We start from the raw sequence: 67,141 nt of genomic DNA on the forward strand, positions 1-67,141 counted from the left end.
AAGTACATCAACGTAGACACACTGGAGACAAACTGAAATACTGCAAAGAATGTGGGAGAAGCTTCACCACATCCCATCATTTAAAACGACATGAACTGATTCACAGTGGGGTTAAAAAGCACCTCTGTGATCAGTGTGGGTCATCCTTCACCACTGCAAGTCAGCTTAAATCACACAAACAAGTCCACACAGGAGAGAAACCACACAAGTGCAGACACTGTGAGAGAAGCTTCTCACAGTCAGGTAATCGTAATCTTCATGAACGTGCACACATGGAAGGAAACTACAGCTGTGACCAGTGTGACAAGGGCTTCAGGAATCTCAGTTCATACTCTGCACACAAACGATCCCACGTTACTAATAAACTGTTTCACTGTTACCAATGTGCCCAAACATTCACCTCATTGTCTGCTCTGTGCAAACATCAGCGCGATCACTCAGGGCTGAAATCACTCCCATCACTGGATCACAGTGAATCTGAAGACACAGAAAGATCCTCTGGTTTCTGTGTCAGACTCAAAAAGCTTGAGCTCAGGCTCCACAGAGTTCAGATAGAATCTCCTGTAAAAATCTGATGAGGCAGCTGTGAATCAAACTCTTCCCCTAGTTCCATTTTAAGCTTTCAAAACTGTCATACTGTAGTGTTCATGTCAAGTGGTTAGCTTTCTTTTCATCAGTTGGTTGAAAACTGTTTCCTATTATAAAGTTTATGTTTTAATGTATTTTGATCAGTTTTGATCAGTTTGACCAGTTTTTAAATGACCATGAACACTGAGCGTATTGTATCTGTACAGCATGTTTTTCTATTAGACAGATTTGTAACAGAGGCCTTGCTCTCAGTAAGTTTGAAATCCTTTTCTGATTTATTTTGTAATCTCTGATCTTTGTGTATCCTGCTCAGTTTGCATGCTGCCTGTAGGAGTTTCTGTCTTTGTATTTGAAGATAATTCATTGAATATACTCAGCTGCTTCCCTTTGGTGCCTCACACATCACTGAAGTTTTTCAGTGTCCACTTATTTCTTTTTAATAGCTGTTTGAATTCTCTGTATGTTTGACCCTGTAGACTGTTTAATGGACTGCTCATCTTCCTGTTTGTAACCACTGCCTGTTTAGGACTAAAGATTTGGATTTTTGACTTTAACACAGCCTCTGCGTGTCGTCCCTATGTGTCCTCGTCCTCTGTGTCACAGATGTTTCCATGATAATAACACAGCTTTCCCACAGTGGTTTGCAGCAGCATTTATTCACAGCACATTTGAGAAAGGTTCAGATTAACTCGATGAGTTTATATTCAGAATGATTCTGACAGTGGGCCACTGTGAATTGTGATCTTTCATCAGGTCAATGTTTAAGTTCAGTATTTCAAAGCAGGAGCTATGAACAGTCATCATGTTGGCATTAGAATTATTATTATTAATCATTATTAATAATGTCGTTACTCATGTATAACTTTGATTAGTATACATGAATTTTATCAATAGTAAAAAGAATGAATAATTCATGTATAACTTTTATTGTGTTTTGTATATTAATTATATTTAAATAGAGATGTTGACCCTGTCTCTACAGTAGCATCAGTGTAACATACATTATTGGTCCAAGCTGTCATAAATGGGGAGCCTGAGCCTTTATTATGAAAACATGACGAGTATTTTTCTTGTCAGTTGGGAAGAAGTTGGTCTTTTTTTCCTTCTTTCTGCTCAGTTTGTCTTTTCTTTGATAATTGAAACTCTGATCAAACCTACTTGTTCTGCCCTCGCACTTAACTAGGCTGACAGACAACCATCATCCCATGTAGAAAAACCACACCGTTGTTCCTTTCTGGTGGATTTATTTGATTGGATGCATAGCATGGCTTTGTAGAAATACATGAATGGATGAATGGTAAAACTGTAAACAAACACAAAATATCCCATGTGAGCTAATATAAGCAAACATTCTTACAATTAGAAGATGCTATGACCTGTTACTATGCAAAGCAAAGCAGAACGAAACAAGCTAACAAGCTAACGTTAGCGGTTAGCTAGCGCTAATTAGCGTTTAGGCTAATGACTAATAAAGCACATCATTGAGTCAATTTACTGTCTCAAAATATCACAAACAACACACGGCAGTTAGTGCTAAACATTCACCGGTAAAACACAACATTACTGCCAACTTACAGACTGTGCTGGCTTAAGAGGCAGCATAGGCAGGCACAGGAGTAGCAAACTGTCCTTCTCCCGTTAGACAGGAAGTAATGAGAAGTAGCACTTCCGGTAGAATGTCAAAATAAAATGAACAGTGTGCCAGAAACGAATAAAGATTGCATGAACTTGTATAACACTACATAACGTGAGCGGTGACTCTTAAGGAGCCAGAACACTACTCATGTTCACAGCATGTAAAAGCAACTGACAGTCCGTGGCATTGTTGTTTGTAGAGGTGCAGTGTAGTGGGAGCATAAATCAAAAGAAAACAGTAACATTTATGTAATAAAACATCTGAATGAAAATGAACAGGCCCTTTATGAACTTCAAAGGGATCTGAAAACAACACTTTTTAAAAGAGTATCTTGGGGTGTAGGTGGTCAAAATAGAAAACTGAGCTGAGACTCTAAGTTCAATCCATCCATTGGTTTTTACTTAGGAGGAAGAAATGTCAGGCTGGTGCAGGCTGGTTAGGTGCATGTGGTTATCTTTACCTAAATGAGTTCACTTTGTGGCTGCCAGGTTGGGCAGAAGTACCTGTCCCCTGTTAGGCTTAGCAAGGTTCTCCAGGAGTTTCTCCATGGGTAGAGCTTCTAGCTCCTCCAGCACATCTGTGGCCGTGCAGGCTGCCACTTTCTTGGTTGCTCTTTTTACCCCACTGGTTGTGAGTGTCTAAATACCCCCACTAGCTCGCTTTGGCTGCAGTTAACTTGGGAGGAAGGGGTGGGTGTCCCATGACTAGATGAAAAACAATTATCTGGGACACATAAATATAATAACACATGCATATATCTCTATCAATTTTTATTTCTCTCAGAAACATTGGATCTAAATTGCAAATGTGTTCCAGTTATACTGTTACTGTGTGACAAAGTGGATGAGCTGCAATGGTCTCCATTTGTCCCATATGATTTTACTTCTTCTTCTTCTTTTGCATATTAAACACATTATTCGGTTTCTATGTATTTGCTATGATTTGCTATTTGTTAAGTAACATTGCTTCACTCACTATGCCGAGTTTATGTGTGGAAGCATTCAGTTGCTGGCAAATCAAACATTCTGCAAATGAAGCTGAATACTATATAGAACCAACTAACATTTTGTTTATTAATCTGAATACCCTGAAATTTTATGATTTAGTTGAATATAAAATGGCACAGATAATGTATAAAGCACAAAATAACTTGCTTTGCCCCAGTACTCAGAAGCTGTTCAAAGTCAGAGAGAGTCAATATGACTTAAGGGGAACAGATTTCTTTAAGAAAAACAAGATGAGGACAAATATAAAGCAGAGATGTGTTTCTGTTAGAGGAGTTAACCTGTGGAATAGTTATGACAGTGATTTAAAAAGGTGTAGTTCATTTTCCTTGTTTAAAAACATGTTTAAAAATAGAGTATTAGAAAAATATATAAATCAAGAATGAAAAGAACAAAAAGGAGAAAAAAAACAACAACCTCTTGATTCTTTACTTTGATGTAGTTACTTATTTAAGGTGGAAAGTTTTTTTTTCTTTGGTTTGTTTGTTTGTTTGGTTTGGTTTTTGCTTTGTTTTATTATTTTCTTCAAGCCCTGTGTACAGGAGCTGCATACAAAAAGATATTTTGTGAAAAGGGTTGGCGTAATAAGCAAATGCTTCAGCCAATACCTTTTGATTAGCCTTGTCTCATGCTTTCTTTCTTTATGGTAGATTTTTGTTCTGTTTTCACTGTTTTTTGTTTTTTTTTTCTCACTGTTTTCACTGAGATTTGAATTTGAATGCTAATCAATAAAATCAAATCAAATCAAAATACTCAGTTACATGTTTCTTTACATTTTATTATGTTACAGATTAAGTCATTTGTTCTTACTTTGTTTGTCTTTTCAGTCTTCATGAGGGTCAGGTGTGGGGAAACGCCCGCCCGGCATTTCCTCATTTTAAAGTCCTGCTGATGTCGACATCAGCAGGTCAAACCAAGTGGAGGGGTTTGTTTGTCCATAGAGATGCTTCCTTTTGTTTGTTTTAAGGTTTAAATGGATTTGTTGAATGTGTTTCTTTTCATCAATACTGCCATTTAGTTGTGTAAATGTGCATGTTAGAAGTGTGAAGAGGTTTTGTGTTTAGAAATGTATAGAAACCAATCATTTACTGACAGCATGTCTGATGGAAATAAGTGCAGATTATGTATGAAGTCTAACTGCACACAGTAACTGTGTTACAATAAGGACTTAACAGAGTGCTGGAGTGTTTCAGTACTGCGTTAACTAGAATACACCTCCTCCTCCTCCTCCTCACACCACCTGCTACAGCTCTACTCTTCTATGACTACAGTCATCCACAGCACTGATGTGAGGTCACATGGTTCATATGTAAGGAGCACAGCTGACCTCAGGTCAGTTTAATGACTGTGAGCAGCAGCTGTGTTATTGTCACTGTGACAGGGAGACACTCTCAGACACAGCGCTCATGTCAGCTTGTTCTCATGCAGGAGGATGAGGAGCTTGTTAAGGTTCGTTCGATTTGGGTAAGAGAAGAAAAGCAAGGCTGAGTCCAGGTATGGTGTCAAAAATAGTGATCTTTATTACACACTTTGCGCAGAAGTGTGGGAAGACAACTTGCAACAACAATCTCCGCCGGGCGGAGGCTCTTCATCCTATTATATTACCATGATGACGTCACACAGTTAGACTTTACTGGAAATGATAACAAGTTCCCCACAATTCCAAAAGTTCCCCTTATATAGACATCAGATGATATTTTAGAGAAAAACAAATGTGTGATATGATGTGCATTTTGTGAGATTGTGTGTCCTTATAGAGAAGATGTCCTAAGACGACCTCCCTGTGTTAATAAGTGTGTTTGTGAACGTGCGTGTGTTACATGACTCTCCGTGCATGTTGGTGTAGGCCTAACTACGTGCAAAACTGAATGTAGAAGGCCAAGGTCCAACAGGACCCACCTAATCGAGTGGAGTGAACACACTGATGTAGTGCAACAGCTTAAGCAGATAAAAAGAATAATACGGAGACTGATTAAAGTGATGAGAGTATGTGTACATTAATATTTTACTCAGATTAACATAGATCTAATTAAAAGGTTATTCTGTCAACAGATTCGACGATGCTGAATGATTGATCAATACTAGTTCTGATTATAAACTGTCACCCTAAGCATACAAAACAAAATATCTTTTGTCCACACTCCTCCTCTTTGGCCATCGGCCAACTTTTACCCAAATTTTGTTTCACTCCTCCGTCCAGGCGGCCTCTCGCAATGGCATCATATGCCCCGGACCAGCTGAACCAGCTGAACCAGAGTCTAGGGCCCTGCTTACCATTTTTACCAAAATCCGCCTTACCAAAGGAATGAGACAACATCCGCTCATCAATATACCTAGAAAAACTATAAGAGAAAACATGGCAGACATAAACACACCCTTCCATTGCCCAAAGACAGACGTGATCCAGTCTCCCAGCCCCGTGTTCACGCCTGATTGCTCATGCATGGTTTTAGATAACATTTTCAGACTTTCAAGCGCCCTAGTGACCGTTCCGTCCGGAGCAGTATTGTTGGGAATAAAGGTGCAACACATGTCTCCAAACATTGCGCATACCCCACCTTTCTCAGCCAACAACATGTCCAGCGCCATTCGATTTTGAACTCCCATTAGCGACGTCGGACCTAATTGTTCCGCAAGGCCTTCCACTGCGTCCCTAGTGAGATTAGAGAGCCTTAGCACATTATAATGGACATAGTTAATGCGATCAACATTTTTATTTGGAGTTATCCATAAAAACACACTTTCAAAGCCGGCCGCTATCTGATTAACTAACTTATACTCATCTGGAACTCCCCTGGGAACTCCTATTGAGTCAATCCAGGTAGGCGAGTCCCATCTTGGATCATACCTGTGCATACCCCTTGTGCTTCTCCTTCGTCTGGCTGTCGACGCATTCGTACCCTGCTGTGGAAGTGTTCCTAGTCTACTCCCCATAAGCATCAACGGTGCACCTAAGCGCACCAAAGCACAGGTCCCCACACTCCCCAGGGGAACCTGCGCCAAAAGGGTGTAATGCCCACAATAATAATATAGCCCACCCCTGGCCCAGGTGCCTATAATTGTGTTTGGGTCACTTACATTATTGGTAGTCCTGCCTGGAATCGTCCTCTGACACCAGCTTGGATAAATCCTTCCTACCGTATATCTCACTCTGTCTGTAGAGAACTCAAAACAGGTATAATTATTTCGTTTAGGTGTGAATGAACCTGGTTGTGTACGTTTATCAATTGGCGGATATAAACCTGACAAAGTAGTGCAGTTACCTGTGTTCGTCGCCTCTCTAGTTAACCTCAGCATACAATCATAACCCCACTTATCCTCTGGATACAGAGGAGCGGGTTCAGTAAACAAACGAGGTCTAGCTGTAGCACAAGCAACACAATCAACCACTTCCTGCTCTTTAGCATTTTGAGCCACCCAATCTAACCAAAGATTCCTATCACCAAAACCTGTGGCCCGCTCTATTAACTCCTGAGGTTTTAATCTGGTATAGTCAGTGGCAACAAACCATTTCTCCTCCGAGTCCTTGTAAGTAACTGTCTCTAAGGGATCCATTGGCTCCGTGAGATTCATTGCAGGGACGTTTACTATTAGTTTAGCTCCCGGATTGAATAAATTCACCCGAATTACCCCAAATGGATCTGTCCCTGCTTTGTCTATCCCTATGACTAGATAAAACGCACCTCCCTCATACCCTGGTTCAGGGAGTTCGCTCCATGGTCCTAGGGAAAGAGTGACAGGGTTATTGGTAACAGAAAAATCTCTTTGAATGGCTATCCCTTCAAGGGCCTCTGGCACCGTTGGCTGCCATCCTACTCCTGTCCAAGCAACCACATCCTGCCAAGAACACCACTGATCTGTTATATAAGTGAAAACGTCTCCCTCGGTTGACGGGCCCCACACTGACTGAGGGTAGCATATCATCGGATGATAACAAACCCACACATCATAGGTTCTCCAGCTGCTACTGTCTCCTGGGCATCCAATTACCTCACACACATCAAATGTGAACGCTGTCGCGGACCCGTTAACATACCCAAATTCGACACCGCCACTGGCTTTGAGACACGCATCGTTCCCACCTGAGCCAACCTCCCGCTTAAATCGCATGGATAGACCTCTGCGTCTGGGCAATTCACCTGTCTGCCTAAAAACAAACAAACATATTATAACACTTATCAACCCCAATATCCCCGTTAGTTTCCAATTTTCCCACAGTTTCATGATCACTGTACCCGGGCTCTTTTACTTTTACTTTAACCTTTGTGATAAGAATATAAGATGATGAGTATAAAAATATGCGATTAACATAAAAACTATTACAATTCCTTTAAACTATCAAATACTTTTAGACTAGAGCCCTAGCCTATTAAAAAGCCGGAATGAATTAACTCTTGGCGTGTGACGCTCCTCTTCTTTCTTCGCCTCCACCAGGTGGACTACTGGGGAGAGGATTATTCTGCCTCTATGTTCCCCCCTGTTTTGGTTGAGGTGGAGCTTAGCTCCAGCAAGCTCTCGTCCGCGACTGCACACTGAGACCAATGATACCAGGTCTCCCCTTTCCCCTTCAGACGGACCGCACTGGTGGTTCGGGCAGTTACTTCGAATGGTCCGGTCCACCTTGGATCTCTCCACTTTCGCTTGATGACCTTCAACCACACCGCCTTGGCATCGGGGACGGACCTGTCCTCCGCTTTCACCCCCTCTCCAACCTGTTGTGTGAAACTAGACACAAGAGCTTTTAATTCTTTCCAACATTCAATATGTTTTCTGTTACTCTTTATACTTTCTTCCGCCGGGACTGTTGTCCAGGGACCTGGAAACTGTCGTCCTGTCAACAGCTCATATGGTGTGAACCCTGTGGATTGATTAACACAACATCTTATTATCATTAATGCAATGGGCAGGGCTGCCACCCAATTTAGCCCCGTCTGAGCAGAAATTTTAGCGATTTTATTCTTCAAGTTTAGATTCATTCTTTCTACCTTCCCCTGCGACTGGGGGTGATATACAGTGCCAAATCTATGTTGCAACCCCAGCTTCTGTTCTACCTCTGCCAAATCTTTGTTTTTGAAATGAGTCCCATTGTCTGACCTAATTCTCTTAGGAAAACCATGCCGGGGGATGTAATGATTGATTAAACACTTAATCACACTTTTTGCATCCTCCCTTTTTGTTGGCCACGCTTCGGGCCATCCCGTCAGAGCATCTACACTTACCAGTAGATATCGAACTCCTCCTGGCCCTGAATCAATCATGTCAGTGAAGTCAATCACAATCTCTTCACCTGGTCTCTCTGGGATGGGAAACTTACCTGCCTCCGGTTTAATCACTGGCTTTGGATTGTGTCTCCCACAGATCAGACACGTCCTGGCTTTTTCCTTAATCATATCCTTCAAAAAGGGATGCCACCAATGGCACAGATGTCTCCCCATGTGGGCCACACCTACATGACCAAGCCCATGCGCTTCGGCAATCTTCTGTTTTGCCAGGTTGGCGGTCAACACTGGTCGTCCGTCAGGTCCTCGCCAGAGACCTCCTTCTTCCCAGGCTCCTCGACTCTTCCAGACCCCCTTTTCTTCCGAGCCGCCGCCTCTTGGGCTTTCCTGGCCTCCTCTAGCATGTTGACTCCTTGTTCTTCCTCCACAGCTATTTGCACCATTTGCCGTGATGCTTTATAGCCTGCTGCCTCTTTCGCAGCTCGATCGGCTTCCTGATTTCCTCTGGCCACCATGCCAGTCCCCGAGGAGTGACCTTTACACTTTATGATACTCACCTCCTCTGGATCTCCCAGGGCCTGCTCAAGTTCCTCCATTTCCTTTTTGTGGCAGATTGGTGCATTCTCAGCTGTCCTGAATCCTGCTCTTCTCCATTGGGCCAGCTCCACGTGAGCTGCTCCAAAGGCATAAGCTGAGTCCGTGTAAATGTTAACTCTTTTTCCTTTTGCAAGTCTTAGGGCTCGACTTAGAGCAATTACTTCTGCTCTTTGGGCTGACTGCTGTCCTTCAAGTCTTCCAGCCTCCTTGACTTCAAATTCAGCCCCTTTTCTGCAAACTACCGCGTAGCCTGCTTTCAATCCTTCCTCATCTCTGTAGCAGCATCCATCCGTGAACCAATCTTCAGCTCCTGTCAGAGGTTCTGCTTTCAAGTCTTCTCTTATCTTCTCAACTTCAGCTCTCTTTGTGCAATCGTGGGGTTCTCCTGCTCCCATTAAATCTGCCATGTTAATTCCTTCATGTGTGAAGGTCAAGTTGGGAGCGTCTAAAACTTTACTCACTCTCTGTTGTGTGAGTGGTGTCATGGTGAAGGCTTGTGAGTTAACATATGCCACCACACTGTGGGTGGTCAGCACCTTCAACGGATGGTCCCTCACTACATGTGCTGTCTTTTGTATAATCTTTGACACCCCAATGGCATGCTGTGTGCATCCCGGGTGCCTTGTCTCTAATGGATTCAATCTGACGCTGACGTACATAAGTACATCTCTCCCTCCTCCTTTTTTCTGAAACAACACCCCATTAACTATCCCGTGTGTTTCTGAAACATCAAGATAGAAGGGTTGTTCATAATTAGGGATGGCAAGATCAGCCGATCTTGACAAGTCCTGTTTCAATGCGATAAACGCCGACTCAGTGGCCGATGTCCATGGCAGCTCAGCCTTCAAGTTTCGGACACCCACCGTTTTTACCAAATCCCTCAAAAGGGCTGTTTTTCCTGCATAATTTGGAATAAAGTGACGGCTGTATCCTGTTAACCCTAAGAATGAGAGCAACTCCTTAACCGTACACGGTTTTGGATGTGTCAAAATCTGATCGCGATGGGTGTTTAGCAAACCCACTGATTTGTGAGCAATGACTCGGCCCAGAAATGTTACCTCTGGTTGGACCAGCTGCAACTTTTCTTTACTGACTTTAAACCCGCACTCCGCGAGTCTCTTCAGTATGGTGAGTGAGGCTGCCGTACATGCCGAAGCAGACGGAGCCGCAATGAGCAAATCATCAACATATTGCACCAATGAACACCCCTCTGGTAGGTGGCATGGCGATAGAGCTTCTTTAAGCACCTGGTTGAAAATGCCAGGGGAGAGTGCAAACCCTTGTGGCAACCGTGTGTATCTGTACTGTTGCCCCCTATATGTGAATGAAAAAATGTCCCTCAGAGACTCATGTAACGGGAGACAGAAAAATGCATTCGCCAGATCAATACATGTAAACCACTTCTGTTCTGGTGTTAATGCCGTCAGTGCTGTGTATGGATTTGGGACAGGTACCGTGTCAGTACGTAAAATGGCATTAATGGCTCTTAAGTCATGTGCCATTCTGTACTTTCCTGTCCCGTGCTTCTCTACTGGCAAAATAGGAGTGTTCCAGTAGGATTGAGAGGGCTCAAGCACCCCTACTTTCAATAGCCCTTCAATGGTTTCTGCAATTCCCTCCTCAGCTTCTCTCTTTTGCCTATACTGTGGTTTCCAAATTGGCGTATGCGACTTCAGCTGGAACCAAACAGGCGAGCAAGTTGCCTGGCCCACATCCGTAGACCCTGATGACTATAAGGTGTCAGGAAGAGTCGCAAGTGCGGCAACTGCATCCGCATGGTCTATTCTTTCTCTCCCATGGATTCTTGAGATTTGTTCATGCTCCAATATCACTGTGTCCTCTGATAGACAAGTGATACGGTAAATTTTGCATTTTTTCGAGTACCAAACGTCTGGAATCTGAGTAGCTTGCCAGTCAGGTACCTCGAGGGCTCTCTTGACCATTGTTCCCAGCTCCTTCGCCTGATGACCCTCATGGACCGCCAATGTAATGTGGGGCACTGAGTCAGGTCCCATTTTGAACCAAGGCCGTTGTTCTTCGGTTAAATTTACTGCTGCAGCGACGCCTTCAGGACCGACATAGATATTCTGAGAACACACATTCCAGGTCTGACCTTCGAGGTCAGACTGGAACAGGTCCCTATAAATTTCATCATCGTTCCTATCATAGAAGAGGGTCACATGGAATGGATCTCGGGGGGGGAGAATAGACCGCCAAGGCCATAATCCAAGGTTTCCACAACTGATACTGTCTCAGAATGCCTTCTTCCACCAACCGACCCCAGTAAATATCCGCTGTAGATTGTTCACAGTCTTGCAGCAAATACTGGTTCTTTGAAGACGTCCCCAGGCACAGGAATTATTTTCCTCCTGGAAGAGTCACTGTTAGTCCATCAGCTGAACACATAATGGTGGCCCCCAGTTTAACGAGCAGATCCCTGCCCATCAAGTTCACAGGCACATGGGGAGATACCACATAGCTGTGCTTCAATGTCTGTTTTCCCAGCACCGTCAGGGCTGGATTAGTTGTGGGGAGAGTCACCGGTACCCCAGAAAACCCCACAACACTGACCACGTGATTGGAAAGCGTGGCACTGCTTGGTTTTTGTCTCAGTGTTGAGTAAGTCGCTCCAGTGTCCACGAGGAAGGTCATTTCAGTTCCTTCCACTGTCATCGGCAACAGAGGGTCCGCCATTCCCCTGCCGCCGGATCTCTGCGGGTCCCGTCAGTACAGCTCCTCCTCTCCGCCCCAGTAGGCCAGGGGATACTGAGCCACCGGCGCCATGCCTGGGTTTGGAGCTTGATGCCCCCTTGTCTGGAATGTCCTGCCTCGCGGCGCTCTTTGTGCCTGGGGTGGTGGTTGATAACTTGTTCCTGGTAGCCATGGCGTAGGACAGTTACGAGCCCAATGTCCTCGTCCTCCACACCTTCTACACAGATCAAAGTCCAGCATAGGTCCCCCCAGACCACGGCCCCTTGGTCCGCCTCCCCTTTGAGATCCACCACGCCCCCTCAACGACCTAGTAGCCCCCCAATTCCCTGCGAGTCTTCCTTGCCTTGCTCCATTGGCGGGCCATCGGTCATCAGGGTACAGAACCGGATCCAAATCTGGCCAAGCAGGCCCCGGATCGCCCTGTGGCTGGGCCACCAGCATCTTCTTAGCTCCATCTTTGTTTTCCTTTTTCTTTTCGTTTAGTTTTTCTCTCGCCTCGGCCAATTTCTGCCCTTGCGCCTCCTCCAGCTCCAGCTCCTGTTTTTTCTTGTTCGCCTCGTCTCTTTCCAGCTCAAGTCGATGTATGATATGCCTCTCCCATTTTGCTGAATTCGCCACCGCAAAGTCTGGGTTCTTCTGTAGATCTGCTCTCACTCGTTCTGGCAGACCTGCTAAAACAGCGCATCGGAACCACGCCCGCGGTTCCCCATCCTGCCCAGGATGTTCTCCAGTTTGGAGAATCCACTGTTCTTTTGCGTGCTCTATAAACTCTCTAGGGGAATGTTCTGGGCTCCAAACAATCCTAGGGGTAGTGCCAATATTATGGGTCGGATACTTCTCACGCACTGCATCAGAGAGAGCATTTCGCACCCTTGCATAGGGGACATCGTTTGGTTGGCATGCAGTTCTTGCTATCTCTTCCACATCTGCGAGGCCTCCACCTCGGAAGGTCCTCCCACCGATAGCCCTAAAATCCCCCAGGGCAAGTTCCTCTCCTTCTGTAAGACTGCCTAGTCTTCTCAACCAAGCCGCTCCTCCCTCTGTGATCGGGGGCAGCTGCTTCACCAGAGCCTCAAGATCTCTGATATTATAGGGGTGGTAGACTGGTTCGCCCTGTGAACCCGTCAATAAAGGCATTGTGAGTGACACATTGGGAGCCAATTCCTCCTCTGTGTCACACTGCCCTTCTCCGGTTTGCAATGCAACATTCTGCCTCCGATTCTTTCCAAAGATCGACGGTCTTTTATCTCTTACTTCATCCAGAACCCTCCCAGAACGAAGCTTTGTCATTCCTGGGGGACCCTGAAAGTTTGGGGCGAGTCCTCCCCATTCCAGGTTCGACACTTCTCTAGATTTCCGTGATTTATTTACTGAAGCCGCCAAGTCCTTTTCCAATGCCTCAAGCGTTTGTACTACGCTTTGTGGTGAGGCTACGCCTTCTTCCTCCAGTCTTTTCAACATCCGTTCCAACTTTATCACAGCGTCTCGGTTGTCAGATACTCTCCCAACAACATGGCCTTGCCACTGTTCTTTCTCAAGGTTGTCAACCGTCGACCTCTGACTGGTTTTTTGGCTCGCCTTTAATGGCGCCTTCTGATACTGCAGTGAAGGTGAATCTTCCTCTGAGGTCCAGACCTCCTGGGATGGATTTCCCTGGGTGAGCTGTTGTGGTGTCACCTGACCTGTACTCGTGGAAGCCACCGGTTGAGCTTCTTCTGTAGCTCCATCTGGGCTGAAAATAGAGGGAGGGATCAAGATCACCCCCCGTGTAGTGCTTCCTTGTGATGTCCCAGCAGCTGGGTGGGGCTGACTTACCTGTGATCCAGCTGCCGCTGATTGAGGCTGCCCCACTCTTGTGTCTGCCCCCTCTGTACTCCGAGCAGACGTCGATGGTACAGGATTCTCCTGTACGTCCAGAAGTCCTCCTTTAACAGTTCCTGTTTTTCCTCCCGGCCCCCAGAGAGTGCCACCCTCCAAAGTCACCACTGGACAGATATAAGGAGGGGGTGGGGCACTCAGGAATTCCTTCAGGCTGGGATATAATGTTGCCTTAGCCTCGGCTTCCTTTGTTAAGACTGGTTTAATGTCCTTCACTTCCTCTTGCATCCAGTGAGAAACGCCTTGGGAGACAATCATAAGCTTGCAATACTTACTTTGTTTTTCAATCATGAGCTTCTTTTCAGCCTTTAATTTTCTCCCCTGCAAACGTCCCACATGTTCCTCTTCAAGCTCTTTAATCCTCTTCTCACAGTTCTCACCTTCAACTTGGAAGATAGAATGAAGAGGAGTTCTGTCCTCCAACGTCTTCTGTTGATTTTCACATAATTCTTTTACTTCTTTTTCCAGATCTTGACACTGGCGGGCAATCTCCTTTGAAGTTCCTTCAGCAGTAATTTTAATTGCTTTCTTCAATTGCTGTATTTGCTCCTTCAGTGGCTTGTATCTCTTTCCCCCACCAGGGGTCGCCTTTTCCTCTTCAGCCATTTTGCTTTTCGACCTCACTTACCTTACCAAAATGGCCGCTCCTAGGCTCCTCCTTTTGGGGTTGCCTCACTGTACTTCCCCTTTCGGCAGTCAGAATCCCACAAGCTGGTCAAACCTAACTTCCGCTAGGCTTCAGCCTGAGAGAGAGAGAGAGAGAGAGAGAAAGAAACCGCCCACAGACACACATACACACACACACACTCTAATCCTCCTTTACAAGAGAAACTTCACAAACCTCTACTGCAACAGTTTTAAGCACGCAAAGCCAGCGAAAATTCAATCTCACATTCACTCCTTAACCACTACAAAGTTTTTACACACAAAACTAATCCACTCAATCTACCATGCACGCCGTTTCTCTCCTTATAGAGAGAGAATCAACCGCTCTTTATAGGACTTTATATAGGCAACATCAAAATAAAGCACAGATCTCTGGGTTCCAGGCCGAGGAGGAAATATAACCCAACCAGAAAATCTCCCAGCAATCACACAAAATACTCAATTTTCGTCAATATCCTTAGCTGTCCTCCTATTTTACAGGAGTTTTTCACGAGAGATCATTACACATTAAATCCTATCCAATCATACTCACTTTAGGGAACACACACTCACAAGATTACAAGGTTTAATTTCTTTAATATACTAAAATCTTTTAACCACACTTCTGAAACACACCTTCACCTAACCCAAACCAAACTAAGAAACATAGAAATGGAGAAATAGGGAGACGAAACACAGCCAGCTGCCACACACACACCGCCCCTCCTTCTCCTAAGAAGAAATACACACACACACAGCCTGAGCGCTCGGCTCGGCCCCCACCTTTTTTTCTCTCCACAGAGGAGCGCGTGCCTGCGACTTCTCTTTTTTTTAAATATAACCACACTGCTCCTCTGCTAGAGAGAAAAGAAAGGAGTTTTTCCTGTTCTCACTCTGGAAGCACACAGACAGTTTATGCAGTCTATATAAGTAATTACACTTATATTCACACGCACAGGTAATTTATATTCTATTTACACACGTGCCCGTATAGACATAAGAAAAACACCATATGCCAGAACAACTTATCTTCTCTATTTCTCTGCTGGTGTTCCTAAACTTTAGACTGATTTAAAAGCATCTTTCAGCCCAGGGCCGCGCCCTTGCTGATCAATTAACGTTTCAAGGACGCCGCCTTGAAAACGGTCAGATTCCTAAGTCCTAATTAATTTAAAACTGCTTCCCGTCAGGCAAAAACAAGGATCTCCACCAGCCGTGTGAACTATCCCAGGTCACACTTTTGGCTTTACTTAAAGTTCACAAGTCCCCAACGTTAAGGTTACAGCCGGGTCCCTGACCCTGTCAATCAAAATAGCGCAGTAAGGAAAGTGAACCCCTTGTTCACTTTGGTTTTTAAGGGGTGCCCGAAATCCCCAGGGGACCACCCTGGCTTTAAGCCTGATTATGCGTCCACAATCAGGAGTCACCGCCACGTGCTGAGAAACTGCGCCCTTAGGGGCCACGCCCCCATCCTAAGAAAGTTTACTCAAGGTATTATAAGCATCAAAGTGAGGCCTCCACCCTCAACTATTAATTACCTGACGCCCGAAACTGCGTTTCTGCTGATCAATAAAACCAAATACCCTACACTACCGGTTGATTGGCCGGCACCCAATCAACTCAACATTACTTTAAACCCTTTAAACCGTATTGACTTAAACACATAACCTCTTAACGCAAAAGTTCACTCCCAAAATAAACACCAATACATTTACTCAGTCCAATATTCCCCAAAGTTTTAACACTAATTATCCCAAAAAATCACTATGGACAAACACCAGAAGCCCATACTGAGTGAATATTATTTTTAGCTTTACTTCCAATTTTAGCGCCTTTGGATAAACAGGTGGCACTACTCACCTTTTTACTTCGCCTGGCGTCACTCAGATAAGCTGCTGGCCTTCGTCGCTTTGTCACCTCCAAGAAGCAGCCGCAAGCTCCTCTCCTCCCCAACCGGGTTTTCGGCACCAAAAATTGTTAAGGTTCGTTCGATTTGGGTAAGAGAAGAAAAGCAAGGCTGAGTCCAGGTATGGTGTCAAAAATAGTGATCTTTATTACACACTTTGCGCAGAAGTGTGGGAAGACAACTTGCAACAACAATCTCCGCCGGGCGGAGGCTCTTCATCCTATTATATTACCATGATGACGTCACACAGTTAGACTTTACTGGAAATGATAACAAGTTCCCCACAATTCCAAAAGTTCCCCTTATATAGACATCAGATGATATTTTAGAGAAAAACAAGTGTGTGATATGATGTGCATTTTGTGAGATTGTGTGTCCTTATAGAGAGGATGTCCTAAGACGACCTCCCTGTGTTAATAAGTGTGTTTGTGAACGTGCGTGTGTTACATGACTCTCCGTGCATGTTGGTGTAGGCCTAACTACGTGCAAAACTGAATGTAGAAGGCCAAGGTCCAACAGGACCCACCTAATCGAGTGGAGTGAACACACTGATGTAGTGCAACAGCTTAAGCAGATAAAAAGAATAATACAGAGACTGATTAAAGTGATGAGAGTATGTGTACATTAATATTTTACTCAGATTAACATAGATCTAATTAAAAGGTTATTCTGTCAACAGATTCGACAATGCTGAATGATTGATCAATACTAGTTCTGATTATAAACTGTCACCCTAAGCATACAAAACAAAATATCTTTTGTCCACAAGCTCCATGTTTGTCTTTCTGTTTGAATCATGATGTGTTTGTGCCATCAGAGTCTGTCATGAGTACTCAGGGTTTCACAGCAGCTCTTCTGGATGCTGACGAGGACTCCAACCTCATGTTTCACCTCTCTGAGCTTCTGATGTCTGTGAACACTCGTGTTTCTTCTCTGGGCTCATCTGGACAAAAACACCTTTCTGTGTTTGGCTGCAGCCTCATTCTGACTGACAGGAAGTGTGTTATCCATGAGCTGCACTTCTGTGAGGAAGTTTCCTGCTGTGTTTCCTGTCTGTGGACAAACACGAGTGTTCCAGCTGAGGACTTGGTTCCTTCCACCTGTCCATACAGGACATCACGCTGTCTGCAGCTCTGTAAATGCAGCTCCAGGTCCTTCCACGTGCTGCTCTGTATTTGTGCAGTTTGTAGTGTGTCCTGGGAAACGTAGCACACATGGTGTTCTTCTGCTGTTTCCTCCTTTCACTGAGTGTGAAACACTGACGCTGTGCTGTTGTTCACAGAGGGGAGCTGATTCTAGCTGCAGCTGGACTCTGTCATCTAACTGAATGTGTTGGTGCTGATCACGGGGCTCTGAGGGGGGAGCAGCAGGAGGACTCTGGATGCTGACGTCAGTGTATCTGTGGAAGCTCCCACAGCGTGTCTGTCATTCAATATTGTGCTGTATATTGTATCTATGCAAAGATGAACAGACTGTGTGTTCACTGGTCTCTGTGCTGCAGCTCTGATGTCATCATCACTCCCTCCTCCACCCTCAGCAGTCCCAGCATGCTGCTGCGGTGCACCCCACCCTCACTCTACACCTGAGCCATAGACCACACCCTCCACCTCAATATACACCACAGTTTTCTCTGCTGTGGAAATGAGATCAGGAGGAAATCATGATTATTATTATTTAATAAACGCTCACATTAATGTGGGCTTATTTGTTTCATATTAGAAACATTAGTTGAGTGTTTTTAGTATAAAATGGTCAAAGTCCCTCTTTTTGCTCCTCCCCTCACCTGTGGATGGGCGGTGCTGTTACCGTGGTGACAGCTTGGATGTGTTTCAGTCCTGCCTGGTTATCACTGCAGGAATCTTTCACATTTATTACAGGTAATAACTCTGATTTTTCTGTGTATTATGAACCAAATGTATCCTGATACACACAGAGATGGATGAGCAGAGGTCACATGATGAAAGAACAAACATGGAGCCTTTGATTTATTTAGATATTTATTGATGAATGCAAACAAACCTGACACTGAACCATCGTCCAGCAGAACAAACCTGATCACATGACCTGCTGACCCAAACAGTGCAAAGCTCCATGGCAACAACAACAAACAGCCTCACATATGTTAACAGAGGCTGTTAGAAGCACAGAGTCTTTACAGTCTTTCTCCTGTTTGGACACAGATCTCTGCACATCTTCATCACAGTTACTCACAGACGTGCAGAGTGTGTGGATATCAAAGCTAAGTTTCCACCATGTTTGTAGTCTGTACTGGGACTCATGGAGCATCTCTCTATGAGCACTCAGTGCTTTAACCAGTGAGTCCCAGTTTAACCAGCAGCCTTCACACCACACATCACACAGACATGGAAACTTCAAACCTCAGACTGAAGACACCATCAGAAATAAACAGATTGTGATGAAGATGAAGAACTGGAACAGTTTGCTGTGGTTTCTTCTGTTCCTGTCAGAAATAAGAGTCTGGCAGCACTTTGCTCTCCTTCCACATGTTTAAGGAGGAAGTGAAGAAGAGCGAGTGAGTCGTCTTCCTCTGTGGGCCCAACATCAGGCAGCAGCCACGTATTTTTAAAAACCCAGCACACTGCTTCAGAAACACTGAGTCCAGGTGACCAGAGTCATGTGATCAGTGAGGTCTTCACTCAGGACGTCACTGCTTCAGGACCTGATTCAGAGGTTTATAAGGACGTGGATCATTGGTGCTGATGTTGTGTGAGAGCTGGTGAACCATGGGGAACATAAATAACAACCAGGCCATCAGCAGTTCTACCCCCAGCTCTAAAACCTACATAATACACTATACATATAGTTATATAGGTTATAGTATGTTATATATAAACGTAGCTGAAGCAGTTTCATTTGTAGCTTCACGCTGCACTTCACATGTTTGTCCACCAGATGGCAGCACAGAGGCCTGTGTTGGAAAGCTTTGAGTAATGAAGCGTTTTCAATCCAAGCTTCAGAAAGCTTCATGTGGTCATCAAGGAAGCAACCAGGAAATATCTGCTGTGTGTAAAAACAGCAACACAAGAATCCAGGATGAAGACAAGAAACTCAAAGCTCACAAAACAGGTGGAGCTAATTTTGTGACGTGTTTCTGTAAAAACACCACAGAAGTGAATCATCAAAGTTTCCATGTGAGCTGATGATGCTGCTGCAGAGTTTCTGTGAACCTCCTGTGACCCCGTCTCCTCATACAGAGACATCTGATTGCTCTTCAAACTGCATCACGTGGACACGTGTGATTGTGTGTTGTAGTATTGATCCCAATGCTGGTATCAGTCCTGGATCAATAACACTGGATGGATGCGTTCAGCATGGAGCCCTGAGCTGTGTTACAGACAAACATGGAAACTGACAGGTCTGTGTCATTCACAGTCTGTAACACTTCTAAACAACAGAGGCTGACCCAAGTGCCTCAGAGCCAGGCACGCTCACATCACAGCTCTCTAAATAAGCCAGTTTCAAAATAAGAGCTGAAAGCTGCTGTGATAGATCCTCTAACATAGATCAGCTCTGCTACATGTTGTTAGATAAGTGCAGCTGCTGTCATGTCCTGATGTTTCTCTGGCTCAGCAGCTTCTCCATCAGAGGTTCACATGGAGCTGATCCAGTATCTCCAGTAACTGTGTTCTGTGCCTCACTGGTTCATCCTTCTGTCTGTGTGACGTAAGTCAGATGTTGAAGTTAAACTCTGTAATCTTCACTGTGTCACAGAGTTCAGTGAGTCCCGTTATTCACAGTATCAATCAGATCATCAGAGAACAGCTGATCAGCAATCAGTGGTGCCAACAGCGCCTCCTGTGGTGAGAGGATGCAATAATGCAATGTAGCATTTTTCCACTCAACACTTGCAGTCATGGAAACTGTCTGTTGGATCTGTGTGACGTTGCTTTCTTGGTTAGAGTTCCTCACAAATGTCCAGATGATTCTTCTAATGAGGCGTCGACCATGTTTGCAGCTCTTTGGAAGAAAACGTCGCCCTTTGCCATCCTTACTTTTCTTTGACTTCTTCAAATGCAGCTGAACTCCAGCTGGTATTTTCTTGGACTTTGCAGCTGTTTCTGGTCATCAGTTCATTCCTGCAAACCTCTGAAGCTGAACAACAATGATGCTGCATTGCTGGCTGATCCCAAAAGGTTGATTCTGTTCATCTGGACGTTTTCAGAAACGTTTGCTCACTGATCAGGTGACTTCTTCAGTCTCAGCTGACTGCAGCTTTACAACCTTACAAACAGCACATTTGCACAATGACTGAAAGCAGCAGCACCTGATATATATGATACTAATATAATACATATACATATATAATCCATACTAATGATGAAAGAACTGAGCTCACAGTCCATTGTTCATTCAGTGAACTACTCAGTTTATTTTGGGCCTCAGAAATGCTCACTCTGTTTGTACATCACTGTCAGCAATAGACTCATTCTGCTGTGTGGACAGGAACACATATGACATCACTTCCTGTTTGTTTGTGACTGAAGAGGAAGAAGTTTACAAGGAATCATTTAGAAGAGTTTCAAACATCAACTGATTGAATCCATGAATCTGAAAACGTGTTTGTGAGTGAAAGAGACAGACATGTACAGACTGAACTATCTGTTCAACAGTCAGAGTGTTTCTCTAACAGGAGAAACTAAGGCCTCAAATCAGAAGTACCTGACTCCGTGGTATAGTTCTCAAACACGTACCCTAAAGCAGATGACTCGTAATCTGGAGAGGAAATGGCGTGTCACAAATCTAGAGGATCATCATTTAGCCTGGAGAAATAGTTTGCTGCTTTATAAGAAAGCCCTCCGCAAAGCCAGAACATCTTACTATTCATCACTGATTGAAGTAAATAAGAACAACCCCAGGTTTCTCTTCAGCACTGTAGCCAGGCTGACAAAAAGTCAGAGCTCTTTCGAGCCAACCATCCCTTTAACGTTAACTAGTAATGACTTCATGAACTTCTTCACAAATAAAATTTTTATCATTAGAGAAAAATTTACCAATAATCATCCCACAGATGTAATATTATCTACAGTTACTCTTAGTACCATTGATGTTAAGTTAGACTCTTTTTCTCCAATTGATCTTTCTGAGTTAATTTCAATAATTACTTCCTCCAAACCATCAACCTATCTTTTAGACCCCATTCCTACAAAACTGCTCAAAGAAGTCCTGCCATTAATTAATTCTTCGATCTTAAATATGATCAACCTATCTCTAATAATCGGCTATGTACCACAGGCCTTCAAGCTGGCTGTAGTTAAACCTTTACTCAAAAAGCCATCTCTAGACCCAGCAGTCTTAGCTAATTATAGGCCAATCTCCAACCTTCCTTTCATATCAAAAATCCTTGAAAGAGTAGTTGTCAAACAGCTAACAGATCATCTGCAGAGGAATGGTTTATTTGAAGAGTTTCAGTCAGGTTTCAGAGCTCAGCACAGCACAGAAACAGCTTTAGTGAAGGTTACAAATGATCTTCTTATGGCCTCTGACAGTGGACTCATCTCTGTGCTTGTCCTGCTAGACCTCAGTGCAGCGTTCAATACTGTTGACCATAATATCCTATTAGAGCGATTAGAACATGCTGTAGGTATTACAGGTACTGCGCTGCAGTGGTTTGTATCATATCTATCTAATAGACTCCAATTTGTGCATGTAAATGGAGAGTCCTCTTCACACACTGAGGTGAATTATGGAGTTCCACAGGGTTCAGTGCTAGGACCAATTCTGTTTACATTATACATGCTTCCCTTAGGCAGCATCATTAGAAAACATAGCATACATTTTCACTGCTATGCTGATGACACCCAGCTCTATCTGTCCATGAAGCCAGATGACACACACCAATTAGTTAAACTGCAGGAATGTCTTAAAGACATAAAGACCTGGATGGCCGCTAACTTTCTGCTTCTTAATTCAGATAAAACTGAGGATATTGTACTCGGCCCTGAAAATCTTAGAAATATGGTATCTAACCAGATTCTTACTCTGGATGGCATTACCTTGGCCTCCAGTAACGCGGTGAGGAACCTTGGAGTCATTTTTGACCAGGACATGTCCTTCAACGCACATATTAAACAAATATGTAAGACTGCTTTCTTCCATTTGCGCAACATCTCTAAAATTAGAAATATCCTGTCTCAGAGTGACGCTGAAAAACTAGTTCATGCATTTATTACTTCCAGGCTGGACTACTGTAATTCATTATTATCAGGAAGTCGAAAAAACTCGCTGAAAAGCCTTCAACTAATCCAAAATGCTGCAGCAAGAGTCCTGACAGGGACTAGAAAGAGAGAGCATATTTCTCCTGTTTTGGCTTCCCTTCATTGGCTTCCTGTTAAATTCAGAATTGAATTCAAAATCCTGCTCCTCACATACAAGGTCTTAAATAATCAGGCCCCATCTTATCTTAATGACCTTGTAGTACCATATCACCCTATTAGAGCGCTTCGCTCTCGCTCTGCAGGCCTACTTGTTGTTCCTAGAGTATTTAAAAGTAGAATGGGAGGCAGAGCCTTCAGTTTTCAGGCCCCTCTTCTGTGGAACCAGCTTCCAGTTTGGATTCGGGAGACAGACACTATCTCTACTTTTAAGATTAGGCTTAAAACTTTCCTTTTTGCTAAAGCATATAGTTAGGGCTGGACCAGGTGACCCTGAATCCTCCCTTAGTTATGCTGCAATAGATGTAGGCTGCCGGGGGATTCCCATGATGCATTGAGTTTTTCCTTTCCAGTCACCTTTCTCACTCACTATGTATTAATAGACCTCTCTGCATTAAATCATATCTGTTATTAACCTCTGTCTCTCTTCCACAGCATGTCTTTATCCTGTCTTCCTTCTCTCACCCCAACCGGTCACAGCAGATGGCCGCCCCTCCCTGAGCCTGGTTCTGCCAGAGGTTTCTTCCTGTTAAAAGGGAGTTTTTCCTTCCCACTGTCGCCAAAGTGCTTGCTCATAGGGGGTCATATGATTGTTGGGTTTTTCTCTGTATCTATGAAGCGCCTTGAGGCGACTTTTGTTGGGATTTGGCGCTATATAAATAAAATTGAATTGAATTGAATTGAGACACTCTTTACACTCCACTCAGCACAGGGACACTGAGGCACCAGTAGAGTTTTTATATGTATATGTCTCACCATGTTTCTCATAGCTCATTCCTAACATAAACCCAGGATAAAGAGTTTGAGTGAATGTGGTGTTGAAGGTGTGGAGGTGGATCAGAGTGTCAGAGGAGACTCTGTAGAAGGACAGAGTGCCAGCAGGACAGTCCACATACACTTCTGCTCTGTTAGAGACAGAGGAGGAGGAGGAGGAGGAGATGGATGTTAGTCTGTTATTGTGCCTGACAGAATCAGGACCATCATCAGAGCAGATCAGACTCCAGGACTGATCATTGTTTCCAAACACACAGTCATCACTGCCTCCTTTCCTTCTGATGCTTCTGTAACTCACTGATATATAAACGTTTCCTCTCCACTCGACCTCCCAGTAACAGCAACCAGTCAGACCATTTCTACACAGCAGGTGAGGATAAAAACCATCAAATCTGTCTGGATGATCAGGATATGACTGAACCTCCTCCACACAATGTGCCTCAATGTTATTGATATTATTATTATCATTATTATATAATAATAAAACCTTTATAATAAAACCACTAAAAACCTTTATTCTAGCGCAACTTGTAAGCGAACTTGACTTTCAAAATAAAAGCACAAAGCACCAAAACGTTGACTACAAAAAACAAACAGTAATGTACAGCTTAAACAATTTACAATCATGACATAGATCTTGACAAGATAAAGAAATAATCCAAATTATATACAATGTCATCATGCCAACAGTTAAAACATCGATGGAGGATCTGTGTAAGCGCTGAGGATCGTCCTGATGGACAGAACAGAAGGAGAGTGAGACAAGTGAAGATATACTAAACAACACTGTGACATGAACTGAGCCACACACAGTTTGTTTCACAGGTGATTGACACATTATTTGACCACAAGTGTCTGTGAAGGTTCTCAGTCATCCAGGTCATCGTAGTCAAAGGAGCCTCTTTGCTGACTTTAAAGTAAGAAGAAGATCAGAAGATCAGACACCAGCGAGGGAGGATAAGAAGGACAGACGCAACAACATTGGCTTCCTGTTAAATCCAGAATTGAATTCAAAATCCTGCTCCTCACATACAAGGTCTTAAGTAATCAGGCTCCATTTTATCTTAATGACCTTGTAGTACCATGTCGCCCTATTAGAGCACTTCGCTCAGGAGAGTTTTCTCCAAGCATGACATCCCGGTGCATTTCAGACCCAGCAACACGCTCAGACAAACTGGTTCACCCGAAAGACAAAACGCCAAAACGCAGACTTAACAACGTGGTGTATGCTGTACAGTGCAGCGAGGAATGCCCAGACCTCTACATCGGAGAGACCAAACAGCCACTTCACAAGCGCATGGCACAACACAGAAGAGCCACCTCCACAGGACAAGACTCAGCAGTCCATCTGCATCTTAAGGATAAAGGACACTCTTTCGAGGATGCCAATGTTCACATTTTGGACAGAGAGGACAGATGGTTTGAAAGAGGAGTGAAGGAAGCCATCTATGTCCACTGTGAGCGACAATCTTTGAACAGAGGCGGGGTTTACGACACCAACTCTCTGCCATCTATAATCCAGTTTTGAGATCCCTTCCAGACGCCTTAACGCCCACTCACATCCTGGGCCATCTGATCTCAGGAATTCGCATGATAAGGTGGGACCAGGTTTCACAATGAACTCACCCGAAACTCTGGCTGATTGGGTCCCACACCCAGTTTCACACCTTGGCTCAGGCGATTAGAGGATCATCAGGGGGTCCTTTTGTCCCTCTGTGGGGGGTCACTCCCACTAGGTTTATATCTGGGACTCTCCACCATTTGACCTTAGAACTGAAGAAGCTTCTCGGATGAGAGGCGAAACGTCTTCAAGTAACTTAAAGAAGTCCAGACCCTTTTCTTTGCAAGCTCCTTTGACATTTGACCACGAGCAATCTTTTCTGGTTTGACGCCGTCTTTGTAGCCAGAAACCAGCTCTCTCCTCGGCTTCCTCCACTACACGCTTCCCCCACGCTAGTCTCCTCCGTCACTATAAAGGGGAGAGTCATGAGCTCCATCACCCTCACCTGTGCCGTCCAACGTCCCGCCACCAGCCTCCACTGCAGCAGGCCAGAGACCACACCCCTGCCACAATAAGTAAAAGTATATCCTTGCTGTACCCTTGATGCTAAATGTGCTAAATTAACCGCTGCCTTTGCCCCTTTGGGATTATTCTTATGTCACTGGGATGTTGACCTTTGACCTTCACATTAGAGAGATGGGCAGACATAATTAGTGTATGAATTTTAAAGTAACAGGTAATAAAGAGAGTGTAGCAAATGTAGTCAGGTTTATTACTCTGTATCACACATGAGTGCCCGAGGGAGGCGGGGCTGACTGGGGAGACACAGGAAACAGAGAGACAGGGCTGACTCGACATGAAACGATGAAACGTGGGACACGGGAACAGAAACTAAACACAGGCTGAAATGAACACTGAGGGAGGGAGAACTAAGATTACTGAGAGCCTGATAAATAAGAAGAACAAAAACCAAGAAAAACAAGAGTCAAAGAAAACCAAAAACACAAAGCATTGGGCCAGGACCCACTGCTGTGACATTTATATGTGATAAAAACATTAAAAACTGCTCAGGTGTTGAAATCTTTCTACGTATACTTTAGGTTCAGCTCTCCAGCCTGGCATTTGGTTAAGCATGATTCAAACATTTGATTTTGTTTAACTGGTTTTAATTATAGTTACTTTTTGTGAACATTTGTTGCAGCATTTAAAAATACATCATTTATTTTCAAACTTTTATTTGATTTAGAGCATCATATTTGACCAACGTAAATGTTTTAATTTCATATAAAATAACTGAAGCAGTGAACTAAATATCTGAAATCTTTCCTTCCTTAAAAGTTATAATCCTACTTAAGTTATAGTGCAAACGCTTAAGCAACAAATATACTTGATGCTAATTAATTAATATTTCCCTTTGATGTTGCAACTATGCGGTCACTTCTGTCTTTAAACAAAATAATATTTTCCAGTTACAGAAATCATAAAGTCCAAACTAAAGTGCTACTGTTGCTATATGCATTTTATATAAATCATGGATGATGGTCCTGACATGAAGGAAGAGAAAGTTACAGGTTGCATCCTTTGACTTTGTCTCCGTGCCTTTGGGCGATTTTCAGAAGGACAGATGTTTCTGTTCAATTCTTAAATCAATTTTTTCAAAAACAAACACTATTTTAAAGCTTCTAGAGAGTAAAATATTCATGATAATTATAATAACAATAATAAAAACAAAAGCTCTCAGATCCATCAAACCAAGCAGCAGAAAGAACAATAACTGAAGAGAAAACTTTAACCTTGTAGACTTCATTATGTTCCAGCTGCTCTACAGATGCTGTGACCTCGAAATTAAGCAGGTCGTAAAGTATGTGCAGCTCAATAACTTCATAATCAGACCCTGTGGTATTTAGGCAGCAGAGCAACTAAGAATAACAACTACAAATAATGTTTTTAGGTTTCTGTTGTACTGCAAGGTTCTGTACAGGAGAACCAAACCAAGAGCAAATATTACGTCTCATTTACACCTGAGCACGAAGAGCCATCAACATTTAGCAAATTGAATCATCTTTGTTTAGATGCAAGAAGAATCATATAGAAATGAAAAAGTAGAAATAGAAATCCAGAGCAAAGATATCCTCTAATTCAGCGTAGCACATGTGCAGCTGCTGCGATTCACGTAAGCATTCGGCTCGTCGCTGTTGCAGATTTTTCTCTCGCTGTTCTGGCTCACAGCGCTGCAAACACAAAAATAAATATCCCCAAAGGTGTGAAAGGGAGCTAATTAGTAAGAGTATTGTTACTCTCCGCAGGAGTAGTCCAGCAGTAGAAATCAGTCCAATAACAAGGTGTGTAACATCTAGCAGGGTGACAGTAAAACCCAGGGTAACTTCTAAGGACCTCAACGTCTCTCTCACATTGTGCTTTTTAAACATGCTTCCATTTGTCACTTCAGTCTTTACTCTGAAATACAGGAAGAGAAATCATGGCTGAAACAATTTCTCATGAAACCAGGGGTGTGGTCCAACAGTCAGTTTGGTGAGGAAGGTTCCTAACTGAGAGAAGTGACCCAGAAGTATCTGTGTAGCAGCCACAATGAATCAAGATCATGAGCTTTATTAACTGATCAAAGTCTCTTCTTTCATCTTCTGTATCATTCAGTTTGCATTGGTAATGCCCATTATTGTAATGCTTTTTTAAGACGAGCAAAACTTTATTTCACTTTGGGTTAGCTGGGATAAGTGATGGATGGAGGGAATTTTACTTCAGCCACAGAAATCCTAAACAGGAAGGAGGAGCAGAGTTACAGTGGATCACTATCCAGCAGGGAAACAAGGTCTATTTCAATTTCTTGGCCATGAGTGAGATTTACTGAGTGGGCAAATTAGGGAGACGACACCATCAGATCCCGAGCCCTCCATGTGTTAATCAAGAGACGGCTGCTGTGCTACATCCATAAATAATGAATAAATTAGGAGCTAAAGCTGAAAGGACAGTTTATTTGTACCATCTTCACATAAACACATTCAAGAACATCACAGATGAAGAAACATTAAAAACTTCCACACTACATAAAGCAAGAAAAATAGTTTTTCTTTCAGGTGGTTTCAGAGAAACAGAAACATCAAACATCTCCAAGACTCTCTTTGAAAGAACTACAAACCTTTGTTCTCATGGTCCAATCATGAGTGAACTCCCCCGATGAAGCCTTGTGTGCTAAAACATGTCAGAGTTTTAAATGTTAAACATGAGTTTCCAAAACGTTTTGCTGGAGAACAATGAACTATTTGACTGAGTTTCAATCATTTACAGACGAGCAAAACCAGGACAGAGAAAAAAGGACAAAACTGACTCAGTAAAACAACAGAAAAGAAGATCCCATGTAGATCTGTATTATGTAGAAGTTCATCCCAGCAACCAGTTCAGTTCAACACAAGTTTAAATGATTCTATCTGAACTCTGTGGAGCCTGATCTCAAGCTTTTTGAGTCTGACACAGAAACCAGAGGATCTTTCTGTGTCTTCAGATTCACTGTGATCCAGTGATGGGAGTGATTTCAGCCCTGAGTGATCGCGCTGATGTTTGCACAGAGCAGACAATGAGGTGAATGTTTGGGCACATTGGTAACAGTGAAACAGTTTATTAGTAACGTGGGATCGTTTGTGTGCAGAGTATGAACTGAGATTCCTGAAGCTCTTGTCACACTGGTCACAGCTGTAGTTTCCTTCCATGTGTGTACGTTCATGCCTGTTACGAGTACTTGACTGTGAGAAGCTTCTCTCACAGTAGCTGCACTTGTGTGGTTTCTCTCCTGTGTGGACTTGTTTGTGTCTTTTAAGCTCACCTTCAGTGGTGAAGGATGACCCACACTGATCACAGAGGTGCTTTTTAACCCCACTGTGAATCAGTTCATGTTGTTTTAAGCGATGTGATGTGGTGAAGCTTCTCCCACATTCTTTGCAGTATTTCAGTTTGTCTCCAGTGTGTCTACGTTGATGTAGTTTTAGGGTCTTTTGCCGACTGAAAGTTTTTCCACAGAGGTCACAATGAAAGTCTTTCCCACCACCACAGTGATGACAGGGTTGAGAACTGGATCCATCTGTGTCGCTCTGCTTCTAAACAAAGACACAAAGACAGTGTAAGTCAGTCCTTCAACATTCGTATCCTGAACGTCGCCTGAAATAAAGAGCATCTCTGCAGACGTCCAACTACATTTGACTGTTTCAGTTAACACACTCAGTTTACTGGGCTGCAATAACTACAATACTACCACCATAATACTACAGTAATACTAAAATCATAACTGAAAGGAAAATCTGAATAATCACTCAGAGCTGCTTTTCCATGCAGTAGAATTGCTAACATGCTAACACAGTTTAATGAGCAGAGTTGTTCCAAACAGTCAGGCTAAAATGACAAGATAACAATATAAATACATACCTCACAGTAGCTGCACTTGTAGAGTCTCTTTCTGGTGTGGATCTGTTGGTGTCGTCTCAGGTGACGTGGAGATTTAAAAGTCTTCTCACACAGGTCACATTGATAAGGTCTCTCCTCAGTGTGGGTAAACATGTGTCGTTGTAACTGTGCATCTGTTGTAAACTGTTTGCCACACTGTTCACAGCAGTACACATCATGTCTGGTGTGAATGCGTAGGTGTATATTTCGGCTCCCTCTCTGGCTGAAAGTTTTTCCACAGATGTCACAGCTGTATGCCTTAATTCCAGAGTGGGTAACTAGATGCCTCTGTAAGTGGCTACTGTGAGTAAAAGCTCTGCCACACTGACCACAGCTGTATGCCTTAATTCCAGAGTGGGTAACTAGATGACTCTGTAAGTGGCTACTGCGAGTAAAAGCTCTGCCACACTGATCACAGCTGTACGCTTTAACTCCACTGTGGATGAGTTGGTGTTGTTTTAGGGAATCCTTCAAGGAAAAAGACTTTCCACACAAGTCACAGCTGAACCGTCTCTCTCCAGTGTGGATGACCTGATGCCGTTTTAGTGAAGCCCTCACAGTAAAACCCTTCCCACACTCGTCACAGCTGTATGCCTTAATTCCAGAGTGGGTAACTAGATGCCTCTGTAAGTTGCTACTTTGAGTAAAAGCTCTGCCACACTGATCACAGCTGTACGCTTTAACTCCTCTGTGGATGACCTGATGCTGTTTTAGTGAAGCCCTCACAGTAAAACCCTTCCCACACAAGTCACAGCTGAACGGTCTCTCACCAGTGTGGATGACCTGATGCCGTTTTAGTGAAGCCCTCACAGTAAAACCCTTCCCACACTCGTCACAGGTGTGTTTTTTCTCTCCCTTTCTTCTGTGAGGTTTGTCGGCCTCCTGAGAGCGCTGACTTCTGGCTCCATGTTGGTCCTGCAGTGACAGAGATACAAACAGAGGCAGTGAGTGAAATGCAGTCATGGAACAAACTCAACCTTCAAACTCCATTAACACTAGTTTTAAACCTGAAGGTGGAGTGTGGCACCAAACACCTTAAAGGTCTCTTATCCCCACCTGCTGGTAGTTCTAACACATTACATCCAACCTGCTGTTAAAGATAATTCATGACTGTTCAAACACTAAAATCATGCCCATCCTTCCTGATTGTGTACACACACACACACACACACACACACACACACACACACACACACACACACACTATTTTATAATTTAGATTATTTTGTTGTTTCCTATTACATATTTCTATAATTTGTATAGATTTATACAGAATTATTCAGTGATAATAAATCCTATGTTTGTTTATTCTAAAGGAACCCCGTTAGCTTCCACAACAGATGTTGCTCGTCTTCCGTCAAATACTCACATAAAATATTACACAATAAAGTGGATTCAAGATATCCACATAATTTCACTCTTACATCCACAGTGAGGTTTCACAATTGTTCAAATATAAGCAATCAATAATAATAATAATAATATCAATAACATTGAGGCACATTACACAAATTTCAAAAACAAATCATGTCTTACAATATTTACAACAACTAAAAGCTCTGTAAATCGGCTTTTAAGTGTTCATTGAAGTTTTGAATAATTCTCTAATTTTTTAAGGCAACTTATCCCTTTTAAAAGTTGCTCTAAATGTAACAGTTTTACAAAACGTTACTTTTAACTCGAGCATTTACTAAATTGCAGCTTGTTGAAAACTGTGTAATATGATGATGTATTTCATCTGGATACTGCAGCTGAGCAGAATAAATGTGGTGTGTTTAACAGAATTGCTTTCTTTAGAACTACAAGTAAGCCATAGAATATTTTAGCCTGTACAGGAAGCCAAGAAAGGTTATTATGCATTTTATCAATATTAGTATAGTATGAACATCTTCACACTAATCTGGACGCCTTATTCTGGACTAACTGAAGTCTGTTAAGATCTGTCTTATTAGCTGCTGACCAAATGATTGAACAATACTCCAGATGAGACATTGCTAGTGCATTAATGACATCTTTCATAATGAAGAAGTGATACACAAAGAGCATTTCATAGCCATAGCTATGCCTTGTCGGCAGAGTTATGTGACATTAGTGATGTTTGTACTTTCAGCGTTAACTTGGTTTTAAAGCCTTTAAAATATACGCCGTTCAATAGTCGACCTTAATCTGACAGAGAATGTGATGATTTTGTGGATAATTAAAGTCAGTCATATATCCACAAACACAACAAGCTGAAAGTCAGTGATGCTGCTCGGTTTGCAGTCCTGAACATCACGGCACAAGCAGGATCCACTGCACTGTTAATGTTAGCTGTGTTATATTGCTGCCTCTGTTCGGTGGTGTCGAGCCAAACGCACTTTAACGTGTGTTTGAACGAGCTGACGGTTCACTCGTTAAGCTGAAAGAAAGATGCTTTAATCACAGCAGTCACACATGTGTCCACTGCACCATCTGGAACTCTTCTTGTTTACACTCGTAATAACACAAACACTAAATCCTGCTTCTCTGCTGCTGTTGTGTAGCAGTGTGTACACCTGAGACTGTCACCTGTGTCTGTCCTGCACTCTCTCTCTGTTTCTTTCTCTCTGATTGTGTAATAAAAGTATGAACATGTGTTTATAAGTTACACTTGTGTTTGAATCCTGCAGCTTATCACACATTTGATTTCCATGTGTGACGACTGCAAGTGTCCAGAGTGAGGACAGACTGAGGGAGCCACTGCTGCACATCATCTGTGAGGCTTTGCAGCCCTGATGATCCACCAGGACAAACTCAGCAGTGTGTGAGGAAGAGGAGGAGGAAGAGCAAGCAGCAGCTGACAGATGGAGAGAATAGACAGACTGGTCCCTGTTTGTGAAGGACTGCTAGGAAAGTTTAACATAACTGTCTGTGCTGAATCAGTCTTATTAGGTAATGTTCAAATAATGTGATCATCCCAGTGTTTCCAGTGTGGGAGAAAGTACTCAGGGCCTTCAAGTTACACACTATGAAAGGCAGCAACAAGTTTAATGTTCAGAAACCTAAAGTCTGTATCAGCAGCAGGATGGAGCTAAAAATAAATGTTGGTTTCAGTTCTATGAAGCTTTGAGTATTTTGGATCAGTAGCTGCTGTGTTTGTTGCATCATATTGCTGTAACTGTTTATATGCTTTATATATTCTGAGCTAAGTTGATCTATAGTGTTACATGATACACTCTCAGAAATAATATAAATATATATATAAATATGTATATATATATAAATAACTGTTAGTATCATGGTTGCTAGGCAACCAGGGCAGCGCGACGGACGCTAGACGTCCCATTTCACGAGCCTACGAGCCTCGCACTTCGGCCTTAGCGGTCTTTGAGTTCGCGGCCCTTGAGGACTTTAAAGCTGCAGAACCTGAATCGGGATACAGCCATGATGATCTCCTGCCTCGTGCTCGCCAACATTCTCACCTGAGTTAAGAAGACGATCACTGAAATGGTCTCAGCAGGTCCTTTGATGACAGCAATGAAATGCAGTGGTAAGGCTTTTTGGGGATTAAGTTCGTTTTCATGGCAAAGAAGGACGATGCAGTTCATCTGATCACTCCTCATAACATTCTGGAGTGCAGGCAAAATGCTATTATAAAAACTTAAGCAGCAACTTCTCCAGGTTCCAATATTTATGCAATTCTCAAACCTTTTGGCCACGACTGTATAACCTCTTCTGAAGTTTAGTGGATATTATACATGGTTATGCTCAGGATGTGTCGGCCAGTTTCCACTGGAAACGCCTTTTGGTTAAACTGTCAGCGAGGAATTAGCATTTGCACTGTTACATTTTTATATAACTTTAATGCACATAAACAACAGCTGCTTGTCTCGTGTCAATTCTATCGTCAGCTACATCGTTATGGCAAATGTTCAAATGTATACATGGAGTGAAGAATTATTAGGCAAATGAGTATTTTGTCCACATCATCCTCTTCATGCATGTTGTCTTACTCCAAGCTGTATAGGCTCGATAGCCTACTACCAATTAAGCATATTAGGTGATGTGCATCTCTGTAATGAGAAGGGGTGTGGTCTAATGACATCAACACCCTATATCAGGTGTGCAGAATTATTACGCAACGGGTCAAAAGAAGGACTTGACAGGCTCAGAAAAGTCAAAAATAGTGAGATATCTTGCAGAGGGATGCAGCAGTCTCAAAATTGCAAAGCTTCTGAAGCGTGATCATCGAACAATCAAGCGTTTCATTCAAAAGAGTCAACAGGGTCGCAAGAAGCGTGTGGAAAAACCAAAGCGCAAAATAACTGCCCATGAACTGAGAAAAGTCAAGCGTGCAGCTGCCAAGATGCCACTTGCCACCAGTTTGGCCATATTTCAGAGCTGCAACATCACTGGAGTACCCAAAAGCACAACGTATGCAATACTCAGAGCCAAGGTAAGAAAGGCTGAAAGACGACCACCACTGAACAAGACACACAAGATGACAGCGCATGAACAACGCGAGGCTCAGTGTCTCTCCAGAATCTGCTATTTAGCGGTTTTTTATCTACTTTTAACCGGATTATTCGTCCAGAATTGCTGTGCGTTGCTGACCTACAGCAGACAAGAGCTTCTGGACATCTGGACTCACAACTCCAACAGTTTTATCGCCGATCTCCGACTCATCCCAGAGATCTCCAGAACACTGGAGGCTGCCCACTCTCCCCGGCCGGGCGGAAGTGCACGCAGACGGCGCCGAGATCGTAAACAAAGGCGAGGTAGGCGCGGAGGGCTACGGGCTAAGCTAAAGCTAACACCACACCAGCTGCCTTTACCCAGTATTTTCCTCGCCAATGTCCGTTCTCTGGCAAACAAAATGGATGAGATACGGGTCTCCATCACTAACAACAGACGGATTATGGACTCAAATGTCATGTTTTTCACCGAAACATGGTTGAACAACAGCTGCCCGGACAATGCTATCGAGTTAGCAGGATGCCACACACACACCGAGCCGACAGGCTAGCAGATGACTCCGGCAAGACCAGAGGTGGAGGTTTGTGCATTTATATTAACAATGCTTGGTGCATGAACTCCACTACTACTGAGAGTCACTGCTCACCTAATGCGGAGTTTTTAATGGTCAAATGCAGACCTTATTATCTCCCCAGAGAACTCACTTCGATCATACTCACTGCCGTGTATATCCCCCCCGACGCTAATGCTAGGTTGGCCATGAAAGAACTTTCTGCAGCCATTAACAAACACCAGAACAAACACCCCGAAGCTGCTTTTATTGTTGCTGGCGACTTCAACCACACCAACTTAAAGACAGTCCTCCCCTCCTCTCACCAACATGTCTCCTGCCACACCAGAGGAGACAAGACTTTAGACCATGTGTATTCCAACCTGGCTGGAGCCTACAAAGCCACACCCCTCCCCCACATTGGACAATCGGACCATCTCTCCCTGTTCCTCACACCTAGGTATTCACCACTCATCCAACGTGTGAAACCTGCTGTGAGGACAATTAAAGTGTGGCCAGAGGGGACAGACGCAGTGCTCCAGGACAGATTTAAAAACACAGACTGGAATATGTTCACCCACACAGACTTGGACCAGTACGCCTCATCTGTACTGGATTACATCTCCGAAACCACAGACCACCCAGAAACGGATCACCATGTACCCCAACCAGAAGCCTTGGATGAACCGGGATGTTCGTCTCCTCCTGAACGCCCGCAACACCGCCTTTAGGTCAGGAGATGCACACGCCTACAGCACAGCCAGGGCTAATCTAAAGAAGGGCATCAAAAAAGCCAAACACCATTACAAAAAGAAGGTAGAAGAACACTTCTCCAACTCCAACCCCCGACGCATGTGGCAAGGACTCCAGACCATTACAGACTACAGGACCACCAAACCCTCCCCCGCATCCTCTGATGTCTCCTTCCTCAACGAGCTCGTTTTGAGCGAGGGGAACCCCACAACCACAACCAAAGCAGACATGACGCCAGACCACCAACCTCTGACTCTCTCCCCCACCGATGTAGGAGCGGTGCTGAACAGGATCAATGTCCACAAGGCTGCAGGTCCTGATGGCATCCCCGGGCGTGTTCTCAGAGCGCAGGGCTCTAGACTAACTTTTTGCCATGGGCGTACCAGTACGCCTAACTTTAAAAAGTTAGGCGTACCGGCACAAAAGTTAGGCGCACACAAATTTTCTAATAATTTATATAATATAATGTGTTTTTCTGGATACACTGTGCTTTTTCAGCATTCAAAGATTGATGACACCGTGTCAGAGCACTGGCTATGAATTTCAGAAGGATCAGGCCTTAACAGAAAAGTTAGCAATAGTTCTTTTCCTATTACAGCTACATCCACGTCTGTCGTGCCTAGGCTGCTCACTAGGGCTGGGTATCATCACTGATTTCTATAATCCATTCGATTCCGGTTTTCAAAGTCCCGATTCGATTCAACTTAGCCTCAGACAGTCAGAAATATTATAATTCTGATCATTTATCAGTACTGACTTCATCAGAATTGTGAGCATCACAGCAGATGCCTTTGTGTGAAAGTAACTGAGAATAAAACACAGAAAAACATGAAGGAGATTTTCCTGGTCTGGCTTTTTATAGCAGATAACCTTAAAATATTCTACAATGTTCTGCATATAAAGTTTAAATTTCTTCAGTATTGAACAACAGAAAAAAACAGGCTTTCTTGTTCGAGGTCATTTAAGTGAAAAAAAGAAAAAGAAAAGAAAAAGACAGCAGCCGCAGCGCTGTAAACAACGGTAGACTGGTGGGTAATAAGCGAATGAATAATACAGAAAACAGAGATTGGAGACGGGAAACTGTTCTTGAAGTACAGAGAGAGATAGAGAGAGCTAGCTGTGCATGAAGTGCGATTTTAATAGTCGTGGAAGCAAAACAGCAAAATTCAGCTCGGTGAATTTTGGTTGGAGAGACAAAACCTGCAGCTCAGAATCAGCGCAAAAAGACGTAAACACAGCGTGGACCGGACGCATCAGGATCGCTAAGCTCCGACAGCGTGTCCGTCTACGGGCCGTCGGGTGAGAAAGCCGAGAAAGACAAAGTTAATTCTGATGCGTCGGGTCTGTGCTGTGTTTACGTCTTTGTGTGGAATCCGTGTACCTGCTCTCATCTGCTGTTTGGTTGTTGTTGAACTGGTTTTGTGAGCTTTAATCTGAGAATCTGGCGTTTCTGGCAAAACACAGTTATATTTAAAAGTCGATTCAGGATTTAATGAATTGATATCGCTTTATTCAAGCTACTCACCTCCCACTTCCACCTGCACTTTCAACTGGACCACGGCCAATCAGAGAGGTCCCGCCCCTGACTATCTCTGATTGGTTTAGTCCACGATAGGGGCAAAATGTGTGTCTGTTGTTGACCACAGGGAAGGTTGCAGATTTTTTTTTTTTTTTTTTTTTTGGCTACCCGAACAGTTGGTCGCACAGGTGCAACCAAATATTTTTTTTTAGTCGCACCACTGAAAAATTTGGTCGCATTTGCGACCAAATTGGTCGCACTCTAGAGCCCTGGAGCGTGTTCTGGGGAGGTTGCAGGAGTGCTCACAGACATATTCAATCTGTCCTTGGCCCACGCTGTGGTACCGGCCTGCTTCAAATCCACCTCCATCGTCCCGATACCCAAAAACTCCAACCCATCTTGCCTCAATGACTACCGCCCAGTAGCACTCACCCCCATCATCACTAAGTGCTTAGAGCAGCTGGTCCTAGCACACTTCAAATCCTGTCTCCCCCCCACCCTGGACCCCCACCAATTCGCATACCGCCAGAACAGGAGCACAGAGGATGCTTTCTCCATCGCACTGCACTCTGTCCTCTCACACCTGGACAACAACAACACCTACGCCAGAATGCTGTTTATAGACTTCAGTTCAGCATTCAATACAATCCACCCCTCACAACTCATCAGGAAACTGACAGACCTGGGCATCAGTTCCCTCATCTGCAAATGGTTACTGGACTTCCTGACCAATCGCCCCCAATATGTCCGGCTGGATAACCACTGCTCATCAACCATCACAATGAACACCGGTGTACCACAAGGCTGTGTGATGAGCCCTTTCCTCTACTCCCTCTTCACCCACGACTGCAGACCTGCTGATGGTTCCAACACCATCATTAAGTTTGCAGATGACACCACGGTGATTGGCCTCATCAGTGACAACGATGAGGCCGCCTAAAGGGAGGAGGTGGATCGTCTGGCTGAGTGGTGCGACACAAACAACCTGCTGCTTAACACCGAGAAGACCAAGGAGCTCATCGTGGACTACAGGAGGAATGCTGACCCACATCCACCCATCCACATTAAGGGGACGGCTGTGGAGCGTGTGAGCAGCTTCAAGTTCCTGGGAGTCCACATCTCCGAGGATCTCACCTGGTCGACCAACTGCTCCAAGCTGGTCAAGAAGGCTCACCAGCGCCTCTTCTTCTTGAGGACTCTGAGGAAGAACCACCTGTCCTCAGACATCCTGGTGAACTTCTATCGTTGCACCATCGAGAGCATCCTGACCAACTGTATAACAGTCTGGTACGGGAACTGCTCTGCCTCGGACCGGAAGGCGTTGCAGAGGGTCGTGAAAACTGCCCAGCGCATCGCCGGAGCACCACTTCCTGCCATAAAAGACAGCTACAGGAAGCGGTGTCTGAAAAGGGCTGGGAAAATCATCAAAGACCCCAGTCACCCATCACATGGACTCTTCACCCTCCTGCCCTCTGGGAGGCGCTACAGGAGCCTCCGGACTAAGACCACCAGGTACCGGAACAGCTTCTTCCCCACAGCTGTCAGACTCCTGAACTCTGCCTCCTGACATCTGACCCACGTTAACTTATGGACTCAACATACACACACCCACAATGGACAACTGTACCCTATTAGAATCACCTTGTTGTTGAATTGTGCTATACAAATAAATTTGCCTTGCCTTGCCTTGCCTATTTCAGGAAGCCGGTTTAGAAAACACAGAGTGAAAAATGATACTCAGGGTTGAGTAACCCCGAAATGTCCAACTCGGAATATTCGGTTTCAGAAAAGCTGATAACAAGTAGTTCAGTCAACGCGGAGTTGCTTTAACCCCAAGTTAAGCACACGCACGAGGATACATAAAGCCCTGATTAGTGGAGCACAGATTAAGCGAGTCACCATGGAGACGGAGGGAAAGAAGGTGCGGTCAATGTATTTTACAGCGCTTGAGGCCGAAATTCTGATGGCAGCATATGCTGATAACATGCAAATTTTGCAGAAAAAAAGTAACACAGCCTCAGCTGCAAAAGAAAGGGAGCATGCATGGCAAAACATAGCCGACAGAGTCAATGCGTGAGTGTTAATTTAAACATTGATCTAGGGATTTCCACCCATTTAACACGTTATTTTATTATATTTCATTTTTTATTTTATACATTTTATTTTGTGACGTGATGTGAGCGCAGGTGCAACCCAACAGGCCCCAAACGTTCCTGGCAGCAAGTAAAAATGAAATATAAAAATATAGTCCAAACAGGTAAGGTGTAATTGTATTATGAGCCATAGTGCTTGGTCTGTTTGTCCGATGTAAATCAATTGCAGTTAGAGGCTACATTAATTTTCTTTCTGTAAGCACTTATTGAAATTATCTGAGCACATTACAAGTAAATATTTGCTTACTCTGTATGCTCAAATGTGACCCGTTATAGCCAACAGAAAAAAAGCGGAGGCCCGAAAAACAGGTGGGGGTCCTCCACCACCACCACTCATAGAGGCTGAGCAGTTGGCTTCCACATTTGTGATAATGTTGGCAGCATCACATATGATCTTCACAGTGCAGAGAACACAAATTAGCATCCATTACTATAATGAAATAATTTGTTAGTTTGAAATGCTACAGGGAACTATGTACCTGTACATTAATGCTGTGGAAAGACTTCCTGTTCACATAGTCTCCTTCATTTACTGAAGGAGCAATAATTGGAATGTGAGTGCCATCTATACAGCCAATCACGCCTGGGAACCGTGAAAATAAATGTAAAATTTAAGTAGTAGTTCAAGTATCACCACATCATGAATTAAGTTTTGTTCATCCTGATACCTGCAATTTTGTGGAATCCCTCTTTGATAAATCTTGTGGGTCTGTGACCGGGGAACACCACAAACCAGTACAGGAGACGTTTCAGTGCAACTGTAACATTCCTGACTGCCCGACAGACGGTAGCCTTGGAAACGTGCTCAGCGTCACCAATATTATACAGAAAGCTCCCGTTTGCAAAAAACCGAAGTGCAATACAAATAATATGTACAGAACTGAGAGAATGTCCGCGATGTGTCACATGAGCAATATTAGCCCTGAGGATGTTATTCAAATAAATTATAGATTGTGCTGAAAAACGGTAACGTTCACACAGAAAATCATCAGGAAATGATAAAATGTCCAAACGCGCTCTAATCACTCTCTCCCGGCGGAGAGCTCTGCGGAGAATTTGGGCTTCAACATCTACTGGCTCTTCAAGGAAGGGGCACGCCATGTCTGACACTTCCTACAGTCAGGTTTCCGACAAAGAGGCGGAGAAAGTCAGGGTTAGTTGAAATAAACCTGCTAGGGAGCAGGTTAGCTTCACGGAGAGTGTTGTCATAGTAACTCACTCAGGCTTCATCTGAACTCGCTTTGTGAAACTGAAAACCCAGAGTTTTCGTTAACTCAGGGTATACTTACTCAGAGTTTGCACTAAACCGGCTTCCTGAAATAGGGCCCTGGACCCTCAAACACACAATAATAACATGGAGTGAACCACCACTCACAACCACTGGCACTTTATATAGCCTCTGTAGAAATTATCCACACCCTCACTTATCTTAACTGCACTACTGTATAGCTCTGTGTAAATAATCATTCTGTACATTCGATAATCTTTAATCCTACAACTGTTTACAACCTGCATAGTTCCCATTTCTGTATAGCTGTATATCTCAGATTTCTGTAAAGTTATTTATTTCATATTCTGTATAGTTTTTCATATTTATATCCTGTACATAGCTTGTACTCACTACAGCCTGTACATACTTATAGTTATAGCATATTCACAACATACTTCATACCATGTACATTATAACATACCATAATAGAGCCATTTCTGTAATATACTTACATATCTATACTATTGCTAATATATATTGTAATATATCTATATCACTAAAGCACTTCTGGATGGATGCAAACTGCATTTCGTTGCCCTGTACCTGTGCATGTGCAATGACAATAAAGTTGAATTCTAATTCTAATTCTAACAAGCTGAAACGTCAAGACTGGGCCAAGAAATATCTCAAGACTGATTTTTCTAAGGTTTTATGGACTGATGACATGAGAGTGAGTCTTGATGGGCCAGATGGATGGGCCCGTGGCTGGATTGGTAAAGGGCAGAGAGCTCCAGTCCCACTCAGACGCCAGCAAGGTGGAGGTGGAGGACTGGTTTGGGCTGGTATCATCAAAGATGAGCTTGTGGGGCCTTTTCGGGTTGAGGATGGAGTCAAGCTCAACTCCCAGTCCTACTGCCAGTTTCTGGAAGACACCTTCTTCAAGCAGTGGTACAGGAAGAAGTCTGCATCCTTCAAGAAAAACATGATTTTCATGCAGGACAATGCTCCATCACACGCATCCAAGTACTCCACAGCGTGGCTGGCAAGAAAGGGTATAAAAGAAGAAAAACTAATGACATGGCCTCCTTGTTCACCTGATCTGAACCCCATTGAGAACCTGTGGTCCATCATCAAATGTGAGATTTACAAGGAGGGAAAACAGTACACCTCTCTGAACAGTGTCTGGGAGGCTGTGGTTGCTGCTGCACGCAATGTTGATGGTGAACAGATCAAAACACTGACAGAATCCATGGATGGCAGGCTTTTGAGTGTCCTTGCAAAGAAAGGTGGCTATATTGGTCGCTGCTTTGTTTTTGAATGTCAGAAATGTATATTTGTGAATGTGGAGATGTTATATTGGTTTCACTGGTAAAAATAAATAATTGAAATGGGTATATATTTGTTTTTTGTTAAGTTGCCTAATAATTCTGCACAGTAATAGTCACCTGCACACACAGATATCCCCCTAAAATAGCTCAAACTAAAAACTACTTCCAAAAATATTCAGCTTTGATATTAATGAGTTTTTTGGGTTCATTGAGAACATGGTTGTTGTTCAATAATAACATTATTCCTCAAAAATACAACTTGCCTAATAATTCTGCACTCCCTGTATATGGTGATAAATATCTTTGGTCATATGGTCCTGCTCTGTCTGTCACCTTCTGTGTTGAGCTCATTGTTTCCTCTGTAGTGGCTGAGCTGAGTCCAAGTAGCTGAAAATGTTCCTCTGCTGCTCCGTCAGACTCTCCTCCTCCTGCTGATCAGCTGGGACACAAAACAGATCTTTGTTAGGCTCCACACTGCACTGAAGAGTCAAAGTGTCTCATATGTTCATCTGACAAGTAAAAGAACACATTTTTGTTTCCCGAGGTGGGCAACTTGTTGGAAACAAACACAAAAGGTTTGAGCACTGATACCTGCCATTGCTGGCATTGAAAGATGCAACGCCAGCAATGTGGATTGTCAAGACTCAAACCAATCATCAAGCAAAGACAACAGGGATCATTTGTTTCTGTTTATTTAGCATTCACAGCATTTGTAGTTGCCTTCTGTGCAGGGGAAGTCCACGCACACTGTGTGGTACCGCCATCCGCAGAAGGTGCATTCAACCTCTGTAAGAGAAACGAGATTGTCTGAGACTGAAATGATATTCACTAAAGAAGTGGTGATTTGTAAAACTTCACATTTTGATCCGGGACGTACTCTGCATGAAAACAAGCGCTCACTCTTCCTGCTCAACAAATGACAAGGGCGGAGCCTTATACCACGTGATACAGAAGCTGTGCCGTGTGATGCTAAAATTAGCAGGGAAACAACAACGGAGAGCACGTCAGGGATGACGAGAAAGTGACAGGAGAAAATCCGTCCCGGTCAACCACCCAAACATCAATAACGGGAACCTTATACAGCGCTTCCCTATACACGTCGAACTCCCGCAGGCACAAAGACATTACGGAGGCTATCACTTATCACCTGACCAAAGATATGGCTCCATCAACACTGTGCAAAACGAGGGATTTAGGAAAACGATCAACACCCTAGACAAACGCTACACAGTGCCGTCCCGCAACTATTTTTCTATTGTTGCACTACCTGCTCTGTACACGCAGCGTCGAGCAACGGTGGAGACGGAATTTCAAGCAGGACAACATTTTGCTGCAACAACAAAACGTGAGACATTTGTTGTTTTATGTTTATTTATTGTTATGAGAGAATCATGATCTCAATTCTAAGCCAAAAAATCGTGATTCTCATTTTATGCAAAATCGTGCAGCCCTAACATTAACACAAAACTATTGTTTCACCAGAGAAACACACATGAAGAGAGAGAGAGAGACAATAACAGCTACCAAACAGTCGTCATAATTTGTCACACAATGAGAAAAGGACAAATCAACAAGTAACAATGACTAATTAATATTAAAATCTGTAACATAATGTATTGTTTGGAGTTTAGTCTGATTGGTTCAGGATGAGCTGCCATTATCCAATCACACGTCTGCTTACCTGCATCTTTTCTCTTTTTTCTAACCCGAGCACCTGATGGCTTTGAACTTTTGTTGTCCATCTTCCATTGGTTTGAATTTTGCGCTCCAGTACAAACACAAATCCCCCAACCCGAGGATCAGCACAATTAACCTAACAGCAGGCACGTGCAGAGGGGGGGGCTAGAGGGGCTTGAGCACCCGCCCCTTTCCTGATGGGTGCCCAAGGTGCCCTTTTGTTGAGGCAACTTTTTTTTTTTTTAATTATTATTATTATTTTTTTAATGTGTGTGTGCGTGCGGAGTCCTGTCTGTGCCCCTCAACAATAATATTTAACTATTAATCACAGTTTTGCTAAATAAAAGGATCTGGCTTGCATCAGTCACATGATCACATTTAACCAATGATCGCCCTTGACGGCAGAACGCGCTGGTTACGAGCCGGGAACGAGCTCACAAAGAGCACGCGCATTTTCAGCAATCCGGAGCTGTAGGAGAAACACAAGTTAACTCAGAGACACAGACTGATGCGACAAAACCAGTAAGTAGGTGTACAGCGCACACTGTAGTGTGTAGCACACAGGAGTGTTAGCTTATTACGTACACGTTGGTAAGCTGTCTTGTTGCCACTGACGAACTGAAACAAACAAGCGTGCTGTGTGTGCAACAGCGCGACAAACATTACCTGTCCTTTTATTAACTGCACAAGTAGTGCTGGTCATAGCTGCTGGCTACCTGTGTAAGGCTGTAATGGGTCTGTAGCTCTGTCACCGTTTTAGGGAACATATTTAGTTTTAAAGCAAGTTTCCGGGCTTTTCCTGCCTTTCTGGAGGGATTATATTTCACTAAAAACGATCTAATATGCATGTCCACATAATTATGCATTATTATAATTATAATATATTAAAAACACACGCTGTATTTTAAAGAACATACATTAAGAAGCAGATTATATTAGATTTATATTTTAAATAAGACAACATATGGATGTTACAGCAGTAAAATGATTGTATCTCTACAGTTTAAAAATGTAATAAGCTTTGCCCTGCACAGAGTGGATAGTGAAACAAATGGAATCATCATAAATACATTATTTCATATTTATTACTTCCCCCTCCTCTTTGCTTTATTATTGTAGCTCTAGTAATAAATAATAATGTAAGGATTCTGGATCAGCACAGTGATCCCCACAGTATATACAGTATTCTGAAGAAGGTCTAAAATGTCACTGTGTGTGCATGTGTGTGTTTTATTTAGATGGATTTTTAAAAAAAATACTACTCATGATATAACATTGTGCAGACATGGCTGGTAAGGACATGAGGAGGAAACAGCAGGAGCTGTGTGAGGCTACTAAAGGCAGGGCTATAACATTTTTCTGTCATCATTTTATTATAGATTAAGTGCTGGAGTTGTTCGGTGTGGATAATTAGATTATAGTTTATTGCAATAGCAAGTTGTGCCTTGTTCTCACATAGACAGCAAGTGCAGAGTGATATATGAAATGATGGGATGGAAGGAAGAAGAGAAGCAAAGAGTGATTCACAGGCAGAGCCTAAATTATTTCTCACAGTTTTTGTTGCCTTATGGTTCCAAGCGCTGTCACCAATCTTTGCATTTTGTTATTATCTCATGACACTTGTTTAATCAGCTACCATCTCTCCTGTGGACTTTTTAATCTCTACAGTCTCAGACCAACACAGCCCTGCCCTCATAGCTGGACTGGCCATCGTGCATACCGGGCACTTGCCCGGTGGGCCGCTGGCGATTTTTTGGTGTTTTTTTGGGAAGGGTATAAACAATGAAAGGCGTTGGATTGGCGAATTGGTCATGATCGACTCTGGGCTGGACCAATTACAGCCGAGGAGGTCGGATGCACCCTCCCCCTTGTTTAGCAATCTTATAGACGAACTAAAGAAAATGGAGAACAAAAAAAGGAAAGGAGGTGCCGAAAAAATTAGGGCCAAAAAGAAACAAGCCCTTCAGGCAGACGCTGCCAAATGTGTGAAAATTACTGAATTGTTTGGTGGTAGCTATGGCATAGCTTCCATAGATTTAGCAAGATCAGCAAGTGGTGGAGGCCAGCATGTGGATGAAGGAAAGGGGTGGCAAGAGGAGGAGAGACCCGAGGCGGCCGCCGGTCATAGTGGCAGAGGAACTGAACTTCAGGTAAGAAGTTATGACCTGCTGTCTATCTGTGTCAGATAGAAACTAATTTTAGTTGTAGTTTGTTTTCGTTGTGGTGACTTTATACAGTCGCTTAGAATAACTCGTACAGCGTAACTAGCATGACGGAGTTTATATACTGCTGGGCGGGTGCTATGAAGTTACTGATAGTAAATTTTATTTTATGCTTAAGGTTAGTTTCTCAAACTTCTCAAAATCTTAACAAACTGTGCCAATCCTTACATGTTGCACCAGGCTGATTTATCATCAAAAGTGGAGAAGTCTGTGACAGAGGAGACAGAAGAGCAGCAGAGAGAGATGGAGCAAGAGAGAGAAATAAAAGAGCAAGAGAGAGAGATGGAAGAGCAAGAGAGAGAGATGGAAGAGCAAGAGAGAGAGATGGAAGAGCAAGAGAGAGAAATAAAAGAGCAAGAGAGAGAGATGGAAGAGCAAGAGAGAGATGGAAGAGCAAGAGAGAGATGGAAGAGCAGGAGAGAGAGATGGAAGAGCAAGAGAGAAAGATGGAAGAGCAAGAGAGAAAGATGGAAGAGCAAGAGAGAGAGATGGAAGAGCAGGAGAGAGAGATGGAAGAGCAAGAGAGAGAGATGGAAGAGCAAGAGAGAGAGATGGAAGAGCAGGAGAGAGAGAGATGGAAGAGCAAGAGAGAGAGATGGAAGAGCAGGAGAGAGAGAGATGGAAGAGCAAGAGAGAGAGATGGAAGAGCAGGAGAGAGAGAGATGGAAGAGCAGGAGAGAGAGATGGAAGAGCGAGAGAGAGATGGAAGAGCGAGAGAGAGATGGAAGAGCAAGAGAGAGAGATGGAAGAGCAAGAGAGAGAGATGGAAGAGCGAGAGAGAGATGGAAGAGCGAGAGAGAGAGATGGAGCAAGAGAGAGAGATGGAAGAGCAAGAGAGAGAGATGGAAGAGCAAGAGAGAGAGATGGAGAAGGAGAGAGAGATGGAAGAGCAAGAGAGAGAGATGGAAGAGCAAGAGAGAGAGATGGAAGAGCAGCAGAGAGAGATGGAGCAAGAGAGAGAGATGGAAGAGCAAGAGAGAGAGATGGAGCAAGAGAGAGAGATGGAAGAGCAAGAGAGAGAGATGGAAGAGCAAGAGAGAGAGATGGAGAAGGAGAGAGAGATGGAAGAGCAAGAGAGAGAGATGGAAGAGCAAGAGAGAGAGATAGAAGAGCAGGAGAGTGAGAGCCAGGGCATTGATTACTTTGCTCGCCCTGAACCTGCCATATTACAGGCCTTCTTAGATTACCACCCACAGCAGAACAGTAGCAGTGCAGTTGTGATGAGGGTGTTCAGCTGTAAAGATGGCACCAACAGGAAGTGGCTTACTTATTGCAAAGAACGCCATTTATTGTTCTGCTTTGTGTGTCTGGCATTTGCAAGGCTGACTGACACCAGCACATTTATAACAGGCATGAGTGACTGGCGACATATACATCTGCGCACAGAGGAGCATGAAAAGAGCAATACACACCAGACCTGTGCTGAAGCTTTTTTCTTAAGGTGCTCAAAAGGCAACATCAGGAGCTTGTTTGCTGGCAGTCAGTTGTCAGCTCACAGAGCACAAGTGAAAAAGAGACGGCAAGTTTTAGAGCGTATAGTGGATGTGATCAAAGTACTTGGGAAGAGGGGACTCAGCTATAGGCATGTGGAGAATGAGGCTGCATACACTTTAGGTGATAACACCATCGATCATGGTAACTTTCTGGAACTAATTGTGTTATTAGGCAAGTATGATATGTGCCTTGGAGAACATTTGAATGACTGCATTGAAAAAAGCAAGAAGTTGCATCAGACCAGTGGATCAAGAGGTAGAGGATCTCTCATCACCCTACTCTCCAAAACAACTGTCAACTCAGTGATTGATGCACTTGGCCATCTCCTTCAAGAGAGCATCGCCAGTGATGTCCAGAAAGCTGGGATGTTTTCTGTTCAGCTAGACACAACCCAAGACATCACAGGTTATGATCGGTGTTCAGTAATCATCAGGTATGTTACTGAGTCTGTGCAGGAGAGGCTTGTCTCCATAGTGAGGTGCGAAGCATCCACGGGGCAGTACTTTGTAAACTTGCTTTCCGGAGTTTTAGAGCATCTGAATCTAGACAAGGCCATTTGCATTGGGAATGCAACAGATGGTGCTTCAAATATGCAGGGCCAGTACAAAGGCTTTTCAGCACTTATGACTGCCCAGTCTCCAACTCATGTTCATGTGTGGTGCTATGCACACATACTTAATCTTGTGATTGCTGACATAACACAAAGTGTCATTGAAAGTGGATCACTCTTTAATTTACTTAATGACATAGCTGTGTTCATCAAGGAGTCCTATCACAGGCTTAATCTGTGGGAGAAACAAACCGAAAACACAAGACACAGACGCCTCAGTCCAATAGGTGAGACACGGTGGTGGGCCAAGCATGATGCCCTCCAGAAAATCTTTGGACATTTTGGAAAACCAGATGATGGCCTCTTCGTTGATGTAGTGCTGACGATGGAAGCCATTGAAAAGAGGGAAAAAGAAAAGCCAGCTGTTTGTGCCAAAGCACGAGGCTTTAAAGAGGCATGAAACTGTGTTAACAGCACAGATATTTCTTAGAGTGTTTGAGCAACAACTCCTCTGTCAAAGTACCTCCAGTCAAAGGGGATGGACATTCTCTCTGCCCATCATATGGTGACTGCCACACAAGGTGGCCTCAAAAGTATTGCCAGGGACTTTCCAACTGTGAAGACAGCTGCAGACACATTTGTGAAACAGACAAATCAAAAACTAGAGGAGAGGGAGAACAACACAGACATGGAAGTGGAGGCTGAACTACCTAAAAAGAGAGCCAAAAGGAGAAAAGGCATGGCCGGAGAGATGCCTGAAGATGAGTTGCAAATCAATGCTGAGAAATCATATGAGGTGAAAGTGCACAACATCATCCTGGACAGTTATTGAAGCAATCCACAGACGATTTGTCATACATGGCCCTCTTCTTGCCGATTTGGCATGGTTGGACCCCAGGAAGTTTAGCCAGGTCAGAACAGTTTCTCTTCCAAGTAATGCATTTCAGAACCTCAGCGCCTGTCTACTTAAATTTGACAGCAGGGCTACAGTTAATAACCTTCAGTCAGAACTGAAACGTTTTGCTGAACAGTGGGAAAGGCTTAAGACATCACATGTAGATGAGTACACGACCAGAACAGCAAAGGACAGATCTGAAGAATGGGACGAAGAAATTGAAATTGTGACCGAAAGCTGTGGTTCTTGCAAAAATTGCCCACTGTGCTGCTATCAAATACTCAGGCGGTTCAACATGCTGTCTGATGCCTATCGTCTCCTTGGGCTGGCATACAAGTACCTGCTGACCCTCTCCCTCACTCAGGTTGCCTGTGAAAGAACATTCTCTACACTCAAGTTCATTAAAAGCAGACTCCGAAGCAGCCTGTCTGCAAACAAGCTGGAGATGTTTATGCTGATGGCCACTGAAAAGGACATTCTCATGTCATTGGACTCTGACATGGTCATTGACAGGGTAGCTGAGAAGAGTGACCTGCTGAGAAAGCTCCTTTTGTAACCTGGTGAGGTGAAATAAAAATGAGCAAAACATTCCTAATTATCTATTGTTAATATTAAATTCAGCTTTATTGTTATTGCCTAAATGAATACGTTTAGTATCTACCTTCACTTCAAACAAGTCAAGTGATTGGTAAATGCTTAGAATTTGTCCATCTTAATAGACAGAATAAATATGAGATTGGAGTATTAGGCATTTATAAACATATATTCTTACAGTCTTAATCTGTCATTGTTTCATTTCAGATGCTGTCAGTCATTTTAGGAGGACTGAAGTGTGTTCATTTTAAGTAAGTACTATATGGAATATGATTCAACCATTTTTCTAGAGTAAGCATACCAGTACTGTCATCGTCTGAAAAAATCTATTAAGTACAATTCTTTCTCAACCTTCACTGTCTGTCCTTTCACTTCATAAAGGTATCCATGTCTTAAGATATGTTCAGTGTTGCTGCTGTGGAAGTGTTGTAGATGACCTTTTATTGATGAGTGAATAGTCTTTGGTGATACAATTCAATCATAATCTGTCCTTTATAGATTTTAATATTCATCTAATCTTTATTCCTTTCTGTCCTGTTTGTCAGGGTCTGATCATACATTGTTTGTTTAAGAGGTTCGAGACCATTCAACTTTTTAAGTTCATCAACGTAAGTACTAGTGTATATGATTTCTCTAATTCCTTTCTGGAATAAAGATGCCAGTACTGTGATCATCTGAGCAAGTCCATCAATTGCCATTCACAGTTCTTTGTCCTTTCACTTGTGTCCTGTTTTTCAGGGTCCCATATAATTTCTTCAGAAGTAAGTACTGTATATGATGCCAGTATTTTCCCATATTTTCTAGATACTGTATTAGTACTGTGTGTAAAATGCCATCAAAAACTCAATTAAGTGTTATTCTTATTCTTCTTTCTCACCTTTCTTTCTCTGTCTCCTTTCATATTTAAAGGTTGCTGTGTTAACAAAATATATTGTGCTACCATGCTGTTTTCTATTGTTTTGGTAAATAAATACTTTATGAAAATATCCCTAAATCTGTCATTTATTAATTTTAATATTAATTAATGATCATGTCTCACCTCTAGTGTTCTTGGTCTTAATTTCAGGTTTCTACCATGTGTTGTAGATAGTTCAGGAGGTTAACTCTACCAAGCAGTCTTTTTGTTTCCGCTATGTACTGTTTAAAATCCCGAATAGGGAGAATGGTGTAGGTTTAACTTTATTAGATTGATACATATATACCAGCAAGGCAGTGTACATCAAAGCAGTTGTTTTCATGCAAAGGCTTTATGGTTTTTCCTATAGCGATTGACAGACCACGTGACTTTGCGCATTGCATGCCGGGAACTCGTGGCAAAACAATCCAAGTACCGCATCAAATACAAGCATTTGCAATTGCAGCACCGCAAAACGTTCATTCTCCGGTTCCAATACCTTCTTGATTTTTCTTTGCCGCACAAAAAAGGTATGTACAAAACGACGGAGAACAATGCCGGTCCGTACAAAGACAGACTCGACGAAAAGACAAAGAAAAGATACGAGGAAAAATCAAAGGAGTGAAAGGGTCAGACCCTTACGAGCACACAGAGGGACAAAAGACGTCAGCGTGCTGCCCAACTTTCACCACGCTCAGATTTATAATTATACGGTTCATGGAGTGAGTCCATACACTCATGAAGTTTAGTAACTTCAGGTCACTGCAACAAGCCCAGGTACAGTTTACCGACGGATGGGTACAGGACCTTGAAATGCACCGAAAGACCATCGTACGAACAAAGGTAAGTTTACCTTTGTTCGTCTCACAAATCGTCTTCATAAATACACATTCGTTAACCGTGTATGAATATAACCTTTGAGCTCAACGGTAATTACTTAGTAGTGGAAAAATAATTGTAATATTTGAGCCATTTCTGCTGTCCAACTACTTCTTACAAAACACATTTTTAATGTTAATTAGATTTTTTTTTACGGCATAAATAAAGGTTATATAAAAGTCACTGCCAAAGACTGATTGCGGCTTCTACCTTGTTACACTAATGTTGTTTGTAGCTCAGTATGACTTTATGTCATCCATGAGGGATGCATTTGACATATGTTTCACATATTATAGCCCAACAAGTTACTTATAGCAATTTAAATACGAGCAATCAGTTTCTTTGCAAATACCGGAAATCAGTTTTTGGCAGACAATCACTTTTTGGCACAACACCGGCTATTGCAGTTAATAATACAGCAGCTTCTTGCCATTTTTTGTGTTTCTTTTTATCGCTGTGTAACTGAGTTCAATTGAAAGCCTGCATGCGCTAGTACCGCTTGTCAAAAGTTCCCAGAATCCTTTGCGGTTTTATCCATGAATGACGTCACATTTTTGGTGGGCCGGTCTCCAGTCAAAATGCCCGGGCCGATTTTTTGTCCCAGTCCAGCCCTGCCTGCCCTCCAGCACTATCCACAGCAACCCCTCAACAGCAACATTGTACCCATCAGGTAAAGCATCGGCTACGTTTGCTTTGCCTTGTTGCCCATATTAGATTCTTGATGAAAGTGTGTTGTTGTTATTCAGCCTGGTTCAATGTGCCCCTTTTTAACTTTGAGCACCCGCCCCTTTAAACCTCTCTGCACGGCCCTGCCTAACAGACCTACACCTTAGTTCACAGATTCACTTTGTCTAAGGTTGATTTCTGGGATTTCACACAACCCAGGATTCAGATCGTGAATCCATGATGGGCTTGGATTTACATCATTATAAATGAAATGTGCTCTACTTGGAAGCAGCCGGCCCCGCCCCTTTTGACGGGTTGTGTGAGACTTTAAATCATCAAACTGTAAATTATAAATTTAAATTGTTATTGATCCTTTACCCTGAGTCCTAAAGTGTAGATTTATTTTCTTACTCTTCTTATATTTATTGTTTGTTTACTTGCACCGCTGTAACTGCAGCCTCGTCGTCTCGTCTCTCTATATGCTGGACTGTCTGTAGCGGAGATGACAATAAAGTTTACTTTGACTTCAGCAGCGCGCAGGCGCACCGAGGGCTCTCGCGCTCACTTTATAGAATTTAGAAAAAACATGGGTGCAGATTATAAGTCTGTATCATAATATCTGTTTGTTGTTTTTATTTTGTTTTGCGAGTTGGTTATTAGATGCCGCTCCAGCCAGCCAGAGACTCCCCGCCGCCCCGCCCTCTCCTCCCTGTGCCGCCAGCAGCAGGCGCACCTCGCAAACGGAGGGCGCCCTTACTCCCAGCAAATGGCTGATAGAAAACCGATCGGTGCCTACGAATTTCCCAATATGCGCTGGCATGACGTCGGGGAAGCATGGGTACGACCGATTATTTTATTTTTTTCTTGCCCGTGATGCCCCCCCCACCACGATGCATTCTATTGGTTTGCACACTTACACACACCCAGCTGTGGTTTCCTGTTTTGCTGGACTCTGGAGAGCCCCGCCTTTAACGCTCTTCTCTCACAGAGAGCAACAGAAAACTTGGAAAAACTCCAGATTGACTGAACTCAGTTCAAAGTTACCTTGACACCTTTAGATGTGAGACGTAGTGATGGTCCGCTTGAAGCTGACGCTCCGGTGCGTGTGTCAGAAAGATCAACGCGCTGCTTCAGAAGCACCGTGTCGAGGCTTGATTCGTTTGGCCAGAGTCACGTGATCAGTGACGTCTGAAGCTTCGTTTAGAACGTACCTTTTTTTAAATCGAACTTTATTGAAACACAATGAGTATACAACATACAACAGATGAAGTTTACAAAAGAACAGAACATGAACATACAGAACCAGGAGTAAAAAAAATATGATATGAGTAGGCGAAAAAAATCAACATATAAATATTGTTCTGAGAGGCTTTTTGTTGGTTGAGTCTGAAATTGATTGTATGTACAATTCATATCCTTATAAAAAGGCAGAAATATGGTGTTTTATTAATAAACTTACATTTATGGATATAAAATAGCTAAAAGTATTAACAAATTTTTTATAAAAAAACATTTATCATTCTTCCTGGGGAACTTAAAGAAAAAGAATAAAACATTTTCCCATCGTAAAGAAAACTCCCTTAAAATATGGACAATAACAAAACTGCTAAATTCTTCCAGAATCTCTGTGTAGAGGAACCAAAAGAGATGTGCCACAGTTTCTGGATGATCCCCACAGAAAGTTCAATTAGTATTTATGTCTCTTTTAAATGTTACCATATAGTGACTGGCTGGGTCACATTTATGAAGAATTTTATATGAGATTTCCTTCACCTTGTTCACAATTAGATATTTATGGGATCATCCAGACTGTCTTCCAGGTGATATCTGGAACATGTCGGTTCCAGTAAGATATTCTATATATGGGAGAGACATGATATCTTCTTGGAATAAACTACGTATTCTCTTATTGCTGTTACCAAGTTCCTGTGAAAAGCAGATTTTTCCCACTGCTGACTCAGCTGGATCAGGGAGAGTGACTGAGGCAGATATTGAGCTGTCAGTGTTTTTATATAACATTAAAGTCCCTGAGGGTATGGCACCAAGCACCATTGAGAATTCCCCAACACTGACGGGAAAATTATATAGTGTAAGGAATTCATTGTAAGTAAGTAGTGCTCCTTCGTTAAATTTTAAAACTTAGTAGCGGCCGCCATTGTTGGCAGCTGAAATTTGGCTGGGCCGCGCTATGAATTCTGGGATATGGTGGGCCACGAAGGACACACCCGACCCATCCTTCAAACTCGGGGGAATGAAGGACGCATTTGAAGGAGTCGAGGAATCGGGACAGCCTTCGTCGCCTGGCTGTGACGTCATCGGCCTTCAAATGCAGCCTCCGGAGGATGCAGCCGACGTTTTGGGACACAGCTTGTGTCTTTGTTGGTCATGTGACCTCCCAGGGACTACACATGGAAACGAGCAGTTTAGCTCAAATCTGGCAGGTTTCCATCGTCTGTTTTTGTCCTGATGTCCATGAACATGAACACTGTCCCTGTCAAACACGTCCAGATAATCTGATCCAGTGTTGTTCTTCTTCTGTGGTGTTTGTGATGGAGCTGCTGATCCTGATGTCCTCCACCAAGGGGGCAGCAAATTCAGCTGACTGTCATCATTTATTAAAAAGATGTAACAATGTGACATAATGCAATATAATAGTGTCAGTTACACATTGTGGGTTGCACTGTGGCCAGAATGGACATTACCTCCTGCCTAATGGAAGCTGTCAGCCATCCTGCAACCATGAATTAGATAAGCAGAAGTGAAGGGATTGTTAACAACAATTTAATAATAAAATGTAATGTGATAGTTGCACTTTATTAGCTACCCACAATCGTGTGAATAATAACCATGAATGCACTGCATGCTCATAGCAAGTTCTTTAGGTTTAAAGTGAGATCCTGCTTTAAAGGGCGCTTCATCTGCTGGGAATGACATGTTTCTTCTAGTATGTAAGGCTCAGCCCATCTTACTGGGACTTACTTTTGTAGATCCACATGCTCTAAACCTGGTGCTCCATGATTGGTGCAGAAGCTTTAAGCTACTATTAACAAATAATGACCATGGACTTAGTTGTTACTACAATAACTTATCATTGAGCAACTTGTATATTTAATTTTACTTGTAAAACTATGCAAGTAGAATTGAATGGGGCACAGTGAGCTGAGCACAGGCCCACTCTGTGACACTCAGAGGTTTGTGGATATCATACTGAGAGTATTGGACACAGTGCAGCCAGCTTGCAGCCACTTTCCCACCACTTTAGCACAATGTTTACATGAGACTCAGCCACACTAATGTTCCTGGGCAGACATGTGGTGCAGCATGGCTGATGGCACTGTACCTGCAGCTGTCATGGACAAGAACCACTCAATACCTCACCCAAGCCAAGCCTGTGCTGATGTTGTGATCTGAGACCGAGACACTAACCCAGGATCATGATATGATGTTGTGAGAGTTTCACTAAGAATTAGCTCTGATTACAAGATTTCAATCTATCGTAACTCTAATTTGTATTTACTTCAGTTTGTTCATCTTGGAGCTGTGTGCAGCTGAGGACAGTCTTATTATTACCAGGTGAGGATATGTAACAGCCACAGTCTGTAGAGATGATGTCACCATGGAGTGGTGATGTCACTGGAGCTGCCAATATGTGCTCCAGCCAAAGCTACACCAGAGGGTTGTGCTGTGTAACAGGTTGGTGCAGGTGGTGTTATCTACATTTGAACATTAGGCAACAGTCTCATGAAGACACTTTCTATTGTTCACTAAAGACCAACAATAACAGAGACAAAGGGAGAGCAGCAGAACTAGTGCTAACAATTAGCACTGCTAGCCTGCCCACCAACACCAGCTAATGTTCTAAAAACGATGATCAATGATTTTGCTGTAACGGCTCCAGCTGTCTGTGTCAGGGACACGTTGGAGATGAAGTGAGTGATCCAGTGACAAAGGTTTGGAAACCTGCAGTCAGCTGAGACTAAAGGAGTCACCTGACCGAGAGACCAAATGTTTCACTGAGAACGTCCAGATGAACAGAATCAACCTTTGGGATAATCTGTTCCACACATCCATGTTTCACTTACTGCATTATATTTCCTCATTGCTGTGCACACAGGCCTGTGGCTTATAACCAACTCCAAGTTCAGACTCAGAGGCTGCTGAAGCTGTTTTCTGGAACAGAGACGTGTTGGATATAAAACCAACTCTTCTTTATGTGTCAGCACTGAGGAAAGGAGCAGCTTCGTTTCTAAGTGTATGAAGGACTGTAGCAGTGTGTGTGTGAGCTTTATTTCACAGACAGAACCATGTCAAAAACACAACTTCAGGTAAAAACAATACAAAATCAAAGAGTCTGATCAGAAGGATTAAACAGAGGAGTGTGGGACTGTTTTTAACAGACAGCAGGTTAAGCCAGGCTGGAGGAGTAAACTGAGCCTCGGTGTGAGCAGCAGTGTGTTTGACAGGAAGCTGAGATAAACAGTCTGGAGCCCATTTAGTGCTTCATATGAAAGTGTGAGGATTTGAAAGCAAATCTAAAATCAAGCAGGAGTCAGTGTGAGAATGATTTGTGCTTTTCCTCAGTCAGATGCTGGGAGTTTCAGTTCATCCATGTTCAGCGTGCTGTGCTTTGTGTAACAGGAGAATATGACAGTATAAATCAAGTCTTCATGTCACTGAAAGCCTCCACAGTCTGCTATGGAGGTGCATCAGTTTGGATTTACAAGAAGAACATTTCTTAAACCTGCCACAAGATGGTGCTCCAACAGAAGGGATGTCCACAGTGTAACACAGACACACACATGCTGTGTGAATGTGTGAGTGAATGGGCTTTCAACACAAGGCTTCTGCTGCTACCTTTAATTACATAATTAGCTAACAAGAACAAACTGTTAATTACCACCAAAGAACGGCTCCAGATTTTAGCTGCTGACCATTTTGTGAAACGTTGATTACATCAGCTTATTGTTGATTTTTCAACCTTAATATCAGCTGCTTTAAAGGAGCCTCGTTCTCTCGCAGTAACACTTTTCTTCACTAGATGCAGTGCAGGCACAGTCTGTGTTTCTAAACTACACACTAATGTTCATTGTTGTGCAGCTAAATCCTCCCTCTGGATGGGAAGAATCCCTGTCAGGCTTCAAACACCTGGCTTGGTGTTCTGGAGCTAATGTGTCACCTGTGAGGACTCTGAGATGAACACACAGCAGACACTTCAGTTCTCCGTCTGTGTGTCCTCAGTTTCCCAGCATGCCTTGGCTGTGGTGGTGGAGGTGAATGAGGGGGAACATGCTGCTCTGTCAGCACTCAGGTTTCATACCTGGTGATCTCAGAGGACAAAGCGGCGTTACAGCAGCGCACGTTGATGAGACCTGATGCTCTGAACAGTTCAGACTTCAGCCTCACTCTGAGAAAACAAACGACTGACTGTCAGCAGCAACTACACCTGCTCCATCAGTGACGGAGAGAAGAACTGAGACTGAGAGACATACAGCTGCAGGTCAAAGGTCAGAAACGCCCGCTCTTTGTACGGGTCAGGAGTTAGTACTGCAGAGGTCAGAGGTCAGCTTGCTGACAAACCATTTGAAACAGTTTGGAGCTAAAAGCACAACAGCAGAGGAAAGAAGAGACACTGCAGAGATGATGCAAAATATTGTGTTTTGTTCTCAGCTGTCAAAAAGTGTAACACACGTGTTCCAGCACAGCCTTTGTGTACTTTCACTTCTCCATACTGTCCATTGGAAATCCTGTTTGTTACTTTTTGATTTCAGTCCATGTGTCCAAAGCAAACTTCTGTCCCACACTTTCTCTGCTGACTCTTCACCGATGCTCAGATGATCTCAGATGATTTCACCAGAACTCGTCAAAATTCGGGCTCCACAGAAACCCAGACGTCACTAAACAAGCGTAACAAGCAAAGTGAAAACTGGTCGTTCAGCTTTATTGACCAAAGATAAGCTCACATGTCACCTCATGACACAGACACTTATTTCCACAGCATGCACGAGGACTGACAATAAGTGTCTATAAAGCCACTTCTATCTGCCACACCTGTGCTTCTGTCATGGTTGCTCTCCTCTCACTCTGTCATTTATCCACAGTCTGCCTCCCTCTGCTCCGTCAGCTGACGTCCTCTCTACACCACCTGCTGTGTTTTATCCTGCAAAAACACATTTAAGAAGCGTTGCACCGAGTAACGGGAGGAACTGCTATAAAATCCATTTAAAGGAGGTGGTGCTGAGTGCTGTGACTGGGGTCCCACCACTGACATCACGGGTGGAGGACATGTTGGAAAACTGCTACAAAGTGCTGTGCAGCCAGCAGAGCTTACAGTCTGTCCTGTGTGTCATACAGGCTCTCACACTTAGTGTTTCTGTGACACATTGAAGAGAAGTTTGTGTTGTTCACAGTTGTGCTTGTACTGAGTGACAGCTGACATGACCTAACAGGAATAATGTGTCTGTGCTGAATGAGAAGTAACACACAATGAAGTCTTGATGCATCTCAATCATCCAGGAAAGTGAGTCTGCTGCTTCTGTTCATCTGGACGCAGCGTTTTGTGGGAGAAACGTGTCGTCATCATCAGGTGACGTCTTCAGTCTCAGCTGCAGGTTTCAGTCTTACAAACAGGACATTTGCATAAAGACTGAAAGCAGCTGCAGGAACGATGGGCTGGGAGCTCCGTTCCTTCATCTTAATTATGCAGATTCTCAGGACCATTGATCAACAACCACTGATCCATGTCCATGAGTCCCATTCACAGAGATGTGGGAATGGCTGCAGTCACAGCATGTAAGATGGAAATAAATGAGAAGTATTTAGCTGAAGTGGATTTGATTTATGTTAGTTCTTTTTTAACTTGTAGTTCTACATTGGAAGATTATTGTGATATTGAAATATAAAAATACATTTATATTCTATTATTTTCTCAAAATAAGCGTCACACTCGTGGAAGCCGGTGTAGCCGCCGAAACGCCTGCATTTATGGAGACTTTCAGCCCCAGGTAGGCCAGTTATGGATCTTGGGATCCACATTATGTCAGCAGCTGTTCTCCACCGTGAACTGTGTTCAAACAAACACGCTCACGCCTCACAGACGACAGCTTACAGTCCTGTAGAGATAAAGTGACTTCGTACAGCCCCGTCTTCAGTCTTGTGGAGATGATCTCGACGCTTTGGTGGATGTTACTAGCTCCTGTGCAGTATTTTGTAAAGACATGATTACACCCCGTAAGCGCGTTAAAATTTACGCTAACAATAAGCCATGGGTCACTAAAAGTGTCAAATCCTGTTTAAGGAAAAAGAGACAGGCCTTTAAAGAGGGGCTGTTACCGATTTTCAGACAGCTACCAGGGAAATGAAAATCGAGATCTTGAAAGCAAAACAGACAAAAACCTTCTTGAAAGCAAATTTGCTGCAAAAACTTTTGGGTCTGCCTGGACTTGTATGAAAACCATAGCAGGGTTTCAAAATCCCCAGAGCAGCAGTCAGGTCATTTTAGATGTTTTAATTCAGACAGAGATTTTCAAATGCTTTAAACATGTTTTATGCTCGTTTTAGTTCTTCTGATTTCAGCGAGGATATTTGGGAACTGAAACAGAAACTGAGAGATACTCAGCACTTTATCATTGAACTCAGCGATGTTAAAAAGGCCTTTCATACAGTCAATGTGAACAAGAGCCAGGGTCCTGATAATATTAGTGGCCGCCTAATTAAACCTTGTGCTGATGAACTCAGGCCTATATTTCAGGTTATTTTTAACAAATCCTTGCAAACACAACATGTGCCCTCTCTTTGCAAAGAAGCAGTCGTGGTTCCTGTCCCTAAATCTAAACGACTTCAGGCCTGTTGCCTCACTTCAGTTGTCATGAAAGTCTTTGAAAAAATCCTCAGAAATGTGATTATGAAGAGACTGAAGGTCAGCTGGATCCAATGCAGTTTGCATACAGGCCCAACAGAGGAGTGGAGGACGCAGTTTTGACTTTACTAAATCTGATTCTTAAACATGTAGAGAGTAAAGGGACTTTTGCAAGACTTCTTTTCATTGATTTTTCTTCGGCTTTTAATACAACACAGCCCCATATTTTAATTAAAAGACTTTTAGAACAGTTTGAAATCAGGAAAAACCTGGTGGGCTGGATTTTAGATTTTCTAACTGACAGGTCACAAAGAGTGAGAATAAATGGGGTTCTGTCTGACCCAGTGTTCTCCTCCACAGGTTCTCCTCAAGGCTGCGTCCTATCGCCCTTATTATTCACTCTCTATACAAACATGTGTCTGGGCAGACATGAAAACAGGGTCATTATTAAATATGCAGATGACTCTGTTATCGTCAGCTTACTGAAAGAGGGTGAAACTAACCACGGCCCAGTCATTGATGACTTTGTTCAGTGGTGGGAGGAGTCTTATCTCCAGCTGAACTTATCTAAAACAAAAGACATGGTTGTTGATTTTAGGAAACAACAAAATGGGCATGGAGTCACTTTAATTAAAGGTCAGAAAATAGAGCAAGTACAATCATATAAATATCTTGGGACCATAATCAATGAAAAACTGAACTTTGATCAAAATTGCAAATCAGTTTGTAAAAAGGGTCACCAGCACCTTTATTGCCTTAGGAAACTTGTTCATTTCCACATTGACCAAAAAATGTTAACTTTGTTTATCGTTCTTTTATTGAGTCTGTTTTATCCTTTTGTTTGGTGTCATGGTTCGGTCAGACCTCTGTCACAGAGAAAAACTCTCTGAATCAGATAGTGAGATGGTCCAGTCGTCTGATAGGTGAGCCACAGTCTTGTTTAGCCTCCCTGTACTCTGAGCAGGTACAGAGGATGGCTTTATCAATCCTTAAAAATGGTTCCCATCCTCTAAGGGGTGAATTTCAGCTTCTTCCCTCAGGACGGAGGTTTCTATTTCCGAGATGCAGGACAAAGCGTTATAAAAACAGCTTTGTCCCCGTTGCTGTCACTGAATTAAATAAGAACTGTTTTTGATTCGAAATATTAAAGTATGTGTCACAGTGAGCTTTATATATTTACTAGGTATGTGTGTTTTTAAAGGGATGTCAAATGCTGTCATTTTTCTGTAAAGCAAATTTACCTTGCCTTTGGGTATAAATAAAGTTACCTTACCTGCAGACGCTGTGCGCAGAGGTTCAGGAGCAGAAGTCCCGTTGTAAACATATCACGGCAGACCCGACGATGTTTGCATGAACGCGCTTTTCAGCATCTCTTTATTGACCACTTTACACACACGGTTGCTGTACGCACACAGCCGGCTGTAGCTTTGCAGCTCACAGCCCGACACACACCAACAACAGCAGAGAGAGCACAGACGTTAAGGCGTGATTGCGGGTGCCGCTCAGGTGCGTCCGCCTCCCCTGCAGCGGCGCTGCAGACCACGCTCACCACACGCAGTAACCAGGTAAAATACATACTTGGGCAGAATTTTGCAAATATCTATTTTTCATTTTGTAGCAGCATAGAGCTTTTTTCCAATTATTTTTTAAAAGTCAGGTCAAGGCTCCAAAAGCCCAAAGGCGATATAACAGTTTGTGTTTGCTACATGGATCATTGTAGTTCAGCTTTCCTTTGTTATATTTCTTTAAGAGCTCAAAATGTGTTCATTACATAAATCAAATGTAATTTTCTCTGTAGCACTTCATGGATTTCATAAGCAACACACTGTAGTTGTTCACACAAAGCATAAAGGTAAAAACAATATACACAGTGTTATCTTCATTTTAGATGTCACAAAGTATTTGCGGCTCCCAGTGTTTTCCCGAACCCTGACCCTTTGCGTGGAAACCGGGTCCAAAAGGCTCTTTGGGTGTTAAAGGTTGCTGACCCCTGCACTAGGCCCAACTGACACATATATTTGATTCCAAATACAAAAAATAATGTGTAACCTGCTGGAAGAATGTAGGAGGTTGAGACAGGATCTCAACACTTGGTGTCTGCAACAAAAGACAACAATATGTGGGCCGATCGTGGCTCAAGAGTTGGCAGCTCGTCTTGTAATCGGAAGGTTGCTGGTTCGAGCCCCGGCTTGGATAGTCTCGGTCGTTGTGTCCTTGGGCAAAAAAGCACTTTGGGGTCCTTAGGGACGAGTAAAGCGCTCTACAAATACAGGCCATGTAATGGCAGAAACGTTCTCTAGTGTAAATCCTGACTAGTTCATTAACTACAGATCAGTTTCAGTGAACATTATTCACAGAGGGATCTGAGTTCCTTATACCAGACTCTACAGAAACTGTAACACTGTACAGCTCTGCGACTCAACAATATGACAACAATGTAACACACACTAGAATCATCAAATAAAGCCCCACTAACCACTAGAACTAACTAACTAGCACTGGACACTTGCATATTAGAGATTTCTACCACCATAGGAGGCGAGATATCATCCTTGAACCAGAGCATCCAGCCCTCAATTTCGGACATAAAAAGCGACGTGGCCAGGCATGATAACACTTTGACTGAACTGCAGGACTGTGCCTCGAACCACTCTGACACCATCGCCACTCTCCAGGCCACTGTGGAGCATTTGTCTGCGGAGGTAAAGAAGTTAGATGAGAGATGTGGAGCTCTTGAGGCACTCCAGGAGGAATCATTTAAGAACTGCAGGAATACCAGAAGGCACAGAGGGACCCAAGATGACTGAGTTGGTTCACACCTGTTGGCGGAGGCGCTATCTCTCGAGGAGAAGCCACTCATCGATCGAGCACATAGAGTGAATCGCCAGCGTCCCAAACAAAGTCATCTTCCTCGGCCCATTATCTTGAGATTGCACTACTACCACATTGGTGAGGAAATTCTGCTGAAAGCTGCAGAGAACAAGAACCTGATGTATAAGGGTTTTTAAAATAAACATCCTCCCAGATTTCCCTCCCTCTGTTGGAAACGCAGAGCCGCATTTGCAAATATGAGAGGAAGACTACGTGGGATGACCGGCGTCAGGTACAGACTGCTATACCCTGCAAAGCTGTTAGTGACCCATGGTGATGTGAGGAAAAGCTTTACCCATCCCAAAGAGACCGTAGACTACGCGGAGAAGCACCTCTCCCACCCACCTTCAAATGTATTAAAAGCAAGGATATATCTATATGTCTAACGCTGACACAGCACTGTGTTTCTTCTTTTCCCTTTATATTCCATGTAAAGGTGAATATGGAGCGTTTATGGAGCTCGTTTATTGACCAGCTGTCAGTTAGAAGGTAAGAGTTACTAGGTTAACAGAGGTTAGCAGTAACAGTACGGGGAAGTACAGTGGGGCAAAAAAGTATTTAGTCAGCCACCGATTGTGCAAGTTCCCCCACCTAAAATGATGACAGAGGTCAGTAATTTGCACCAGAGGTACACTTCAACTGTGAGAGACAGAATGTGAAGAAAAAAATCCATGAATCCACATGGTAGGATTTGTAAAGAATTTATTGGTAAATCAGGGTGGAAAATAAGTATTTGGTCAATAACAAAAATACAACTCAATACTTTGTAACATAACCTTTGTTGGCAATAACAGAGGTCAAACGTTTACTATAGGTCTTTACCAGGTTTGCACACACAGTAGCTGGTATTTTGGCCCATTCCTCCATGCAGATCTTCTCGAGAGCAGTGATGTTTTGGGGCTGTCGCCGAGCAACACGGACTTTCAACTCCCGCCACAGATTTACTATGGGGTTGAGGTCTGGAGACTGGCTAGGCCACTCCAGGACTTTCAAATGCTTCTTACGGAGCCACTCCTTTGTTGCCCGGGCGGTGTGTTTTGGATCATTGTCATGTTGGAAGACCCAGCCTCGTTTCATCTTCAAAGTTCTCACTGATGGAAGGAGGTTTTGGCTCAAAATCTCACGATACATGGCCCCATTCATTCTGTCCTTAACACGGATCAGTCGTCCTGTCCCCTTGGCAGAAAAACAGCCCCATAGCATGATGTTTCCACCCCCATGCTTCACAGTAGGTATGGTGTTCTTGGGATGCAACTCAGTATTCTTCTTCCTCCAAACACGACGAGTTGAGTTTATACCAAAAAGTTCTACTTTGGTTTCATCTGACCACATGACATTCTCCCAATCCTCTGCTGTATCATCCATGTGCTCTCTGGCAAACTTCAGACGGGCCTGGACATGCACTGGCTTCAGCAGCGAACACGTCTGGCACTGCGGGATTTGATTCCCTGCCGTTGTAGTGTGTTACTGATGGTGACCTTTGTTACTTTGGTCCCAGCTCTCTGCAGGTCATTCACCAGGTCCCCCCGTGTGGTTCTGGGATCTTTGCTCACCGTTCTCATGATCATTTTGACCCCACGTGATGAGATCTTGCGTGGAGCCCCAGATCGAGGGAGATTATCAGTGGTCTTGTATGTCTTCCATTTTCTGATGATTGCTCCCACAGTTGATTTTTTCACACCAAGCTGCTTGCCTATTGTAGATTCACTCTTCCCAGTCTGGTGCAGGTCTACAATACTTTTCCTGGTGTCCTTCGAAAGCTCTTTGGTCTTGGCCATGGCGGAGTTTGGAGTCTGACTGTTTGAGGCTGTGGACAGGTGTCTTTTATACAGATGATGAGTTCAAACAGGTGCCATTCATACAGGTAACGAGTGGGGGACAGAAAAGCTTCTTACAGAGACGTTACAGGTCTGTGAGAGCCAGAGATTTTCCTTGTTTGAGGTGACCAAATACTTATTTTCCACCCTGATTTACGAATAAATTCTTTACAAATCCTACCATGTGAATTCATGGATTTTTTTTTCACATTCTGTCTCTCACAGTTGAAGTGTACCTCTGGTGCAAATTACTGACCTCTGTCATCATTTTAGGTGGGGGAACTTGCACAATCGGTGGCTGACTAAATACTTTTTTTCCCCACTGTATATTGTGTTGTTCTTTTGTTGTTTTTTATTTTATCCTACTTTACTTTGTTATTTGGATTTTACCTGTTGTGAGTGCTTCCCGTAATTCTCCTTTTTCTTGCGCCGCTGTGGCCAGAGTTCACAACATTACATATTTTTGTATCTATAAACAGGAAGCTGACACTCTCCAGACTTTATCAAAGGTGTGAGCGTCACAGCAGAGGCCTTTGTGTCAACGTAGCTGAAGACAAAACACAGAAAAACATGAAGGAGATTTTCCTGGCCTGGATTTTATACAAATATTCTGCAGTACATCAAAAATGAAAGAAAACCATTAGTCAACATATGAACATCACCTCTGAAGTTACAGAGCTTTGATTGGAGACACAGCTGAGCGTTTTGCATTTTGCATAATTAATTACATAATTAATTATGTAACCATAATTAAATGGTTACATCATCTTTAAAGTCCCCAGAGATCAGGAAAAGGGCCTGAGGGTGCTGTGTTTGGAGTCTGCTGGTTACAGTGTGCAGGACCTCACAGGCTGCTGCAGCGTTAGCAGAGGGCGGGACATACACAGCTATCATAATCACGTGTGTAAACTCTCGTGGTAGATAGTACGGTCTCATGCTAACCGCTAGCAGCTCAATGTCCTTACAGCATAGCGTCTCTTTGATAGAGAAATGCCCAGAGTTACACCATCTATCGTTCACAAACACAGCCAGACCCCCTCCTCCCTTCTTACCACTCTCCGCTGTTCTGTCATAAGAGGCTCAGCAGCTAAAGCAGCACACCTGGGTCTCCCAGCCTATTAAAAGCAGCCCTTTGCTTCACCTGCTTCACTAAACATTATTATTTTAAGCAGAGTGGTGTGATTTATGTAGGCATTGCTGTGTGACAGGATGACTTTTCTTGCACACCCACCAAATGAGGGCGCACATGCTTCCACGCCCACTGGTGACTGCACACATCCTTTCAAGGAAGCATTTCATTCATCCCTAACAAATGGAACAAAACACTGTGCAGCGTGTTCAGGTTTGAACGTGGCCCTGGCTTCTCTCTGCATCCACCTGGCACATGCAACACACATCCACTCCCTGCTGAACTGCTTGTATTTGATGTGTTGAAGTTTTGGTAAAGTTTGAATAAATTCCACTTTATTTATAGGAACATTTCATCTGTGGACTCCTGCTTCCCCTCTCCTTGAGCCAGTTTGTGACGGGAACATGACATAAGAAAAGTAATTTATCCCTTTTTGATTCTGTGTATCTGGCGCTCATCCAGTGAGTTCACACTTGGCAGAAACAGACTGAATTTGTCTGGAGAACTTTGGCTTCAGCCAAGTTAGATAAACACACTGTGTCTCTGTCAAAACAGCAGTGTAGTTGTGGCACCCCTGTGAGGGAATGACCACATTAATATTATTTTGTGTAAAACACTCATGTAACGGGACATTTTTCATTGCTATATGTATTTATTTTCAGTTTCTTTAAGAGGATAGAAAATCCATGTAACAGGGATTCATTTTATGTTAGAAAGCAGTGAGGGCGGAACTTTGGTGCTTGCTCCGGGGTTTCGGGGAGCAGTAAGTGGAGCCCACCTTCCGCTGCTTCCTCAGACACGTTCTGGAGGAAAGCAGAGACGCATCGTGTCTTCCTTACTCTGCTCTTCACCTGCTTTTACAGGTCGGTACACGGTGCTCGCACCGAAAATGTTGTTTATTGTCACCATGGTTACCCACGTTAATGTGAATGGGAGAGTTAAGGCGGTCCGCCAAAGTTATTTATATGTAAACACGGGAGAAAACCAGAGGAGTGTCCCGCGCGACCGCACCGCGAGCCCGCTCGTTAGGTGGAGCGCTCGTGAAGCAGAGTCAGTGCGCTCCTATGCTCTGTGCAAACGTGTTGTAATGCTCCAATCAAATCAGTTCTGTGAGATGTGAATGTTAATAGTTCTGTTAAAGTGACTGAGTAGATTAGCTAGTGTAACACAAGCACTCTGAGCAACTCTGTGTAGCTAACAGAGGCATTCATGGGTTGATTAAACAAGCTGTGTTTCATGATGCACTAAATAGTGATTTTGCCAGTAAATTACTGGAGGGAACAAATGTAATGTATTTACCAATGCTGTTATTGAATAGAACTGTTTAGCCAGTAAGACACTGCAGAAGACAATGTGATGTGTTTATTGATATGATAAAAGGATGTAGCTGTTATGGAAAGAAGTGTGAACTTGAGAAAGTGAACCAGTTAAAAAGAGTATATTTCACTGATGTTGTGAAATAAGTAAATGTAATTGATGTGAATGAGGAACCAGCTGAACAGTATATTGAAAGCTCATGTTTAGTGTTTTATAGCATTTATTTGTGTGAAATAAATCAGACTCAGACACGTTCTGGAGGAAAGCAGAGACGCATCGTGTCTTCCTTACTCTGCTCTTCACCTGCTTTTACAGGTAACATGTTTGTCATCGAGGTCTTCATCCTTGGGACCCGTAACATAGTAACTTCTTCATTGTTATACTTCTATAGTTTTCCCATTTTGTGAGCTGTGGATGTGGAAAGTGTCTCAGTGACACATCCACATGAAAACGGCGTTACCTTCGTTCATTTGCACGTCAAATGAACGAGCTGTTTGGACTTTAACGTCACAGCTGATGCTTCGATACTCGAACTCAAGAGTTCAGCTTCCACTCAGAGGTACAAGTACACACAGCAAAGATAAACGTGTACACAAGGTGGAACCCACAAGTGCACAGCTCCAACCAGAGATGGGCAGTAATCCGATTACTTTTTTCAAGAAACGAGTAAAGTGAGGGATTACTATTGCAAAAAAGGTAATTAGATTACTGTTACTTTCCCGTAAGCACGCTGCGTTACTGCGTTACTAAAACCGCAGCTGTGTGCAGATGAACAATGGATAATCTATCGAGTGTGGAGAGAGTGTGAGCGTGCAGCGTTTAAAGCGTGGAAGCACTGACCTTACTTTGAGTTTGACTCTGTAAAAAGTGACAGAAACATTAGCATCCGCTGTTCACTGCGTGGGAAGACAACATGCTCACTCACTATGTGTTAATGGGCATGCTTATTTATAACTTTGATAAAATGTCATAAAAATAATTCCATGCCAGCTCACCATTGGTGATCAGGTAGTTTCTGTTCCAGTTCCA

General features: G+C 43.3%; 2 protein-coding genes across 9 annotated transcripts; one reads left to right on the top strand and one right to left on the bottom strand.

Moving 5' to 3' along the window:
- Window positions 1–27,536: 27,536 nt before the first annotated feature.
- LOC309702278 (uncharacterized protein) lies at window positions 27,537–52,345 on the bottom strand. Its single transcript, XM_082526871.1, has 4 exons — window positions 52,168–52,345; window positions 41,585–41,690; window positions 29,287–30,219; window positions 27,537–28,961 (listed from the first exon to the last, which is right to left on the bottom strand). The coding sequence occupies exons 2-4, from the start codon at window positions 41,600–41,602 to the stop codon at window positions 28,269–28,271; spliced, it is 1,644 nt and encodes a 547-aa protein (XP_082382997.1). The 5' UTR covers window positions 41,603–41,690; window positions 52,168–52,345; the 3' UTR covers window positions 27,537–28,268.
- Window positions 41,717–52,161, top strand: LOC309702244 (uncharacterized protein). Of its 8 annotated transcripts, none has more exons than XR_014275406.1 (3): window positions 41,717–49,291; window positions 49,422–49,444; window positions 49,593–52,161. XR_014275406.1 is itself a non-coding variant. In XM_082526790.1 (2 exons), exon 2 carries the CDS (start codon window positions 45,555–45,557, stop codon window positions 47,652–47,654), a length of 2,100 nt encoding a protein of 699 aa, XP_082382916.1. In that variant the 5' UTR covers window positions 41,717–43,450; window positions 44,212–45,554; the 3' UTR covers window positions 47,655–52,161. The 8 variants fall into 8 exon arrangements, 2 of the variants coding, with proteins under 2 accessions (XP_082382916.1, XP_082382917.1); XR_014275408.1 differs by having other exon boundaries at window positions 41,717–48,934; window positions 49,229–49,291; window positions 49,422–52,161; XR_014275410.1 differs by having other exon boundaries at window positions 41,717–48,649; window positions 48,891–48,934; window positions 49,229–52,161.
- Window positions 52,346–67,141: the final 14,796 nt, after the last annotated feature.

The sequence above is a fragment of the Aulonocara stuartgranti genome (genome assembly GCF_965226115.1).
Source record: "Aulonocara stuartgranti genome assembly, chromosome: 3".
NCBI classification, from domain to species: Eukaryota; Metazoa; Chordata; class Actinopteri; order Cichliformes; family Cichlidae; genus Aulonocara; species Aulonocara stuartgranti.

Coding starts and splice junctions, on each gene's coding strand:
- LOC309702244 (XM_082526790.1), top strand. CDS start 45,555: ATGGAAGAGCAGGAGAGAGAGATGGAAGAGCAAGAGAGAAAGATGGAA.
- LOC309702278 (XM_082526871.1), bottom strand. Junction 28,962..29,286: donor ACAAGTGCAGCTACTGTGAG/GTATGTATTTAT, acceptor GTCTTTGTTTAG/AAGCAGAGCGACACAGATGG.